The following is a 72,089-nucleotide window of genomic DNA, read 5'->3' on the forward strand; positions in this document are numbered from 1 at the left end:
AGGGATTTTTTTAAGGAATTAAAAAAATCACAACTGTAGCTTTATTAGTTCTTCAAGAAGACTTGATCAGATCTTTAACTTTTTGAATTTTGAGCATCATCTAGAAATATACAACAGCAGGAAGTCAATCAAAACAGGGGAAATCGAACATCTCCACTATAACCAAGGAGCCGGTCTTAGGGATAAGTGCACTTGTCATTTTTCAACCTCACAGTATTTTCAGCAACACCCATAATTATGGCTAACATTTATTTCATACCTATCAGAGCTTTAAAAGGATAATTTTATTTACTCCCCACAATGAATTTCTAATTAAGGTGCTACTAACGTACCCATTTTACATAGAGAAAAACTGAGGCTTAGGAGATTAAGCAATATTTCCAAGAGAAGATAGTGTGGGGTTACCCAAAATAGGTAGTTCAAATCTGAACCCTCACTTGTACATTTCTTATTGCCTCACCTGTGATCGAAATCACTAAAATGTGCCCCCCCCATAACCTATTGGTGACATAAACTTCATAGTGTTCAAGACAAACATACTGCCATTACTCAGAGAATTCTTTGGAATTCATAATTGTATTTTGCAAAAAAGGCATTGTTATTCTTTTGTTATCCAATTAGAATTAGGGACAAAAATACAATTTTAAAGGGCTTAGAAAAACTACTTTTTCATCTACAACATCCCTAAAGCACAAGTTCCCAAGCTTCAGAGTGTATAAGAACCACCTGGGGAAGTTTTCAAAGTAGGCATATTCCTAGGACTAACTACTATAAATTCTAATGAGATGGGTCTGGGGTGTGTTTATAAAATGAGATAGGTCTGGGGTGTATTTATAAAAGCAGCTAGGAGATTGCGTTAGAGGCCACCCTCAGATCACCTTGAGAAACACCACTCAACATTTATTTTCACTTCTTAGTCTTGAAGCCACCTGGCTTTTCAAAACAAACAATGAAGCTGTTTCCCAAATTTCTTAATTAGAAGGCTGACAAATTTGGTGTGAACAAACAACAGGTGCTATTTACAAGGGATGAGTCAGGAACAAAATCAAAATGGGTCCTGGTTCTTTGATTAAGCATAATACATAGATGGAAGCATTGCATACCAAAGTTGGACTTTTGAAACTTTAAAATACTGGAAAGAAAATGCTATGGGGAAAAAAACATGCATATAATTCAGAAAAACATAAATCTTTTGATAAACATCTCAATTGCTTGCTTTCATCCTCAAGTTATCCTACTATGGCTTTCAAGGTAGGCAGGATGTGACTAATGCTTAGAGTCACACTTCTTAATGGCACTTTTAGGACTGGTGGCGGCAGTTTCAGCCCTCAGGTGCCATCGGAATGGTAATTCTACTAATTGGGTCTTGGAGCTAACACCTCTCATGGATAAAGGTAGGAAGTCTCACTTAACTGAATTGCTTTAGGTTGTTCCCTCAAGGATTTTAGCCACCTGTATTTGAAGGCACACTTCTTAATCTGATAATTTGGAATCGAATTTGGATTTTTCTTGTCCTCCTAAAAATATAAGATACCTGGTGAGAGGGCAAATGGATTCTTGAAAAGTTTTATATTCTCAAATGACTTAATTTTCTTAGCTTTCTCCCAAATGATTAAGATTTCCTTACTTTGAGATTCCCTCTCCCAAATTGATACATTAAAAGAAAATGAGTGTAAATCATTAGAAAAAATACTGATTGGCTTAATTTTTTCCTCCCTTTGTCGTCTTTTTAAACTTTTAAATATATGCCATGGTTTCTAATTAATTAATTAAAAAGATTTGGGATTTTATAGCTTTCCAAAGACTACACAGTATTTCTACTGGACAAGAGAATTTTTAGTCTGCCCATGACAGGTTTGGGGCAAAGCAATCCGTGAAGATCCTGAAATTGTGAGGAATGTGAACAGAGTCACTTTTTATCCCAAATTATCAGAAAAGGTCCCTTTATCTAGAAAATTTTAACAAATACACCCTCTAACAAGAAATAAATCAGTTTCCAGAAATTTAGCATATCTTCTTAGGGTTTTAAAAAGCTGGATAACTTTTCAGGAATAAGATGAGATGCCATATAATCTCCAAGGAAGATCATTTATGTAATGTAGATACTCACTCCATTTCCCCAATCAAGACTATTAGCAACTGCTTGTGGACACACATATACATCTCAAAATTTTCTCCTTAGCCATTATAATTAAGACCATTAAAATATCAAAGGACATTTGGATTACAGACCTCCCCCCTGAATAGCACTTTCTACTTTTGTTGATTTGTCGGGCAAAGCATAAACCTTTGTTGACAGAAGTTGTTGGCATTTAAAAATCAAGGATAGTTTTGTCCTTTTTTGTAATCTGCATTTGAAAAATGTTATTTAGGCTATGTAAAATTTTGCTCCCTCCAATCTGAAACATACATGAATCTGGAGGTAATTCTTAACATTTAAGTAGTTCAATAATATGAAAATAAAGTTCTCACATAATTAATCAGTGATTTAAGGTAAAGTTTCAAACCACAGGGTGTTCTTTTTATTTTAAAATTAACGATCCAGATAGTTATATTTGGGGATTTTGTTGTCAATCAAATCACAATCATTGACCTCAGATATTTTTGAATACTACCTTTTAGGTTTTAACCTAAGTCATGTAATATTTTAAAGCTAGTTTCCTCATCTGTGGAAAGGGCTATCGAGAGATGATTGTAAAGAGTTTTCAATGGCTTTGGATTTTTGTCCCCCTTCCTTTCATTTTGGTAATCCTTAAAAAATAGCTCAAATAATATTTAGGGTCTAATTTGAAATGATCAAAGATAAATAACCACTCTGATACAGTGAAATTTTCAAAAACTATGATGAGAAATAAAATGATCCTCCTCCATCTATATCAATGAATCAGCAAGTATTTTTATCTCTTTCAATCAATTCATTCTAATTTCTCGGTGTCTGATAGATGCTTAAATCTCTCTCTTCACACTTTCAAATCTAGTGTTGGGACTCAGAAAACAGTACCCAAAATTAAGGCCTCAGAAGCAAAGGTTTTTCTCTGTCCTTCTTCTGTCCTCCTGCCTCTCAGTCCGTTTTTCCCTGAGGCTAGCCATAGAAACCAGAATCTCTCTTTCCCAAGGTAGGTCATAAAAGCCAGAATCCCTTTTCCCCCAAAACCAGCCATAAAACCTAAAATTATTTGGTGTAAAAATTGGCCACAAAGAAATTTTCTGACCTCCTTTGTCTCACTGTATAAGACCCCCACACCCAAAAAGAAGGAATACATACTTAGAGAGTCCAACAAGAATCTAGACAGACAAGACTTGCTAGGTTTCCCGACTCAGTCTATTAACATTAGATCATACCCTTTTTGTCCAATCATATTTCTATACAGCTCTCCATACTTTGTTGAACCTAAGCATAAAAATGCACAATTTCCTCTGTATCTTTGGGACTTCATTCTGAAGGCTCTGTCTATATATATTAGATAAATTTGTATGCCTTTTCTCCAATTAATCAATCTGCCTCATGTCAGTGGTTGCTCAGCAAACATTTAGGAGGCCACGGGCCTTGGTCCCTATACTAGGAAACATTATTAACGTAGCCATACCCTTTCAAAATTCTGTATGAATTAATTCTAGAGTGATGGGAACTCAGCCTTGGAATTAACACCAGAAGGGAAGTAGCTCAATTTCTATGTGATGCTGGAAATGCTTTTACCTCGTACAAACTGGGAACTAGAAAACTAAATTCCAGGTCAATTCTTTTCCATCTTTGCACAGCTCAGACTCCTCAGAAATTCCACCATTTGTGGAACTAAAATATGATGTGTTTTAATTCTCACTGGTATGCAGACTTAGGATCATACAGAATGTGCTAAATCTCACATGAAATCCAAGACTTATAAAAGTTTTCCATGTCTGTTGTAATTCTCTGAATCTTCTGTGTCATACTAAGCATTACTGTTTCCTACAGCTAGGCTTCGTCTGACAGGGTTGCTATTGACATTCCTCTTCTTACTGCTAGATCCTTCTCAGTGTGCAGCAGTTTGTCTATTCTTAAAGCAAAACAACCACAATTGGACACCTCTGCGTTTGTTAGGCTTACTATAAATCAGTATTTTCTAGTGTGGTTTGTAGACTTTTGGGGATCCTGAGACCCTTTCAGAGGAGCAAAACTATGTCTATAATAATACTATGACATTATTTTCGTCTTTTACTTTGTTGACATTTATACTGATGATGCAAAGGCAGCGGTGAGTAAACTATAATGCCTTAGCTGGAAACAAGCTAGTGGCACCAAACTGCACCAGCAGTCATCATCACGTTCTTTACCCCCAAGCACTCACGGGGAAATAACAAGCAAATTTCATTTAAGAAGATCCTTGATAAAGCATTAAAAAATATTTTCATTAAATTTTAACCCTTGAGTATATGGCTTTTTAATATTTTGTGTGAAGAAATGGAAAGCAAACAGAAAAGACTTCTGCTGCACACCACGCTGCCGTGGTTGTCAGTGATTGAGTTGTGAGCAGAGCTGTCCACTTTTATCATGGAACATAATTTTCAGTTGAAAGAACAACTAACAAACTGCTATTATTCAGAGTTGGGTATTTGGAAGACATTTTTTTTAAAATTGAAGAAAATGAACCTGTCACTACAATGCAAGCAACTGAGTATTTTTTGTTGTTATTTCTTGTTTTTTGCTAGTGATAATATCTGTGCTTTCAAGAGAAAATTAGAATTATGGAAAACTTGTATTTGCTATCATGGATATGACAGCCTCCCCAATATTTGAAGACTTAATGGATGAGCTATGTGGTGATATTAATGATTATGATCTTTTTTGATATTGAAAATGTAATGTCTCAACATTTGGAAAATCTGCATAACTTGATGAACTGATTATTTTTCAAATAATCAACTTTATTACAAATTCATGAATGGTTGTAAAAGATGCATTTAAAGTATAAGACAGACCAACAGATTTTAATGTATTAATAACATAGTACACAAAGGTCATTCATATTGTTTTAGATTCAACATTGCAACTTACCAAGTTTTGACGTAGTATCAAAGGAGAATATCCAAAAAGACTGTCAAAACACTCCATTTCCCAATTACATATCTGTGTGAGGCCAGATATGTAATTTTCATATATTTCAATCAAAATAACAATTGAATGAAGAAGCAAGTATGAGAACCCCGCTGTCTTCTATTGAGCCAGATAGTAAAGATTTGCAAAAATGGAAGATAATGGCCACTTTTCTCACTAATTTTTTGTTTTGAAAAATAGTTATTTTTACAAAAGTGTTATGAAGTTGGAACATAATTGGGTTTATTACTTCAAATGAATTAATATTTTAAGCTTTTTTAGATTTAATTTCTAATATGGTAAATCAATATTTACCACAATATTAATATATTGAGAGATATAATCCCACAAATTTTTACTTGCTTAATAATTCCTTTTTTTCCTTTTTTTTTTATTTCAGCATATTATGGGGGTACAGATGTTTAGGTTACGTATATTGCCCTTGCCCGCCCCCAAGTCCGAGTTTCAAATATGTCCATCCTTCGGGTGGTGCACATTGCACTCTTTGTGTATGCACATACCCGTCCTCTCCACCCTCCTCCCCCTCCCCCCTGCCCAACATCCAATAGATGTTATTCTTATATGTGCACTTATGTGTTGATCAGTTAATACCAATTTGATGGTGAGTACACGTGGTGCTTGTCTTTCCATTCATACTTGCTTAATAATTCTTAAGAGTGTAAGGTTCTGTACCAAAAGTTTAAGAAGCATTTAAATAGAAAATTATGAAGATACTAAATTCTTATTCTGGATACTTCGTCTCTCAGACATATGAACATTTGTTTTGTGTTGCAGGAGGAAGGAGATCAGCAATAACATACTGCTAACTCGCATCTACTCAAGTAAAAACTCCCATGTCTGAAATTGTTTGATCCATTGTCTTGTATAGCTGAAAACATAACAGGTATGGGTCAGAAAAGGTGTGCTTTAGAATGTCAAGACCTGAAAGGGATGGATAAAAGGATCTCATCTTCTGACCTAAACAGCTCATATTTAAGACAGAAAGCTAGCTGGGCAGGGTGGCTCAAGCCTGCAATCCTAGCACTTTGGGAGGCCGAGGTGGGAGGGACTGTTTGAGGCCAGGAGTTTGAAGTTGCGGTAAACTGTAATGATGCCTACTGCATTCTAGCCCAGGGGACAGAGCAAAGCCCCATCTCAAAAAAAAAAAAAAGTTGAAATTTAAATTAATTATCTAATGTTATTCAGTTGGTTGGTACCATAGTTTGCTTGTGAAACTGGATCTTATGTCTCCTAATTTGGTGCTTATGAATCAATACTAGATGGCTGGTAGCTGTAATTTCAGCCTAAAACTCAGAAAAGAAGTTGGGTTAAATGTGAAGGTTTGGGATATATCCATGGGCACACAGCATAATTCAATCTATGAGAGTCAATGGGGGTTAGAAAACTGAAGTAGGTCACATAAGAGAGGCACGGGATGAAACTGTGGTTAATGCTTTCCAAGAATAATTTAATGAATCGAAGTCCAGAAGAGTATAATACTAAAGTTTTTCTGAATACTGACAATGTTGCAGGTACTAAACTCTTGACGTAACTTAACACATTCTATCATCATAACGACTGTATAAAGTAGATATATTCTCCATTTATCAAAGAGGAAGTCAAAATCCAGAGAGATGAAATATGCTTCCTGGATCCCACAAGCAGAACATCAAAAGATAGGATCTGAATTTAAAGTCTCTCTTACCCTAGATCCCCTTTGTCTTCAAGGAGCTTTCACCTCTGGCTTTAAATTGTGCTAGCCTCTTCCCTATTCCCTTGCAGCAGGGCTAGGGGAATGATAGAAATGCATAGACGGATAATTAGCCTTTATATCCATCCACAGTCAGAGAACATTTTACTTTTGTTTTATAGGTCATGAATTACAAGTACAAGGGGAGAAACAACAAATGTTTTTCTTTAATAAGGAAACCCAGTTTCACTAAATGTTTTCATTGCTTGCACTATTAGCATAGGAACAGTTAAATGTTACTAAGCAATAATCAGTGTTCTTGCATTACATGTAATATTCGTGGAAGTTTAGAGCTGGAAGGTTTAAATGTCCCCCTTGGGTCTCACAGCTAGACACTTGGCACCCCACGATATCCATGCTAACTCTAAATCGGTTTAATCCATGTTATATGTCAGAGCACAGAAGTTAGATAATATATTTAAAACAATAATTTAGCAATTGAAAACTACTGAAAAACTAAACATCAGGAAGCTCAAGTCTGATTAAGTGGGATGAAATTGTCTTCTGAAATTAAAGCCAGTCTCTCAAGAGTTGAACCACCTAAGTCAGAGTTCAAACAAAGGCTGAAGCCATGAAGGTTTGTTGGGGGGAAATGAGTAAGTGGGTTTCCACTGAGCAGTGTGAAGTCATCAGGCCAAGATAATGCTTCCCAGAGATGTAACCGCTGTGGGGGGTGGGGGTGGGGACGGAAACGCGCTGTGCTTTGCAGGTCGGCCCTTGGGGACCGGTACGGCTGACTACCTGCTAGTGCAGTAAAATTCTTGACCTCTAATCACATCCCCCAATACTACACCCTGTACAACGTGTTGAAAACATCCCTTTCAGTTTATTCGACTTTTCTGTTTCGACTTGTTCACTGTAGCCCAAATATGTGTTGAGGACTAAGTACCCAGTCTTCAAGGTCTGGTCGAGTTCGAAAGAAGTCCACGCCTCAGAGGATTCTTGGAAGGGAAAGAAAAAGAAAAAAAGAAAGAAAGAAAAAAAAATCTGTTTTTACCCTGTAACAATTTCAGGGGAATCTCCAAAGACCCAAGTTAGTTAATTTGTAAACTCACTCTCATTTTCTCCTAAACAGTGCCACCTACTGTCCATTTTAAGTCATCAGACGGCTTACTGGCAAGGACCAAAAAGAAAGGGGGAGAAAGTAACCAAGAAAACGAATTCTACCCAGCTTTGGGGCATTGCAAGAATGATAAGAAAAAGCTATTTGCAAGCAAGAATACAAATTTTGACTCGTTATCTTTGTAGAAGGTTCGCAAGGAGCAAAAGCTACTTTAAGCTCTTTCCCAAGAGATGGCTATGTACGAGTTCTCCAGGAGACAATTTTTATTATTTTCTAGTTTATTTTTAATGCGCGCTGTTTCGTACTTTTATGTTAGGGGACCAGGCTGAACAAAACAATACAATTATTTTTTTCTTTCCGCCCACCTACAGCGGAAACTTCCGTATAAAGGAGGCTTGACAGTTGATGTCAGCTCAGAAACTTCAGTTGGAGGGAAGAAAGGGTTAACAAGTTGTAGACCAGTCGCGGTCTTTTTGGAGTCCGGGCCGCCTTGCCGCGATTCCAGGTACTCACTCACACACACCCCTCCCAACTGTTCCTCCTCGGGGCGGTTACCTAGCCTACGGGCACCATTTGGCTTTTAAACAAATTACTTAAACACAACGGGGAGTTTATCACTTAGAACTTGTAACCCGGGGATATCTACAAAGCGAAGGCTCCCATCGCCGCCGCCGCAGGAAAGCTGGGAATCAGGTGGTGGCCTTCTAGTTTGCACTGCCTTTCTCTGCACACGTTAGCAATCAAGTTAATTGAATTCATTGGAGTTTAGAACCGGCCTCTAGCTCAGAGAGGGCTTTGAATGGCCAATTTCTCTCTCTCTCCCCCCTCCCCGCCTCCCGCCCGCCCTCCCGCCCGCGCTGCCGGTTCCCTCCCCTCAGGGTTCCCCAGTCCACACCTCCCTCTCCACTCCCCTCACCCTTACTCCCTCCTCCGCCCTATTAAAACACCCACCAGCTCACTAGTTAAGACCCCCTTAAGTTGGAGGAGGCAGAAAGGCAACAACAGCGAGGAAGGAGAAGTCAAGACGTCTGGAAAGAATTACCCAGTCCTGGCTTCGAGCAGCCCATTGAACCAGGGACTTGAACCAGCCCCAGCCAAAGACTTTTCTCCCGATTCTGCGCTTCCTGGGTTCTGCTGAGTCTTCACTGGGCTTTTTTTTTTTTTAATTGATACAAAAAAGAGACTTTGCGTTTTCGGGGGGAGGAGGCCTGGAGCAAAAAAATAAAAAGTTAATTTATTTTTAAAGCACAGATAATTTTTTTTAAAGAATTAGAAGACTGAAGTGCAACGGAAAATAAAGAGAATATTAGTGAAATTTCCCGTTAAAGTAGGGGAGAATCAAACATTTAAGACTCCCTCATCCTTTTTAAATGATGTTTTTAAATTTCCTATTTTTTCTGGCCGGTCGTCTCAAATTCATCTGATCTTTTATTACCTCAATTCTGGAAACTGCCCGCCACCGACCCTCCGGGACCACACAGACAGGCTGAGGACGACTTCATGACCAAGAGCTGAACAAGGTACGTTACACTGGCGCACTTTGGTGAACGACGAAGGTCCTCGAATAAATAGGCCAGGGAGAGGGAAGAAATTATCCACATAAGTGTTAAAAAAAATTAAGTCAGTTTCGACAGAAAAGTTTCAGGTCTAAACATTTCCAACAGACTGAAAAATCAGGGAATATTTCAGATCACCGTCAGGCTTAGCAACATATCCCTGTTTTCTCATCTCTGCGCCTCTCGCCAGAAATCCGCTTCCTTTCTGGGGACACAGGTAACCTCTCTGCCTGGGGAAGGCTGCATGTCCTGAGATGTACTTTTCCACTGCATCTTCCGGAGCCGCAGAGGGGCTCCTAAGCTAGGAAACAAGAATTTCCACTGTGTAAGGAAAATGCATTCCGCACAGCCACCCCGGCTGCCCTCACCTTCCCATCCCTTCCCTTCTTTTTTGCCCACACATGCTAGATGGGGAGAAAAACCTTGGAACAGCCCAGCGCGTTTAACTTTTAAGTAAGAAACTCGCTTCCTGCTGGGAATGCAAAGGGTTAAGCGATCTGGGCTTCCAGCTCCGACGATCGGGGACCCCGGGGAAGGAGGGTTCTTCGCCACCTCCGCGCAGCTACCGGCCTCGCTCGGCCACTCCCCCCTTTCCCGGGCCTCCCTCCTTTGCACTTCCCGCACCCCATTAAAGTGTCAGGCTGGTTGTGTCCGGGCTCAGCTCGGCTCCGGAAGCCTTACTGCGGCCAGGGGTCCCAGATGCAGGCGGTGGCGCTCGGAGACGAGAGCCGGAGGAGGGCGCGCATCCCTCCGCTCGGCGCGCCGGCCGCCGGGGGGCAGGGCGTGTGTGGGGACAGCGCGCTGCTCTCAGGCAGCTGCAGCGTCCCGGGAGCCAATTCCGACGTGGCACCAAGCACGCCGGCACTTCTTGCCTCAGCTGCAGCTGGGGGCACGGCCCGGTGGAGGACTTGGGGGCGCCGTCCCGAGCGCCCAGGCGGGGGAAGGGGACGAGGGGCCCTCGGGCGCCGGGTGGAGGCGGGAGGGAAGCCAGAGGCTGGGTCCGGATGGACAATCAACACCTTGAGCGGATTTCGTTACGCTAGTTCCCGCCCTGCGGGAGCCAGGGCTCCGAAATGGGTCCCCGAGAAGAGGAGGGCGGGTCTGAAAGGAGAGTCTGTGTGTGAGGGTGAGAACTGGGGGGGCGAGAAAGGCTTTTTCCTCTGGCCACGGAAACGCAGCCGAGGGGAAACGGCGCTGAAAGGATAATTAAGGCTGGAAAGAGGCGCTGGGAGTAGAGAGGCGGTGCCTGGGGAGGAGGGCTTACAAGACTCGGGTCCTATTACACAGCGTTAGGTGCCAGCTTCCCTCAGCGCCTCTCTCTCCATCCCCCAAACGTCAGCGCTGAGTACGCGGACTCAGGGACGCCGCGCGCCTCTGGGGCGAGCGAGCTGCTGCAGTCCTGCTCCCAGAGGGAACGTGTGAAGCCCCGCCGGCCCCTCCCTGCCCAGCTCCCCACCCTTTGGGACCATTGCTGCCTAACGGGTTTGTAGAATAGCTGCCCAGAAACGCTACACTTCTCCAACCCACGTGGCTGGCCTGGGATTGCCTTTGACGTCACACCCAGAGGGGAGGTGTGACGCAATAGATCGGGAAGCCCTGATTGGCCACGAAGGGCTTCCCCCAACTGGAGGCCTGAGTATATATAAGCCTTCAGCTCAGCGTAGAAAGTAAAGTGAAGGAAGCTGGTAGATGGATTTTGCTGAGGAAGTGAAACAGCTGATAAGAGGGAGAACAACTTCACGGCCCATGGTAGATTTCAAAGCTTTGGCTCAGATTTCTCACTGTGGAGAAGGCATTTGATAATATACCTTAAAACCGGATTCTGATTTTTTTTAAAGGCTATATTAAGAATAAAGTTTTCAATGGACAGTGCATATTCAAACTCATGATGCCAGGTTTAAAATTAAAATATGTACTTCTATAGAATGGACTAGAACAAATAACTATGTCTGTCAACCTATTTATTTAAGTGTTACGGAACAGTTGGGTTGAAAAGAACACTTAAATTCTGAACTTTTTCTTTTCCTTCCAATGTGTGCAAGATGACTCATTCATTAAATTAATTTTTTACATTTTTCCAGAGGCTTAAGATCACACATACAGCTGAGGTATTATTTTTTGAATACCCACTGTACTCCACCAAGGGTTGTCCTAGTAGTTTGAATAATTTGTTCACATTTTCAATGACAGTTGTAGTATGTATATTATGTTGTGTTTGCAATTCTGGAACAAATAATTTCGAATTCTAGGTGCTGGATTAAAGCATTGTAACTAGAATATCTCTTATATTTTCTTTTTCTTATATATTATCCGAGTCGGAAGAATAGAAAACTACACTGTAGACGTATTCACAAATGCGTATTACCTGAGTTGCTTGTATTGTACCTGGAATTGAATCTTTTCTCAAAGAAAGTTATGCAGTTTATAAAAACTCAAAGACTTCACAAATCGGTGACTGGCATCAAATTTTAATGTCATTCTCCTGAAAGCGAAAATATTTAGTTAGCAACCTTCCTGGAAAATAGGAATTGTGCAACAAATGAATAAGAAACTGTTACTAGAAAGTAAGTTAGCTTGGAACTCATCATGTTTGTTAAGTCTATAGAATATAGGCCCAGAATATTGAATTTTATAAATACCTTTCCACACATGATCTTCTTACCGGCCAAGATTTCTTTTAAAACATTTTTTTTCTTGAATTTTAAACACATACCTTGCACTAGTTCATTTATTTTCTACTATTGGCACCCTGGGAAAAGTCCTTTGTCTATGGATCAAGGCGGACATCCCCTTTGACTAAGTTGTATTACACAGTTACATTTTAAATCTAAGAATAAGTAGTTACATTATTAGCTTGCTGGCTCTCGAATGAAGTGTGATCATGAGTTAATATATTGGGAGAACAGAGCATAAACCCCATGGCTCTTTTTGGGTTCTCCTTTTCATCCATGCACACCCTGGCTGTGTTTCTTTAAGAGGCTGTAAGGACAGAGCCAGTGGTAGCTGGTATGTCAACAGAAAGGGGGACAGCTTCCTGTATAAAAAACTTATTTCCACCACCCAAACTGGGTTTTAATCCTTTCCCCTCTAGCAGCAATCTATGGAGAGTACAATAAGTGTCACTCTACTGCATATAGCCCTGTATATAGCCTTAAATTATTTAAGCATCTTGGATGTTAGCCATGCGGAGTTCATGTATGTACTGCCTTTTGCACTATCTAGGAACATGTTACTAATTTCAGTCACTTGAATATCACAAGGCCTCACTGTTAAATATTTTATTAAAATTAAATAAATATTAATGCATACCTCTTATCTGAATACATCTGTACTGCAGATAATTAAAAATGAATTAAGAGTATACTTACTGGAGTTTTACATAACCACATTATAGGCAAACTCTGAGCTGGCTTATAAAAAGCAGTAGCTACTGTTTATCACACATCTAATGTGTTTCAGGAACTGAACTAGATACTTTGCATACATTATATCTAATCCTAACCTGCAAAGAAAGTTAAGTGACTCATTGGAAGTCACAGTTAAGAAGGGACATGAATGGTATTTAACTCAAGAATTCTTAAATATAATGCCCTTGAATTGGACTATGCTCCTGCTGAATTAATCAAGTTTTATGAGGGCTCAAGTTAAGGAGAAATCACATCGTATTGAGAGAGAACAGTAAAGATTTCATGAAGAGATTTGGCATTTGTGCCATGTGGCTACATAGGGTTTCGACCTATACAGATAGTTCCCAAAAGCCAATGTAGTTATGTATAGACCTGAGATTCTATGTCAAGTCTTTTTGTGATTTTCCCCTTCACTGTGAACTAACTTTAGGATGGTGAAGTTTAGGAACCAATAGAGCTTTTGGGAGAACTGACATCCTAGAAATAATTGATTACTATGGATGGTGCAAAGGAAGAGAAATGTGAAATCTACAGTTCTGGATCCAGACACTGCTGGGATGACAAGGCCTTTAAAAGGCTTACATCCTAATCCTGCCAGCTTGGCTCCAGGGTCTTTGCTAATGGAACTAGAGAGAGAAAGGCAGACTTCACAGCCAGAGAAGAGGAGGTCAGAAGGGCAAAGGGAAGGGAAGAATCTTCATGCTCTGTGTCCCAGAGAGTAATTTGCTCAAATGTGAAGACTATTGGGCAAGGGACTTCATTTGGATACTTTTATTTCAGATTTCTATTTGAAGATAGTAGCAGAGGAAATACACATAAGTGATGTGTGTGAATACAAATGAGGTCATGAAAGTCTTCTATAACTTTAACCCAATAGTTGCCAAATATTGTTTCACATTTGAATCACCTGGATTTTAAAAAGTTGTAATGTACTGGTCACACCCCATATCAGTTAACTCAGAATGTTGTGGGGGCCCCAGATCAGTAATTTTTACAGATCCCCAGGTAATTTTTTTTTTTTGAGACAGGGTCTTGCTCTGTCACCCAGGCTGGAATGCAGTGGCTTCATCATAGCTCACTGCAACCTCAAACTCCTGGGCTGAAGCGATCCTTCTGCCTCAGCCTCCCGAGTAGCTGGGACCAAAGGCATGTGCCACCACACCTGCCTAATTTTTTTTTTTCTATTTTTTGTAGAACCAGGGTCTCTGCTCTTGCTCAGGCAAAAACCCTAGAATGTTGGGAAAAAAAAATTCCTGACCTCAAGCAGTCCTCCTGCCTCAGCCTCCCAAGGTGGTAGGATTACAGGCATGAGCCACCATGCTCTGCCAGAAACCTTACTTTTTAACCTTTTGCTCACCATATCTTCTTAATCCACTATCAGCCAGCAGATGGTTACCACCTGAATATGTCTTATTACAAAGAAGCAGGTTTCCATACTGCTTGCTAGTGTCATCAACCTAGATTAATATTCCCAATTCTAATTATTCTACATATGATTTAAAGCCTATTCCCTCCTCTTCCCATACAAGTTTATTAGTAAAGAAAGCTTGTGTTTCAGAACCAGTTCTACTATTTATTCGATGTGCTCTTGAGCAATGCCTCATTAGTGAAACATTCTTTAAATGTCTCTTATCATTCTTTATGCTTTTGTGTGTTTAAATATTGCCTACAAGTTAAAAAGACACTGATGTATTCTTCTTCAATGGATTTTAGAATATAATGAGGAAGAGAGACAAGTGCATTTTATAACTTAAGTTACTCTTCCTTTGGGTTAAAACACTGGCTTGCAGCAGCAAGAATAATGACAATAATAACCAATTATTGAATGCATACCATATTTCAAGTGCTTAGCTTATATATATGCTGCGCTTATACGTTACAGTAAGCCTGCAAAAAGGGTACTGATCTCATGTTGCAGATGAGGAAATGAAGCTGAGAGAGTGGATACCAGTAAGAATTTACTCTCTGCTCTTAATTAGGTGACTGATGCATGGCAATGGAGCACTTAATGCAACCTACATTCATCCTTTTTATAGATACTCAGCTATGGGTGGTAGCAATATTAAAATTAATAAGAGTTTCAATCATACCCCTAAAAATTTGAAGTTCAAAACATATTAATTGAACACAACATGTCTTACTGATAGAACCCTTAAGTGGTTCGTCTGAAATCAGATACCTAGTACGAGACAGAGCTTGGACTTGAATCCATTTCTTCTGATTACCAGTCTTTTTTTTAACCATACCACAGTTATTACTTGGTAACTAACAAGCAATTGGTTAAAGGGAAGGAGAGTCAGACTGATTAGGTAATTATTGGTAGGTAGGAAGCTAATACCACTGAGATCTAATTATTGATGATTTCTTTATTTAAGTACATAATTAAATTAGTTTATTTTTTTAATATCATAATCTGTTTTGTGAGTCAATATGATTGGCTCCATTTTATAAAAGAAGAAACTGAAGACAGCAATTATTATGTAATTTGTTCAAGGTCACCTAACCATTAAAAGGAAAAGCCAGGATCCTATCCCAGCTCAGTCTGGATCCAGAGACCAAATTTTCTGGAATGGATAGTAGATGGCAGAGATGGGATTTGAACACTAGTTATATCTGACTTTTGCTAATGGGATTAATACCATCTGATTTCTCCAGTTGAAGAGACAACACACACATGCACACACTCACAAGTCATTACAGCCAAAATACAAAGCAGTATATGGATCAATGGGCAATAAATACTATAGGGGTACTGGCATTCAGATTGATAAAAGATGATGCCCCAAACTTGACCCCTGAATTTACAAGATTGTTCAGATTGCAACTTACAATTGCTATAAATGCTCTTGGGGATCATCCATGTTTTCTATATTTGTTATCCAAAGTTCTTCTAGAGCTAGTCTGGGATTCCCCACAATCCTTACCTTTAGACATCTGGACAAGAAATTATGGATCTTTTTTTTTTTTAAAGGAAAATATGGCTCGATGAGGGGTAACCTTAAGGGCTTGGTTGGCTCTCAGCATATATTCACTTCCCTTGCAGTTAAGATAGGGGACCTGTGCCTATCAGTCTGCATTGACTGCTTGAATCCAAATGGATTTATTCATTGATTCAAAATGTATTCATTGAATACCTACTATGTACCAAACCTTGTTTTTGGTACAGGGACACAAGTGGTCATTGAGCCACACAAACCCTGCAGCCATAGAGTGTAAATAGGTGCTAGTGAGAACATCAGGCAGGATAAGGGGAGAGAGTGTGGCAGGGGATGAAGAGAGGGCAAGGTGGAGGAGTCCTTTAGAAAAGAGTGGCAAGCTAAGACCTCCCAGAAGAGGTATCATCTGACTTAATCTCTGCAGACTTTCCCAGATGCTGACTCAACAAATTTGAATCTACCAGCTTCTCCCAAATTCAAAATAGAAGGACGGCCTTATGAAAACTGTGGGAACTCACCACTGCACTAGGGCACTGAGAGCAGCTGTTATTCTCTCTTCATGCAACATTTTCCTCTCTGCTTAATAAAAAAGGTCAAAGGGGAGGAAAATGCTCCAATGCCCAATGACCCAAAGAGTCCCATGTGGGGTGTATGAGTTAACAGTAAGGCTTTCTATCTGCTCCACAGGTAAAAGCGATGGAAACAGTAGTACCTTTTTTTTTTTTTTTTTTAATGGTAAAACAGGATGTTTGCTGCTGGCAGTAGGAGGAGAATTGCTGCACTACAGATGGAACCAGCAGCTTCCTTTGAAACAACCCCTTTCCCTGTCCAGTTAGGTTGTACACACTTAGGAAAGTACTTGAGCCCTGAAATCTTCTCACTATTGGGCCTGTATTATACTTGAGTAAGTGCTAATTTTCCATTTTCCATAAGAGCAGGGAACCAATTTTCAAAGTTTCAATTTTCAAAATTATTCCTTATATAACATAGTTTTCTTGGCCAGAAACAAAAGGATGCCACATATGTCGTCACGAGGATTCAAATATATACAACAAATATTTACTGAGAATACTCTAATCATCTGGCATTAGGCCACTGTGTGGATCCAACTCCTGATTTTGTGATTTTGGGCAAGTTATTTAAATAATCAGAGTCTTGTTTTCCTCATCACATTCATGTGTTATTTGTAACATGAGATTAATAATATATATACCACCCAAAGTCATTAAGATTAAACAAGATCATGCTATTAAAAAAAACAAAATTTGCCCCACTACCTGAAAACTAATAAATAATGATTAAATGTTAGCTTCCATTATAACAATGATGATTATGATGACAATGTTGATGAATAAAGTTACATTCATTCATTCAACAAATATTTACTGAAGACCAACTATAAGCCAGAAAAAAATGTTTCATGCCCTTGGGGCACACACACACACACACATATATATATACATACATATATATAATCTCTATTAACTTTGTGGAACTTACATTATAGTGTATCAAGCCATTCTTTAATACTTGATTTGGCCTAAAATTCTGTGGTTTGTAAATAATTGGTATATAACAGGCCAAAGTCTGATCCTGGGCAAAAAATAATGGAGTTTTATATTTTAAATTTTTATAGAACATGTTTCTAAATCATATTTCCATCTAGCAGTGAGCACTTATGATCTAGGATTGAACTAACCGTATTTTCCAACGTAACAATAAAGCCATATGTCTGAAAAGGAGAGTATGCTTATGAAACAGAGTATTGTATGGGGGATTGTCTCAGAAAGTCTAACACATATGGTGCCCCTATCTATGAAATCGCCCCGGGCAAATTATAAAGAGACACATCCTGTGTGTCGCTCCCTGAGATCAATGTATTCCCCTCAGCAAAGCTGGCTTTAAAGTGGGCCTTTTGCCCTCTGGCCTGTGCTGAGTGTGTCATATGAGACAACACGGAGATATCTCACAGAAATATAAAGGTTCAATTCTAGCCACGTTGCTGCAGTTTTCCCAAGCTTCAAAAGGACATTCTGTAGACGCCTATGATGTAAGAGGGCGTTCCCACTTCAGCTGTGGCCAGCAGATGCTATGTCAACACTCTCTATGTCCACGTGTGCTGATAAAAGCAAGGAAAATGTGAATAATGGAAAAGAATGGTAGGCAGTTCTTTTGCTGGCTATGGTGATTTTAAACACAAGCTAAACACACACTTAAGCTGCTCCCTGGCAAAGTGTTTTAGTCCCCTTGAAATTTTTCACTCTTGTGAGAATGACTCACATCTTGGAAATGACAAGTTCCAAGTCTGGTGCTCCCAGCACCTTCAGGCATTGGTTAATGTGCCATTTGGGAGTTTTCAGCATCCCCTCAGCTGTGTTAATTAACAAGAGGTGCTTACTTGCCTTTCTCTCAGAACTCAGCATTTCACCCTTCCTCTGCAGTATGAACTTCCCGTTTGCATTGTTGTTACTTTATCATTCTCCCCTACTGTGTGCTATGGTGTCCTGGAGATAGGCTGCTAGAAGTAGAACAGAAATTTGTTTTTTGTTTTGTTTGCTTTTTAGCTTCCTAGTTAACTGATACTTTAAGCTGCAATGTGTTTCTGGAATTTAAAACACTTACGTGAACATCATTTCATTTTGCTCCTCACGGCAGCCCTGTGGAGGGTCTTTGACAAGTATTATTATTTCTTTTTATCAAAGGAAAATGATGCTTACCAGCTAGAATTCTGATCTCTAGGCTGCTATGCATTACCTAGCTTATGCTAGTTGAGTGAACTAATCCCCAAAATGCATAGTGGGTAAACGAAGAAAAATCCAGAAATTATTTCTTGCTAACATGAGAGTCCAAGGCAGGTATTCCTGACTGGTGGTGGCTGCCTTCCATATGGCAATTCAAGGACCAAACTCTCTATCTTGGGGCTCTGAAAATCTCCTAGAACCTTGTTGATATGTGTAGCAAGGCTGCCAAAGGGAAAGAGAGATGGGAGGGGGCATTCCCTCTCTCTTAAAAGACCCTGCTGGAAGTGGCACATCTCAGATTTGCAAAACTTGGAATGCCGTGACCACACCATGCAGTCTGTGCTCAGGAAGGAGAGATAGCGCAATTGGTAAGCAGACACACTGAAGTTTCCTAGAAACATAATGCGTACCCACTCAGGATCACCTCAATGTACAGTTACAGGAAATAGCATGTGACTGTGTGAACAGTGCCTTTGGAGCTGAGCAAAGTAGTGGCCACGCAACTCTTGACAGCCAAGAAGAGGGTAGGTTCTGTGTGGACATGCAATTTCATGTTTGGATGTGGATTAGGAAAATATAAATTAGCGTATCAAGCAAGAGGTTTAGCAGAGATCAATTGCTTAGCCTAAGTTTGCATTTAAAATGTATTCAACTTTTAAAAATAAGTTGAATTAAAGAAAAAAATTAGGGTAGGCCAGGCACGGTGGCTCATGCCTGTAACCCTAGCACTATGGGAGGCCGAGGCGGGCGGATCGATCGTTTGAGTTCAGGAGTTCAAGACCAGCCTGAGCAAGAGCGAGACCCCCATCTCTACTAAAAAATAGAAAGAAATTAATCGGACAACTAAAAATATATAGAAAAAACTAGCCGGGCGTGGTGGTGCGTTCCTGTAGTCCCAGCTACTCGGGAGGCTGAGGCAGGAGGATCGCTTGAGCCCAGGAGTTTGAGGTTGCTGTGAGCTAGGCTGACGCCACGGCACTCACTCCAGCCCGGGCAACAGAATGAGACTCTGTCTCAAAAAAAAAAAAAAAGAAAAAGATTAGGTACTAAATGTATGTAAATATGACAAAAACCCTAATATTGACGTGAATGACTAAGGATGGAGATACTGTATTTATATTGATTATGTTTTTTATGATAGTTAATTCTTGGAAGAGAAGGAAAATAAAACTTCAGAGGGAAAAATAAAAAAGGTTTGCCAAACACCACTTCAGCGCTCAGCATTGGAAATGCATTGGGAAATACAGAAAAATGGTCCTCCTCTCTTTGTATTGTTTAATACTTTATTCAGGAGATACACAAAATTTAGGGATGAGTGCAAAACTGGCTATTACTGAGTAGAAATGATTCTTAGGTCTAATGTGCTGCAGCTTTTCATAGGATGGAACCTCACCTGCTGAAATTAAACATGATGTTATTCTTTAATTTATTCATTATTTCTACAAACATTTATTGTGTTTTTACTGTGTTTCAGTAAGGTTCCTAATCCCCAGGATCTAACTGTCTAGTGTTGGTGATGGTGGATGGAAGAGACAGGAGTCTGAACAAAGGAGTACAATTCAGAATTACAGGGGTTTTGATAGATATCTATGCAGGATACCTAGGAATGGAAGATTTTTTAATGTCCATAGGGACTTTGGAAATAATCAAATCTAAAATCCCTCATTTAACAGATTAAAAAAAAAAAAAAACTGAGGCCCAGAGAGGTACAGTGACTCACCCAAGGTCACACAGCTAGTTGATGAGCTAGTACTAGAATCCAGATATCCTGATCTCCAATCTCATCTGGCTGTGTGGAAAGAATGTAAGTTGAGGGATTTACATTGGAAATGAGATGAAATTACACATGAGAAATTTAGCAAAATTGCCTGCGTATATTTTTACTGGTTAGTATCAAGGGGTGAGGTGACTTCATGGTGCAGGAAGAATGGTTGCTTTAGGTGTTAGGAAATTTAAGTTCCATGCCTAGCTGTGACCACATATACAGAGCGTAGCCTTAGACAAACGATCTAACATACTAAAAGCAATGCATCCAGGTATTTTTTTAATACATGTGGTTTTCAGTAGTACCCTGCTATATCATCTCATTTGATTGTTGATACAACCCTCTCAGGTGTGCCAGAAGGGCATCTTTACCCCCATTTTGCAGGCGAGCAAACTGAGGTGCAGAAAGTCACACGGCGAATTAAGTGAGAAAATCGGCAGTAAAACTCCTGGATGCTTCTAGTCTAATGCTTTCCCCATGATGCCATGTATATAACAAGCGTGGGACAACAGTGGTTAACCAAGAGTATCGTTTGATTATATTACAGATGCATTGTGAGAGGTTTATATGTATCCTGAGAATAATTGGAACCACACTTTTTGGAGTCTCTCTCCTCCTTGGAATCACAGCTGCTTATATTGTTGGCTACCAGTTTATCCAAACGGATAATTACTATTTCTCTTTTGGACTGTACGGTGCCTTTTTAGCATCACACCTCATCATCCAAAGCCTGTTTGCTTTTTTGGAGCATCGGAAAATGAAAAAATCCCTAGAAACCCCCATTAAGTTGAACAAAACAGTTGCTCTTTGCATCGCTGCATATCAAGAAGATCCAGACTACTTAAGGAAATGTTTGCAATCTGTGAAAAGGCTAACCTACCCTGGGATTAAAGTTGTCATGGTCATAGATGGGAACTCGGAAGATGACATTTACATGATGGACATCTTCAGTGAAGTCATGGGCAGGGACAAATCAGCCACTTATATCTGGAAGAACAACTTCCACGAAAAGGGTCCTGGTGAGACGGATGAATCACATAAAGAAAGCTCACAACATGTAACTCAATTGGTCTTGTCCAACAAAAGTGTCTGCATCATGCAAAAATGGGGTGGAAAAAGAGAAGTCATGTACACGGCGTTCAGAGCACTGGGACGAAGTGTGGATTATGTACAGGTAGGTCTCAAAATTCCTGCCAGGGCAAACATACATTTAAATAAAGCAGCTTTTGTATCTCTCCAGTCATATGCTATAGCCCATCCTTGTCCCTTCTGAACACAGTACTTCTTTCAGTTCATTTGAAAACAGCATAACTGTTGAAAGCACATTTTGAAAAAGAAAAAAAAATCTTGTAAAACTGTTAAGACTATCTATGAAAATGCTTAACTTGTGCCATGCTATTGGTTAAAAGTCGAGAATATTTTGACAGGAGACCCTTCCTTCCCTTCTCTCCCCCTCCCTTACCTTCTCTGCCCCCTTGTTTCTGCCAAGTCAAATTCAACGTCATTTTCCACACTCTAAAAATCTCCAGCTTTGTAAGAAAATAGTGTCTGCCTGAGCAGAAGGGTCTTGAGAAACTCTGCAGGCTGAAGGGAGGCTATAAAATGTTTTTTGCAGAGACTGGGCAAAATGGGGTGGTGAGAACAATTTTGACTTAAAAGAACAAAAAATTCAAAACTGAGAGAGAGAAAGGAAAGGAAAACAAAAACGAAAAAGAAAACATCTTAGAGCAAAACAAAAGTAATGTTTACTTCGCTTCCCAAACAGCATTACCTCATTCACTGCAACTTGACCTTTGAAAGCATTTGTGATGGTGTTTGCTTGCATGAAAATTAGACAGACTGTGTCTCTCATTAATTCCCTGACAGCTCACTATAGAGCTTTTCCTCTTCTAGTTCCCATTAAGGCTTTCTTCTTAAGAACATTAGTAGGGTCCTTGTGAATTTTCTAGTTTTAATTTTCTGCAGATACTTAGATTTTGGTCATGATGATATTGAGAAGAAAGAAATGTCTCTGATTTAAGAAGTCTACTGTGATACGCTTCCTCTCCTCTTAATAGTGAAATTCTGCTTTTCAGAAGACCCATACTATTCTTGAGGGACCTTTATTGCCACAAAGTCACGCCCAGTGGTGCTCCGGCAATGAGATTGGAATGGGCATTGGCTTTGGAGCCAATAGATGAAGGTTCTAATCACAGGTATTACTAGCTGGTTGACCTTGAGCAAAACCTTTCTCTCTGAGTCTCAGTTTTCTAGATAGAATAAACCAATCTCACTGTGGTTTGAGATAATTATTTCAAACAATGTATTCCAAGTATTTAGAAAAAGTCATTTATGATACTATATTGATACTGTTAATACAATTAAAGCTTTTTCTGTTAATATTATTTATTATCATCTAATCCTTCCTCAAAGATTATAGTATCTGTCAATTGCCACCATAGGCTTAACTTTAGTTAACATCTGAAGGGTTTTGAGGCATTTCTTCATTATACTAATCTGCGTATTAATCTCACTTCTAGGTAGCTGGGAGAGTTTCTCTCTCAAGTTTCTCCTAATTTCTCAATAGTAGAACTTCCACAGTTAAGGTGGCCTCAGTTATCTCAGGACATTCGGGATTTATATGGTACAACTTTGGGCCTAGGTGAGAGACTAATAGGATATTTTTAAAGGAAGGCATTAGTGGGAAGTTATAGAGTATATGAAAAATAAAACTCTTAGCCTAACACAAGAAAACATCTGTTTTGATATTTTGTCTTTAATTTTAGTTAGAACAACTGCTACGTTTGTCATTTCTAATCAAGGCCTCATTGTGCGGGGTGTTTTTTTTTCTTTATTTTTTTTAATCAGCTCCTCCCAACCCTCTTCTCCCATCATTCTTGTTTTGAATTTTGTTTGTATCCTTGACAACTTTACACTGTGCCTGTCCAGGAAGAAATAATACAAAATATGAAATATTAGAATAGGCTTCCTGCTAGAGCCCTAATCAGGCTTGAGAACTTCCCTTCCTCCATGCAGAGATGGAGGAAGCTTCCAGACAGACTGACCCAGGCAGCTGCTGCTAACTAGGTCCTGATGCCTCCTGGGACTCTCCAACAGTTCCAAGCACTCATACAAGGGTACAAATCTCTTAGCATTCGGAAACTGGTAATGCTATCCTGCCACCCCCAGATATTTAACCATGTCTGACATGTAAGAATGGCAATTTCATAAGGTTAAAACTAACCACTAATCACTCTCATCTTCTATTCTGATTGACCTATGGTTCGAGAATTGCAAAGCAGAAGCCACAGGAAGCCAAAAGGGAGAGAGGTTTGAGGATGTTGGCTACTAAGCATTACAAGTGAGGGAACTTGGAGTGCAGGCTGGTTAGGGAAAGAAGGAAGCAAAGTTCAGGTGGTAATACACAAGAGAAAATGGGACCAGGGATGGAATTGACCATCTGCTCACATGTTTGCTGGAGAATACTGCTTAACTGTGGAGAGAGATGGCCAAAAGGATTGGTTTCCAGTTGCAGCTGGATCCTTGGCGCTCATCAGCACTTTTTTCACTTGCTTTTGAATAGATGTCCTGCTTATTGCTCTCATAACCTATTATTTCATACCTTCACCACTCTCCCAGAGCCCTATCCAAACTCCTCCCTCTTAACTGCTAACAGATGACCTTGCTTCCTATTAAAGGGAAAGTCAAAAGTTTTAGTTTTGAATGCTATTGAGATTATCTTTTTACTCTTTTCTGCTTATGTTGTTTCAAGAATACCCAATCTCACTTCCTGTCTCAAGGTTATCCTTTCCATCTTTGCTCCTGAGACCTCTGGGTCTGTTTCTTCTGGTCTCCTTGGGAACAAGGCTTAACCATTTACCACCTCTTCCTCCGTCTGTTTCAGCTTTCATCTCTAGTCTTCTCAACTGACTACTGTCTCAGTCTTGCAGCCATTCAAATACTGAATGCTGACGTGGGACACCCAGGGAAGCTGTAGTCAAGGAGAAAGCCAGTGTGGTAGCAAATTTATGTGATGATGCTGATGGCTGCTTTCAGAGAGAAAATAGAAAAACAGAAGGGAAAAAAGTTGAGAAAAGAAGATGAAGGGAATGAAAAATTAGAAAAAGATTGAGGAAGATTTTAAAAATCCAGAATCATTATATTTTCTAGAGAAACTTTGTTTTTCAAAAAGAAACAGATTCTGACCTGTTCTGGGTATGGCTTAATATAGGGTAAAAATCTTGCTTATCTCTTCAAAATAGTGTTTATACTGGCATTTTAATTTACTAATGTAGGACATGTTTATAGAAGTGTGTTTTAAAAATATAAAAAAAGCACAATGGGCAAAATTTAAATTATCTGCCACAAATTCACAACTGATAGTCTAATACTTTCCTATATATACCCTTCTATTTTTACCTTATTTTAAAACAGTTTGGGATTATATTTATTGTTTTGTATCTTTTTATATAATGGTATGAGAAGACTTAAAATATACTTTGTCTGGATTATATAATTGCTTTATCCCTATCTCTTATCATTAAACATGCATATTACAACTGAAGTGGCCACCAGCCTATGCAACAAAGGGGAAAAAACCCCAATATCCCTGGATGTGTGTATTAGGGATTTCCTAGGCATGAAATTATACAATATATATGAACATTTTCTAAGCAGGAAGATTATAGGAGGCATTTTTATTATTAATTTAATCTGGCAATATCCTAGGTATCACAAATTCTTTGAGTGGGAAAAAAGTAAAGGTATATCATCTACAACAATAGAATTGACCCTCATTATTCATGGATTCTGTATTCACAAATTTGCATACTCACTAAAATTTACTTAGAACCTCAAGGTCAATACTCACAGTGCTTTAGTCATTTGCATACATGCTCACAGTGGCAAAAACTTGGAGTCATCCAATGCACATGTTCCCACTGAGGTCAAATGAGGTGATGATTGCCTTCTTTCAGCTTTTAGACTGTAAACAATTATCCTCCTCATGGTTATTTAGTGCCATGTTTTTCACCTCTTTGTGCTTTTTCTTGGTGACCTAGCTCTTTTAAATGGCGCCTAAGTGTACACTGAAGTAGTGTCTAGTGTTCCTAATCATAAGAAGCCTGTGATATGCCTTATGGAGATGAGTTTCCTTCAGCCATGAGTTATTGTGCTGTTGGACGTGAGTTCAATATTAATGGATCAACAATATATATTAAATAAGATATATTTAAACAGAATCACAAATAAAAAAAGGTTATATATTGATCAGTAGATGAACATGTTGTGACCAGAGGCTTGGAGAAACCTAAAACTATATTTCTACTGGAAGAAAATTTTCAATATTTAGTAATTCAGCATTCCTGGCAACTTTATATTCCTGGCAACCATAACTACTCTGATTAACAAAAATCAACTATATGTAATATTTGTTTGGTTCTTGTTCTGTATACAACGCCTAAGCAACTGAAATATTTGAAGGCCAATGTTGAGAATAGTGTTTCTTTTTGTCCCTCATTTTGGAGGATAACATTAAGAGCCCACTGCAATAGGAACAAGGAAGTCTGAATTCTATACCCAACTCTGTTGTTTACTTGCCGAGGGCCTGGTCTCTGTTGATTCATCAATTGGTGTGATAGAACAGATCATCTATAAGATCCCTCCCAGTTCAGGACTCTTAACTCAGTACTGGTTTAATTCCTCTGACATCTTAACTCTTTTTGGCAACATCCTGGAGGCTCTGCTAGAGCAAGATCAAAAGAAAACAAAAAGGGATATCAGAATTTTCTTTTCATTTATCAGTTATTGTCATGTTTCTCACTTTCACTTTTAATCTACCCTTTCCCCCAAAATTGGGTTCTTGAATATAAGCCCTAATTTAAGGGCCACCATTATAGGTTTCCCTGATTACCTTCTTTGTAATGAGAATTCCAAACATTTGGAATAAGAGTGTTTCGTGGTTTAAGCCTTTGAGGTGACAACATTTGGTTTCCCACTTTTCCAGCTGGCTTGCTACCTTTGCTTTGCACCTTTTATAAATTTCACTCATGTTTAAGTTTTCCTAGAAAGGAAACGAGAATAACCAAATAACTCCTTTTTTTGCTTTAATGATTGGGAGAGATTATTGGTTGGCTTAAGGCAGGAATTATTTTATAAAAATTTGGACAATTTATTCTATCAAGGAAGGCTTATATCTTCCTAATTCCTTTTAAAACCAGTAACAAAGAAGTGCCAAACTGCTTAGGTGTCCATAATGTAAAGGCTTTCCATTGGCTAGACTTGAGATCCTGTACCATAAACCTAATTACTGTAAGAGAAGATCATCCTCCCCATCCCCCAATCCCTTTCGCAAAAGAAAAATTATCTTTTCTTTGAGGATTTTTTTTTTTTTTTTGAGACAGAGTCTCACTGTGTTGCCTGGGCTAGAGTGCCGTGGCGTCAGCCTAGCTCACAGCAACCTCAAACTCCTGGACTCAAGCGATCCTCCTACCTTGGCCTCCCGAGTAGCTGGGACTACAGGCATGCGCCACCATGCCCGGCTAATTTTTTCTATATATTTTTAGCTGTCCAATTAATTTCTTTCTATTTTTAGTAGAGACAGGGTCTCGATCTTGCTCACGCTGGTTTCGAACTCCTGAGCTCAAACAGTCCGCCCGCCTCGGCCTCCCAGAGAGCTAGGATTACAGGCGTGAGCCACTGCGCCCGGCTGAGGATTTTTTTTTATTCATTAATTTCAAAGGGTTTTTATAGCACTAACATTTTTAGATTTTATGATTTCGTATTTGCCGCTTAGTCTGAGGCTGGTTAACTTGGGTGTGTGCTTACATGTAAATTCCATTTATCCAGAATCCATATAAATAGAAAATCAAGATTTTTTTAAAAAAAATAAAGTGTCATACAGGATTGATAGTCTTAGAAGTTTGTTGTAATATAATTAATGACCATACCTTATGAGTTTTAAACTATTTAAAAATGCAATTCTCAGGGTCTAGATTTTAAAAAGTAACAGTTTGTCATCTACATTTATATATTTCTGAAACCAAAGATGATGTTCCTGTGTTATGCAGCGTCACATTCAGCAAGCTCAATGTTAATGAAGAGTTGTCAAGTCAAGATACAACAAACTTGTCTGTAAGTTTCACTGGATCCAGGGTCCACCCTTTGCTACATGATGAACTTTCACACACTGTACCCCAAGGGCACATTCCAGGTCATGAAAGAGTCTTAATCAGCTGCAAACTACTCTGTAATTATTCTACTTTTTCCTCCTCCTTAACAACCCATTCTAAGGAATTTTACATTGTTTGCTCAAGAATTCAACTCATTTACATGTGTTGAATATTGGGTGAGGCATTGGTTCCCCTGTCTCTGAGTGAGTCATAGTTTATTTACAGTAATTATAAGCAGGACCCTCTCTCTTTGGACTAGTGTCCTGAATTTGTGCCTCTGGTTTTGGTTTATCACTTCTTATTATATATGATTTTCATTTATTGAGCATTTACTATGAGCTAGCCATTATTAAGAGTTTTACATACATTATCTCATTAGCTAACCAACCATTACAAAAAACTTACGAGGTAGATAAGATTATCCGTAAGGAACAGAGGCTTAGGGATATGAGGTAAGAAGTCCACAGTTAACAAACTAGTCCATGTTTATTACATAACTGGGAAGTGGTGGATTGGTACCCAGATCTATTTGATCCCAAGGCCTTGTATAGTGTTTGCTTTTCCTCTCAGTAGTATATTTACTGTGGTGCTACACTGTTAGCAGTTCAGGGAGAATGGCACCATCTTATTTGCCAGTAAGAAATTATTTGTGAATTTTTCGGTTTTGGTCCTTACCCTTTTTCTTTAGAGAAATTGAAAGAATTGCAAAAGAAAATTGAAAGAAAATTGCAAAAATTTCCCTTTACTTTTTAATTAAGTTGTGGTAGGGACCAAGTGTAAATTCTATGTGCTCTAGAGATAGTCTTACTAGGTCAAGGTTAAGATGAAAGGTTAAGATTAAGATGAAGGGTCAAGGTTAAGAAAGTTGAGCTTTACAAGCAGGAAAAAGGTAAAGCCAGTAGCAACAGAAGGAGTCTTGATTTATTTCCCACCTGTTCCCTCACTGAAGGCAGCCAAAGCAATTAAGATTTTCCTCTTGCTGTGTTGGCTCTCAATGCCCTTTGAAGTGATATGAAAAGTAGGGAGAAGAGCCATCAGTTCATCTGAAAGGAAAGACATTTTAAAAAGTGAAACATGGAGACTTAGCATTTCAGACTTGGATCTTAGAATTTAATAGGCATTTGATAATAAATAACAATATTTCTAGAGGGAATTTTTGTTTAGAGTGTTGTGAGGTAAATTACCTTTAAGATCAGTAAGATAAGTTGGAATGGACAGAAATGCTATAGATGGTTCCAGATAAATTTGAATTTGTTCATGTGCTAAGAGATTCTCTGCATGTAATCAATTCCCATGCCCCTTTTAGTGATTCCAAGGAACCATCTGTTTGTAGTAATGATTGCCATGATTAGATGTGGGTTTACTTTGGGAATATAAAACGTTAAAGGTTATTACCTTATACTAATGAAATATTTCTCTACAGTCCTTTGTTTTGTTTTTGGTTTTTGGTTGTTTTTTATTTTTTTGAGACAGAGTCTGGCTCTGTTGCCCGGGCTAGAGTGCCGTGGCGTCAGCCTAGCTCACAGCACCCTCAAACTCCTGGGCTCAAGCCATCTTCCCACCTCAGCCTCCCAGAGTGCTAGGATTGAGCCACCATACCTGGCCTCTACAGTCCTTTGTAATTCACAAAGTACTTTTACATGCAGTATCTCACTCATGTGCCATGATGGTGGTAAATGGCTTGTTCAAGGTAATGGAAGTAGTAAGTTACAGGACTCAAGCCTTTAATTGAGGCTTCTTGATTCTATGGGCCCTTATTCTCATAATAGGTAAAATTTTGGCTAAAGGAAATCTAGTTTATTGAAATCCTATACTTTATACAGTTACTGCTCTTCATAACTTAAGGATAGAGGTAACTTTAAAAAAATCTACCAAATTAGCACTGGGGCTTCAAACATATTTAATCTCAACTTCATTGTTATTTTTATGAAAGCAGAACCCTTCCCCGGTGCCCAGTTATTTTGAATTCAGGGCTGGCAAACTTTACTTATAAAAGGCTAGATAGTAAATATTAGACTTTGCACACTGTATGGTCTCTGCTGTAACTATTCAACTTGGCTGTTGTAGAGTGAAAGCAGCCATAAATGATATGTAAGTGAATAAGCATGACTGGATTCCAATAAAACTTTATTTACAAACAGTAAAATTGGAATATTATGTAATTTCCATGTGTCACAAAATACTCTTCTTTTGATTTTTTTTAACTATTTAAAAATGTAAAACCATTCTTAGCCCACAGGCTATATCAAAACAAGTGGCAGGCTGGACTTGACCTGTAGGTCTGTTTGCCAACCCTGTTTTAGGGAGGAAAGAGAGGGAATTAACTCTTGGCCAGAGTAGTGAGGCAGTAAGAGTGATTGCCTTATGCACTGTAGTTGATGATTCTGTGGTTAAAACTGAGGTGGCTGGTTACTCCCAATAATGTCTTTTTGTCTTGACATGTTTCATTCTGTTTATTCAAAAGTTGGTGACTTTGCTTCATTTCCATATCTCCTAGTAAGAACACTTATAACTAGTGATCATGTGGTTTCAACAAATTACAGCGATACATTCAGTGTGGCCAAGATGTTTCGGTTTGTTTTGTGTCCTGTGTTCAAATCATGTCCTGTAGTTTTTCCTTATGTGTGGTTCAACTCTGCATGAACTTGTGTATGTCTTCCACAGATTGGAACCAAGACCTAAATAATCAACATTCATGAAATTGCATACTTGTTATTAATTAGTGAGGAGACAGCTAGAAATTCTGTTCCTGCCATCTGTAATTTAAGGACAAAAGTTAGGCTCTTTATACCCTAATACGTACATGTCATTGTGTCCCTGAATGCACATGCTTTTACAGATTGTCAAACAAAGACTGTGGCTTTCTAGTTTGCATTCTATCACCAAATAGCATCCAGAAGATGAACTTTTTTAAAGCTCTTAAATCCCACTATAACAAACACTTTCCCAAGATTTCTGAGCTTTCTCTTCTGACATAGCTAAACTCACTGTGTGAACAATCTCTCTCAGAGAACTTCTGGCACTTTGCTATTAGGAACTGGGAGTGGCAAGGACCAATTTAAATATGCAGAACCTCTGAAGTTTGGTTTCAATTTAGTCATTTCAAAGAGACAGTTCCTCTGGCCTGCTTGTGCTCACAAGCAGGAGACTTATTTGAACATTAATTCTGGGTTGCTCCCTTCCTGTTGTTTTTAGTCTTATTTTAGCCTTTTGGTTTTACCTCTTCCCCTTGAGTCAATAGAGGTGGGTGTGGCCATAAATTCAGGATGCTGGTTTCTAAAGATGGGTTGGACTTCTGCCTTCACCTTTCTCTACCCTCATCACAGACCTTCTGCCCAGCTTGTAGCCATATACAAACCAGTGACAGACAAGGCATGGAAGAGGCAAAACACCGCTTTTGGAGGAATTTGTTTAAGCTATGGAGGCTTGGAATGCTTGGATACAAACCCAAGTGTTAGTAACATCCTACTTGTACAATGATAGACTCATGCCTAGCTTCTACCTAATTTTTTTTTTCTTAAAGTAAGTGTGATTATGTTGAACCTAAATGGAATGCCAAAAAAAACAATAAATGAGTTTTTGTTTAGAGAATGAGTGCGCTCAATATAAACAAGCAAAACAAAATAAAAAAATTCAGAAGTTAACTCCAAAGTTGCTATAGTTTTGCTAAAGGGATAAGTTCACTTTTTATAATTGGATGCCCCATATATTCCATATGTCATAAGTTTTAATAATGCATTTAAGTTGCTCTTTTTACCAGCATTCTTCATTAACATAAAACCTTTTCAGAAAAAAATAGCTATTAGTAAAATTGAGACAGACACTTTTTTAAAATGTTTGGATTCCTTAGCCAATAATGTAAGGGATTCATGTTCCATATTATCTCAGGTCCCTTTCAACTCAGACTTTATGTTTCTACAAATTGATTATTTTTTTATTATTCAAAACTCACATATCAAATGCTAACTATTTTTATAGAGTAGTTTGGAGAACTGTTAAGATAATTACTTTTGATATAAAGAAATAGGCTAAGTCTTAATTTGATCCAACCAGTTTAGCCAGACTTGCTGGCAGAGTAATGGCTGATAAGTTTACGTCTGCTAGGGTCTTTCCGCATTCAGCAAAAAAGTATACCGTGTCCAATGAGTAAGTGTTGCAGTGATAGGGAGATGGGGACATTTTTTTTCCGACTTTTTTTCTACTTCTGATTTTTCTCTGATCATGTGGAAGAAACTCCAGGTATAACTCATCTGGCCTTTACCCACTATCTCATTTCTTCTTTTTTAAGAGAAGAGGAGTGACTTAATCTGAGTAGTGAGCATGGAAGGAGTAATAGGAAGCCCAGCTCCTTCCCTCTTCTGGGAGTGGGCTACATCCCAGGACCATGCAGCAGCCATGCGTTTTGAAGGGGCGTATACTGCATCTGCAGGAGGAGCCTAGTTCCACTTAGAGCCTGTCTGGGACTTAGTAAGGTGTCTAAAACAGGGGAACAGAATTATGAAGCCCACTTCTCTGCAGATATAAGCCCTATTCTCCATACCAGCTTTATAAGTTTACAGGTGATAGTTTGGTTTTGCATCTACTTTATTCTTCTGTTTAATTTTTCAATTGACTCAGAAATAAGGCTGGAGAGAAAAGTACTGATTATAACCCTGCCCCACTTTGGCCTCCAATAGAAATACCTATTAGGGATGCACAGGTATCAGCTACCTCCAATAATTTTCTTGAAGTTGTATTTTGTTTGGATTCAGAATTGCTTTTTCTTGGCCCGTAGAAAGATTATTTTTAAAAGCAATAATTGACATTCCTAGACTAGCTTAAAGTGATTTACATCTACTAGATGAACACTTAATGCTTTAGAATAAAAAATGTTTTAAAGGTCTTTAAATACCTTTAAACGTCTTTAAAGCTAGCTCCCTTTGTGAAGTCATTTGCTAAGCCCAGGTCATATGGACATCTTGCTTCAGAACTATATCATCATCTGTAGAATTGTTCTTCTTTTATTCACCATATTAATAAAATGTGGTATATGTATGTATACCATGGGTACTGTTCAGCTGTAAAGGAAATGGTGGACTAATACCTCTTGTATTAACATGGATGGAACTGGAGATAATTCTTCTAAGTGAAGTATCACAAGAATGGAAAAACACCACATGTACTCACCATTAAATTGGAACTAACCAATCAATACTTATATGCACATATGGAAATAACACTCATCAGAAATCAAGCAGGTGGGAGAGGGGAGGAAGGGATGGGTAAATTCATACCTGACAGGTACAATGCACACTACCTGGGTGATGGGCACACTTATAACTTTGACTCAAATGGTGCAAAATATACCAGAATGTACCATTTATATAACCAAATTAGTTGTACTTCCATAATATTCTGAAATTTAAAAAAATGAAATAAAATAGGAGGAAAACCATTGTTAAATACATCTCTTTTTCAAAAATGTCGTAGGATCTTCTTGTCATTCAGACCTGAGAAATAATTGCCTAAAAGCCTTATTTAAAGCAACTGGGGAAAAAAAGACATTTAGAGTACCCGAACATTCTAGTTTGCCAGGGGTGTTACCAGGGACATGAGACTTTCATTGCCATAACTGGGGACAACCATGGCAAACTGGGACACGCTGGTCACCCTACAGGTCATACCTAGCACATCACTTCAGCTCTTCTGCCCAGCAATGTCATTAACTTAAATATATTAAGCTTGCTAAAAAGTAAGCTTTTTGTATTGGCCATGATATAACGAGCTCTCTTTCATCCCCATGACACTTGCTGACTGAGGCCTCCTGATAATAAAGATGAGGCGTAGTATGTGGGCCCAATTTTGATTGTATGCAGTGCACTCAGGTCTACCTTCTCTTTAACTCATTTTCTACTTTCTTCTTTGCAGGTTTGTGATTCAGATACCATGCTTGACCCTGCCTCATCTGTGGAGATGGTAAAAGTTTTAGAAGAAGACCCCATGGTTGGAGGTGTTGGGGGAGATGTGCAGGTACATATGGCTACATCTTTTGTATGAGACAGTTTTAATAGCACTCTGACTCATTGATTCCTTGAACATACATTTATTACATGCTGACTCTGTGCCAGGTATTGTTCTTGGTGTTGGAGACACATTAGAATGTGCCTTGAACCCACTTCACTGCCTCTTTTCCTATAAAAAATTGAAATAATTTAGGATTTCCTTGCTTGATCCTGGGGTATAACCCATGTCTATAGTGGCTGATAAGTTACATGCAACATACTAATAACACAAATGTGCAATAATTTCTACCATATATCCTTGGACCATAACTTAGTATTTCATGTTCTGCTAAACTCTAATGTTGGAGTTTATTTAGTTACAAGGGTAAAGACACATAACTGCTATAGGGAATGGATTATATATCTTATACCTATATATTTAAATACTGGTTAATATGTGGTTGGTCAAAAATCCAAACTGGAAAATAGGAAGAAAAAAGAAACAACAACTTAAATTTATCCTAGTGAGAAAGGCAAAGAAAGAAATAATAAGTGAATTTTCCAATATGACCCATCATTTGTTATTGATGGAAAAATGATTAGAGAAACAAATACTAATGAAGGTAGATGGATGTTTGTGGAATGGAAAAATGAATGTGTGAAAATATGTAAAAATAAAAATGAGTTCCTTGAAACATGAGATAAAATTTTGGCAAAAGGTGAGAAGCACATGGAAAATTGACTTTAAAATTTAGATATTGTGTTTTTGTATGACCCATTTTGTATATGCAGGTTGATAGTAAAGGCAAAGAAATTGCATTAGAAATAACAAAGAAATAGCCTGGTGATAAAAAAGAAAGCATGCAAAATCCAGATAAAAACTGAACAAAGTTGAGACAGAGGAGAGAATTTAGAAATAGTGCCAAGAAAAAAACAAAAAAATTTCAATAGCCTTTATATTAAGCATTATTTTAGGATTCAAATTTTGCCAGGAGACAAGAGCAAACTCTTTTATCACCGGCATTGTGAAAAAGTATGGAGAAGGGAGAAGGAAAATTAACAGCCAAGGATTGGATGATTTGGAAATTAACCAGAATATAAGGGACTAGAACTTAAAAACTTTCAAATCTTAGATGGTAGGAAAGAGTGCCTGGGAGAAGAATTTGGAGACTGAGAGCTAAAGCCTAAAAACCTCAATCTTATAGCACAACGATAAGAACAAGAATAAAAATCATAGCAAAAAGAGGACAGAGAATGATGAAGCAGAAAAACATATTCACCATCAAAGAATCCCAACATATGCACACAACAACTTACCAAATCAATCTAGTAACACAGAATCGGAGAAAACACAACATAATCATGTCAGAAAGAGGAAGGATGCCAAAATAGGATGATAAAATAACAAACGTCACTTTAGGTAGTAACCTCAGGATGATACAGGTTTTGTTGGTATTTTTATCTAAAACTTACCTTTTATATTTTCCTTCTTGCAGATTTTAAACAAGTACGATTCCTGGATCTCCTTCCTCAGCAGTGTGAGATACTGGATGGCTTTTAACATAGAAAGGGCCTGTCAGTCTTATTTTGGGTGTGTCCAGTGCATTAGTGGACCTCTGGGAATGTACAGAAACTCCTTGCTGCACGAGTTTGTGGAAGACTGGTATAATCAGGAATTTATGGGCAACCAATGTAGTTTTGGTGATGACAGGCATCTAACAAACCGGGTGCTGAGTCTGGGCTATGCAACAAAATACACAGCTCGATCCAAGTGCCTTACTGAAACACCTATAGAATATCTCAGATGGTTAAACCAGCAGACCCGTTGGAGCAAGTCGTACTTCCGAGAGTGGCTGTACAATGCAATGTGGTTTCACAAACATCACTTGTGGATGACCTATGAGGCGGTTATCACTGGATTCTTTCCTTTTTTTCTCATTGCCACAGTAATCCAGCTTTTCTACCGAGGTAAAATTTGGAACATCCTCCTCTTCTTGTTAACGGTCCAGCTAGTAGGTCTCATCAAATCATCTTTTGCCAGCTGCCTTAGAGGAAATATCGTCATGGTCTTCATGTCTCTCTACTCAGTGTTATACATGTCCAGTTTACTTCCCGCCAAGATGTTTGCGATCGCAACCATAAACAAAGCTGGGTGGGGCACATCAGGAAGGAAAACCATTGTTGTTAATTTCATAGGACTCATCCCAGTGTCAGTTTGGTTTACAATCCTCCTGGGTGGTGTGATTTTCACCATTTATAAGGAATCCAAAAAGCCATTTTCAGAATCCAAACAGACAGTTCTAATTGTTGGAACGTTGCTCTATGCATGCTATTGGGTCATGCTTTTGACGCTGTATGTGGTTCTCATCAATAAGTGTGGCAGGCGGAAGAAGGGACAACAGTATGACATGGTGCTTGATGTATGATCTCACACGGTTTGACGTTTGCAGTCATAGATACCACCGTAGTTCCTCTAGGGGCTGTACAGTATTGTGGCATCAGATAATGCCACCAAAGGAGACATATCACTGCTGCTGGGACTTGAACAAAGACATTTCTATGGGTTTATTTTCATTCTGCCAAAGTAAAACAATACATCAACAAGAAGAATCTCAGATTTAACCTGTTGTTTCTATGAAAATGGGATGAATTCTTTGTTTATGCACTTTTTCCTTACTGTACATCCACCTGAAAGTGTTTTGTCCTATATACCTCACTAGCCATGCTTTATGTGGGTTATCATGGAAGAAAAAGATTTTGGAAACTCAAGGAAAAGTTCTTTCAACCTATACAACCTAACTTATGGACTGTTTTCATAATTTTTTTTAGGAAGGATTTTCTTTTTAACTTTACCAAATGAAATGCCAAAGGAAATTTAAAGGCCGTTGGCTGTGCTGTATTTTGATATAATTGTACTGTGTTTTTAAATTTTGTATGCCAATTTTTAAAACAAATTTTACATATTTCTATATTTTACTTCTCTGCCAAAATACACCTGTTCCTCCTTTTTTTTAAAATAAAATAAGTTCTGAAAAGAATTCATATTTCAAAAACTTGCCCAAAATGTGAAGCTTGGTTGACTGATGTTCATGATAGAAAGAATAAAATGTTTCTCTCTCTCTCTCTACCTTTTAAAATTGAATAGTTTATTTCTGTGAAAAAAGTATTTAAACTCTCAGTATTTTAACTTTTGTTTTCATTTCTTTTAGAAAAGGCCAATATACCTGTCACACTTTGGGAGTAAAAACACATACTTTCATGTGTACAAAAGAAAAAAAGTCATTGAAACTCAAGGCCAAAGGGTAGAAAAGTGCAATTTTTTCATAAGATTAAAAAAAGGGGAGTGCTAGTCCTTGAAAGGCAAAAGTAGGCATCCAGCATTGGACAAACCATGCGTATCAAAGATGAATAATCTTTGGAGATTCTGGAAGTGTTTACACAGGCCAAGTAAAATGGAAAGTGGAAAAATTATCTGTGTAATTTGGACAAATTTAGTGCAGTTCATCAAAGGTTTTGTTCTGTGCCCTGAATTTACCAGATCATATCTAGATATTGAACATGTTTCACCTGTCTTATTTTTCAGCTTGCCATTTCACTTTACATGTCGGCATGATGTTTGCACATGTGAGTTGAATGAATTATAATAAGTCTAAAACACGTAGGTTCAAAATTGGCAGATTTATGCTACAAGTGTCCTCTTTTACCTTCTAGGGAAGGAGGATATTTTTTTCTCAATTACACAGATTGTTGCTTCATCTCTCCTGTTCTTGGCCTATATAAAATTGTCTACACAGTAGAAATTAATATTAAGTTTCAATAAGTATATCAAGAAGTGGCACATATAAAAATAGGTACTCTGAAGTTAGCCTCAAGCATCCAATTTGACTTTTCACACAATTGATCTTGCCTCGTAGCTGGTGCTGTGTAGACTTGTGTTAAAAACACAATCAAAATACAGGAATAGTTGCATAAACAGCACTGTGGTGAAGCAGACAGGAGAGTGGAGCAGACATGGAGAAGTGTTAAACTCGTGCTTCCTGCCTTTCTGCTTTTTATGCAGTCATCTGTGTTACATCTATCCTGCCTAAGAAAAAGCTGCACGTTCTACCTTCCGAGTACAAAAAGGTATATAACATTATGAAACTCAGGCTCTCACTGACTGGGGAGCTTGTGGGAAACAAACACACCATGCCAATAAATGAGACTAAAACTTGAGTTTGCCTTTTTAACTATTTATGTTCTAAGTTAAGCTTTGATAACATTCAAATGTCAAATTCTCTCATTCTTATAAAAAGTTGAATTAATTGCCTGTATTTATTTTAGCAATTATTCAATGTATTTCCAGTATAGGATGTATAGTATAATTAATTTTTTTGTAAATAAAATATTTTTGATAAGATTATTGCCTTTTTTTCCTAAGGGAAGGGGGAGCTTTGTTTTTCTGATTGTAATGGTATGGATTTAAGAATGGGGTTTATAGAAAAAAAAATCAGGGTTGGTAAAAGATAATATATCATTTAATGTTACTTATCTTTAGGTAGAAATCCCCAAAATTGGTGTTGTTTGGAAATCCAGAAAACCAGAGGGGAAAGAGAGAGAGAGAGAGGAGAAGAGAGAAACAGAGAGAGATTATCTCGATTATCATTACCCGTGTCTCTGCTCTTCACTTTATTCCACTTCCCCTGAAAGCAGCCCAAATTTAGACAAAAGTTTTGTTATAGGAACTTATCATAGCAGGAAAAAAATCACAGATATACAGAAAAGTTATAAGCAAGTTTGTTCATTATTATAGTATTCTTTACAAGTAACAAAACCTTAAAATAACCTAAAATTGAACAGTGAGGGCAATAATTATGTGAATTATGGCACATAAAAGCAATGGAACATCATTAGCTATTGAATACAATGTTCTCAAAGAATATATAAAGATGTTGGAGGAATGTATTTTAAAAAATAACCATTTTGTACAGTAGCAATTTTGTAAAAACAAAAATATTTAAATGTGATTATCTCTAATACTGGGAATATAATCAATTTATATTCTGTATACATTTCATTTTTTCCAAATGCCATGAACATGTGTTGTTTTTATAATTAGAAAAAGGACAATAAATACACATTAAGTGGGTTGGGACATCTAATAGCATTTCCTGATTTGAGGAGCTTTGATGATAATTATCTCATTTTACCTCTGATTCCTCAAATTCATCTTATTGACCATTTTTAATATTTTATATCTAAGAATGCTTCATTACTTTTGTACTGTTATAAACTATAGTCATTGAACATTTTTGCTACGGTAGACAAGAGAAATGTGAATGACTCTAGACCCAATAATTTGCTGATAAAGTCACTTGGTGGCAATCTTTTAATGTACAGAGCCATATAGCATACATTTTAGGCTTTGCTGGCCGTATAGGCTGTCATAAATCCTCAACTCTGCTGTTACAGCATAAAAGCATCCATAGGCAATATGTAAACAAGTGTGTGGCTATGTTCCAATAACACTGAAATTTGAATTTTATATAATTTTCACTTGTTAAAATGTATTCTTTTGCTATTTTTCAACTATTTAAAAAATAAAAAAGGTATTCGTAGTACACCAACAGTACTAAAATAGGCAATAAGCCAGATTTATCCTTCTGACCATAGTTCAATGACTCCTGCTCTTTAGGAATCTGTTGATGCATTTGTACTACTCAGTACTCACACTGACACCTAAGATTTGAACACATATTTGTTAGGTACTTCCAGAAGCATGTTTTATAGATCAACTATTTCAGTTATCGTATCAGTCCCGAGGAGTTCCGTTATTGCCATTTTGGAGGTAAGGACGCTGAGGCTTAAAGAAATCTAGTAACTTAAGATCATAAAGCTGGTAAACTATAGTGGTGTAGTTTAAGTCTAGGTATTCTGATATCAGGGTTACCTCTTAAACTAATGCTACTTAGTGTTTAGTCCATTGTCTAGCAGCATCAGCAACATCTGGGAATTTTTTAAAAATGCAAATTTATGACTATACCCTAGACTTACTGAATTAAAATCTCTAGGGAATCTGTTTAATAAGATCCCAAGGTGACTCTTACGCACATTAATGTTTGAGAAACACTGTCCTAATGTGGTATTTTATGTTGTTCACCTTAAACTGAGTATCATTTCTAAGAGAGCTATACTCAAATATTTGCATTCTCCTATTGAACTTTTCTATTTTAATATCATTTATGGGTATTGGCCCAAGTTTATTATTACCTTTTATGGACAAGAAATGAAGAGGTGTACATTTTCTCTATACTCAAAGAGCTTACAATTAAGTAAGAGGAATATGATAATTACAAAGATTGGATGCAAAACAGAAAAATAGAAGTATAAATAGTGGCATGGGACATAAAAAGAAGGAATAAACATGTACAATTAACTCCACAAAGGCCTGCTTTAAGATAATGTGGTATTTGAGTTGATTCTTTAAAGACGTACAAATTTGAATGGGAACTAAGGACTTCCCAGGTGGAAGAAATAATATAAGTACAGCACTAGAGGTATGATTTTAATAATATGTGGTCCTTTGAATAGAATTAACATTTAATTAAGGTGTAGGATGTATTTGACTAAGAGTTGGGACATAAGTAATTACAGAAAGTAAATTTGAAGGTGGATCATAGAAGACCACAAGCTAACTGGGAGAAATACTAGAAAGAAATATTTATACTAATTTTGATAGATCATAAGACGTGGAGTTTTTGGACAGGATACTGACCTTGTTGTAAAGTGAGATGCTTTATGATGGTTTGGAGGGGAGAAACCCATATAAATAATTATGTTTAGAATTACGATTTGGTCTGAGCATGCTTATAATAAACTGGTATTATTCTCCCAGGCACTTGACCACATTCATCACATTCCTTTCCAATCTGCCTCCTGCTTCATATTCTTGGGACACCATCTCCTGCCCATTATCTAAGCACTATCTTCATCTTTTTTTATTTAAGAAGCCCATAACCAGCCAGTCACTATAGCCATTTGATCCCACCTTTGACAAGTCACTCAAATTCATCTCTCCCCCTTATTAAGATGTTCTTTATCTCTTACCTGAACTACTGAAAGTACCTCCTAACCACCTCTCTACTCCCCAAGTCTGCTGTATCCTGTAGATTCTCCGTATTTCTGTCAAAATTATTCTTCTGAGACCTAACTCTGAATCCAAAGTTTAACTTCATTGTCAACAAGATAAAATCATTAAATATTTAAGAAAGCATTCAAGACTGATGCTTATCTCTTTATATCCTTTCTTGCAGTCCTTAACTCCTACTATTTTTCGTGGTCCTGCTAAATTGGACTTTTGACTCCCTCTTGAACACACTTTGCCCTTCTCCTTTAATCTTTGTTTGCATTTTGCTCTCAACCTTAAATGATTTTTCACCTCTTCCCCTGTCCCTGTATCTGTTTGTCAGAATTATTCCATATTCTTGATTTCACTGGCATCTTCTTCCCCAAATACCTCAACTTAAAGGGATTTCTCTCTCTTCACTCATACAATATTTCATTTTCATCTCTGCCATGCAGTCCAGACTTTCTTCTGCCTTGTTTTGTGAATATTGGTGCACATAATAACAACCTGGTAGACTGAAAGATTTTTGAGGCTTAGTCTATATCTTTATCATTTTTGAATCCTTTTTGGTAAATGGCACAGCCAGGTGTCCAATGATATTTGGTGAATAAACAAATGAATATATGAAGAAACCAGGCAGGATGGATGGACTTAAGCAATAAAACTTCTTTTAAGAAATTTGGTAGCATTCTAGGAATTTGCTACGGAATAAGCTTTGGGGTATGAAGGCTATACATTCTTTTTGCTTTGGGCAGTGAGTTGATGCTTTTGTCACCAGAAAAAGAATACCTCAGCACTGTCTACCTGGTTAAGGCATTCATTCAACAGTTTTTGAGCAGTGATTATGTGCCAGACTTCTGGGATTTCAAAAATAAGAAATTATGCTTGCCTTCAAGGAATTCTTTTTTTTTTTTTTTTTTTCCATTATTGAGACAGAGTGTTACTCTGTTGCTGGGGCTAGAGTGCAGTGGCATCACCATAGCTCACTGCAACTTAAACTCCTGGGCTCAAGTGATTCCTACTTCAGCCTCCTGAGTAGCTGGGACTATAGGTGTGCACCACCATACCTGGCTAATTTTTCTATTTTTTTGTAGAGATGTGGTGTTTCTTTTTTTTTTTAATTTTTTATTTTTTTTAATTTCAGCATGTTATGGGGGTACAAATGTTTAGGTTACATATATTGCCCTTCCCTCTTCCCCGAGTCAGAGCTTCAAGCGTGTCCATCCCCCAGATGTTGTGCATTGCACTCATTATGTATGTATATACCTGAAATGGGGTGTTTCTATGTTGCCCAGGCTGGTCTTGAATGCCTGACCTCAAATAATCCTCCTGCCTTGGCCTCCCAAAGTTGTAGAATTACAGGCATGAGCCACCATGCCCAGCTAAAGAATCTTTTGAGTTCCTCTAGTAAGCCATGCTCCTACCCTCCTGTGGGCATTTCCAGAAGCTCTTCCTGACCTCACTTCCCTCCTACTACCACCTTTGTCTCGTTAACTCCTATTCTACCTTTCAGCCTCAGTTCAATCATCACTTCCTCAGGGAAGCCTTCCATGACTACCATTGCCAGGTTTGTTCCTCTATTATATTTTCTTACAGAATTCCTTAGTGCTCAATTTTTAGTTTTGCCTCTATGACTCCTTGTTTAATATCTATCTCTTTCATTAGAGGATAAGCTCCATGATGGGAGGAACTGTGTGAAATTGCATCAGCATTGCATCTCTGACCTCAGTACATAGTTTGTCACAGGGTAGGAGCTCAATATAAATTTGCGGATAGAATAAATGGGCAAAGGAATAAGACTCCCAATATAGGTTGGGAAACAGCCATAGAGTCAGAGTTATAAAACAGTCAAATTCTCAGCTTTTTATTTATAAAGAACTCCTTTACCCCTGGGTAGATTTACTACTTATGATATGAAGAGAATGTAGAGACATTGAAGGTTTCATCAGGGTAAACAAAGAAAAATCTATGAGCAGGAGACTGTGCTCTAGTTGTAAAAAAGTTTAAGGGGTAAGAGTTCACTGGAATTCTCATAATGAGAATGCACAGAACCCCCACAAAATTTTGTTTTTAACTTATTAACTTAAATGTTAAATGCTTCATTTCCTATTTTGATTCATGGTTTGTGTTTTCCTTTTATGTAATTTGGATAAGTATGGTTGACACATGTTCTCATGTTATCTGGTTTCCCAAAATATAAAACTGGCTCTCTCATCTAACAAAGGCATTTCTGATACAATGTTTTACCTTCAAAACATAAAATATGTATGTGTATTTGCTTAATAATTGCAATGCTGTACATATGAAGCCTTTCCTATCTATACACATCATAAATATTTGTTTATTGAGCCACATCTTAGACTCAACTTGATATTATCTTCTCCAGAAATCTTCCCTGACTCCCTCTTCCCCACCCATATTCCATAGCATGTTGTATTTAGCTATTTCTCTTTCGCATATGACATTGGGTTACCATTATTTTGTTTAGATTCTGAGCTCCCCAACACCTAGCATAGGGTCACTCAAAAAGCAGGCACTCAATAAACATGGCTTGGGTGATGTTAAATGTGTTCCCACAGGAAAAAATTATTTACAGTACAAGTCTATACATATAAATATATATCCTTACTTTATATCGTTTCATTCATTCATGCACTCATTTGACTTTCAAACAAATATTTATTAGGTGTCTACTATATACCAGGCTTTGAGCTTGGAAAAGGAAAAACTGTCAATACAGTGAGTGCTTGCTGTTATCAGTGCTCCAAGGTGTTGAAAGATCGTCCATGAAATAAAAGGGTTCTATTCTCAGGCATGTTTAGGAAACACTGAGTACATCTGGTTTCTTCACTGCAGAAATTTTCAGAAACCTTTCATGTACTGATGAGTTGTAGGATTCTGCAAGAGAGGCCTGTCACATACAGAAATCCCCACACTTAAATGACTATGGTCCCCTTTCCATGGGGATGTTGGCTAACATCTGGATTAACATTATTATTCTGCAGAACATAGTTTAGACAACACTGGTATATAATTCCTGGCATCGCAAGTCGAATTTGTTTTCACTCAAGATCTAGAAACACCACTCAGAGGCTGACCTCCATTTTACTGGAGTAATTAGCTCCAGGTATGGAGACCACAGAGGAAGAGGGAGAAGACTCAGGTTCATTTGGCTTAGCCTCTGAGCTGCATGCGGAAACAGGCTCTTTTCTATAAAGTTCAGTTTACCCATCTGCCGTCAGAAAGCTCTTCACAATGTTGGATAGGCAAACTTAAGTGACCTGTTTTAGATCTGCTGTTTAGGACAATAAGGAGTTTAATCCTAATATGTTGGGAAAATGTACAGTTAAGTGGGTTAGTAAATATTCGAAATAACTTTGGTAGTGTATGAGAACACTGACTGAAAACTAAGAGAAAGGTTGTGTTTTATTCTCTATCTTGGATTGAGTTGACTGTTGAGTCACAAAATTAATCATTTTTAAACCAGGTCAGGATAGAATCACAGTACACATGTTTATTCTCAGAACAAACGGAGGCATGAGTATGTCATATAAGTAAAAGTTTCACCTCTGAAGACAATGCATGATGCGTCTCTCTTCAATTAAAAAGATAGATGAAAGTTTTTAAGAAAATAAAACTAAAGAAAGATCTTTGGGAATCAAAGTTGAATAGCTGTCTTATGAAGCTATTAGTAGAATCTCTGTAGATAGGAAACTGAAAGGTCATTTAGTCAAACTCAGCTGCCTCAAATCTTCATTGAAATGAGGTAAGGAATAAGAAAGAGAGAGAGAGTGGAGAAAGTCCAGGCTCCTTATCTCAGATGAGTAAACTGCCATCCAGTTGATTTTACCTCCTAGCTCAAGGCTTCACAACTGGTTACTAGCGGTGAGGCTAGTATTTGGGTCTCCTTTATGCAGATAAGTGTTCTGGGCCTGCTTTATAATGCAGAAAACCTCAACTTTGCAATTTCTGGTCAGCTTCTCCACTCTTAAACCTGATACATTGAGGCTAAAATCCATTCCCTCTTAAAAGGAGTTGTAACTCGTAAGTTTTTAGCCTTATGAGTCTTTGATATTTAGAAATCTAGCACAGTATCTGAAATTTTCAGCTCCATGAAGAAATATCATATCAAAAATGGAAAGTCTAAAGTTCTTGCCCCAAAACAAATTGCTGTATTATTACCCATTTTGGACGTGCATGGGGCCAGACAAGTTTGGAGCTCTGACTCATTGTGTACTTAGGCTTTGGTTGCAGATTGACTTGTATTCCAACTACTGCTCTGCTATTTATCAGCAGTATAAACTCAAGAAAATTACACCACTTCTTTGTGCCTTATTTTCCTCATTTAATGATAAAGGGAATGGCACTCGTCCCTCAGAGTTATTGTGTAATCAAAATATCTAGGGATAATCAAAATGCCTAGGGATAATACTTGCTACACAATAGGAGTTTAATAAGATTTTCTAACTTTTTCATAAACAACTAACTTCATTAATGTTCCTTCTTTTCTCTCTTTCCTTAATTCCCTCTCTTTCCTCCTTATCTAAAACAGGAGTTGGCAAACTGAGACCTACAGATCAAGTCCAGCCTGACACTTGTTTTGATATGGCCTGTGGGCTAAGAATGGTTTTACATTTTTAAATAGTTAAAAAAAATCAAAAGAAGAATATTTTGTGACACATGGAAATTATATAATATTCCAATTTTAGTGTTCATAAATAAAGTTTCATTGGAATCCAACCATGCTCCTTCACTTATGTATTATTTATGGCTGCTTTCACTCTACAACAGCCAAGATGAATAGTTACAACAGAGACCATACAGTGTGCAAAGTCTAATATTTACTATCTAGCATTTTATACTACTCTTTCCTCTCTTAACTCAGCAAAACACTGCACTGAGGACTGGGATATGTAACTCAAATACCAAGGAATTTTACCATTCATCCATTTGTTAGCTTCTATACAGCCCTAAGATTTTCTCTAAGAATAGGTGGCCACTTTCTCCTTCATACACAAAGTTGGCAAACCCTTACAATTATCTAGTTTATATTCTGACATCTAGAGGAACACTTAATACAGACAATTTTGTATCTGACAAAACAAATGGTTTGGAATAGCTACAATATGGTAGGTGGGTCAGCAGGAAGAAAATGACATTGGCATTAGATGGATTTGAGTCTTGGCTTCACTGCGTTCTGGTTGACTGTTAGTGGATGCCCTACTTTCTTCATTTGTAAAAGTATAAAAACTCCTCTGCTAAAAACCACATAGGGATGCTATTGAGGTTTTAAAAAAAAGTAATAATGATAATAATAGAAGGGAAAGGCGACTGGAAATTCAGAAAAACTCTTCAGATGTGAATTAGTGTTATTCATTCTGAGCATTATAATGAGATATTCAGCTTTTACCAAGAGAGGTCAGATTAGGGCTCTGAGTCCTGATGGATATTTCTCTTCATTCTTATTGCTACTACCCCAGGCCAAGCTGCCGGCACTATTGTCAGACATCTATCCTATCTTTCTTCAGTCTTGCTCCTCTAACAGCCAATGTGAGATCATCTCACACACCCACTTAGAAGCTTTCAGCTATCTTCTTATCTCTGGATACCATGTTCCACAAGGTCCAACATGATCTGCCTTCTGTATGTTTCCATGACTTTCTGTTGAACTTCTCTCCTTCTTCCTTATTACACTACATACTGTCGTTCTTTCTGTTCCTCAGCCAAGACAAGCTTGTTCCCACTTCAGGGCCATTAACTGTTGCTATTTATTTTGCCTAAAGTTCTTTTCCAAGAACTTAGCATGGTCGATTTGTTCTCATCACTAAGGCCGCCTCCTCAGAGAGTCCTTTCCTGACCATGCTATCTAAACTGACATCTATCCCCCAGTTTCTACCATATCATTTTTCTCAAAAAATTATTAGAAATTAGTAATTATTTGTTTACTTGACTGGCATCTCTCTCAGTCAGCACCTAGAATATAAAACTCAGAGAATAGAGGCATAGCCTATATTTCAGAGCCCATAACAGTGCTTGACATATATGAAGTACTAAGTGAATATGGTTTAAAATACACAACTATGAAATAATGGTGCCAAATACCCCACTTTTGTAAATCTTCTACCTGTTTACCCAATATTCAACTTAAGACAGGCAAAAGAAGATATCAAGGGTTTAACGAATAGCTTATTTCTTATTCTAAAGAAAAAAAAAGAACCCCCTTTTCCCTCTCTGCTAATGAATTAAGAACTTACTCTTATAACTTAGACCCCTGAAAATTCTTAAAAATATATGATTTGGTTATGTATAAACTGGAACTAGAGCTTTGTTTTTTCTTTTTAAAAAAAATGTAATCAATACTGCATGAATGTATATACAAGTTCACAAGCCAGGGTTTTTAATTATTTTTGATATCTGGTAACATTTTTCAAGTCTGAATATCTAGAAAAGATAGTGTAAGGAAGGGAAATACATGAATTCTCTTTCTACTGATGACAACAGTTATTGCTTGCTCCATTTTTAGCCCCACCCAGGAGAAGTTTCATTTCATATAGCCAAGAATCTAGGTATTGGATGGTGATTTGTGGCCAGCCATAACCTTCCCTAAGTAGACTTTTGGCAGGAGGAACACAGCTAGAGATTAGGGAATACAAAGGGAGCTGAGAACTTCCATTGACCTTCCTGGACCATGACTAAGGCTGCTAATGTTGCTGTGACCCCATTACATGGCCACCTTCCACATTGTTCAGAACGTTACTTATGGGCATATAGAGCTGATATTTCACTATATGGACAGAAGCCCAGCCTGGACAAGGTCTGATTAAGAAAGTGTCTCCATAGGAATGATACTATCTGGCAAGGGACAAATTCAGTGATGCCATAGGTATTTTCCATCCTTCCTTTCCATGTTTGAGTCATTTCCTTCCTAGACCAGATAACGGGCAGTCTACAGAACTATGACCGGATGAGAATCTATGTATAAAGGTTGAAATATTTCTCCAGAGTTGATCTAACCCAGCTGAGCTTCTGGAGTCAGATAAATATGGGCTCTCACAGCTTTAGCTTTATTCCCTCTTCTTTTCTAACATTGTGAATAAAAACACATGGACCAACTTTTTCCACTCTAAATCCATTGATAAAGTGAATTCATTTTTTTTTTCTGTTTAAACTAAGTTGACAGATGTGAGTAGTAGAGTGAAGGGAGGTTTTGATTTGGCATAAACATTAATTAATAGATGATCACTTTAATTCCACCAGTTCCTACTCATATGATTTTTGTTAAGTAATTTCTTTAAGCTTTACTCACCTTGTCTCATTACCCTGCAAGGTCCAGGTTAAATATCAGCCTCCTATGAAAAGCCTTTCTGGTGGTCACTAAATAAGGGTCAGTGACTCCATTCTTTAGTTCCAAATGGCACTTGTGTCTTCCAGTAACAACACATTTAATACACTGTATTCAATTATTCAAAAGTTCCTCTCATCTCCTAATAGACTGTGATCTACTCAAGATGGAAGTTTATGTTTTATTCATCTTTGTAAACATTTTATCAACATGAAATGCTTATTCACTAAGTAAAGACTTTGTATTTGTTGATCAAGTGAGTTAATAAGTGATCTTATCATTTGTTATGGTTTAGCAAAAAATACAGAACACTTCTGTTAGTCAATAGAAAGTAAATGTTGATTGAGTACCTATCAAATGACAAGCAGTTTTAAATATATGTCTCATTTACCCCAAACAAGCCTATAAGTTAAGCATTAATAGCCCAATTTTATGATAAGAGAATTAACACTCAGAAGTATTACATGATTTTCCCAAAGTCCATTAACACATAAAGACAGAATTCAAAACAGATTTATTCTCTTCAAGACTGACAAGGTTTTCAATCTCCCATAACCATCTTTACAAATATTTTCTTCTATAAATGCTACTGGCATTAAATTAAATCATATATCAATAAGCAAATTTTTGCAGGGTGTTAAAATAATGGACTCCATTTATGTTACCTTTTGATTATCAAACAACATAGATATCTATATGTCTAACAATATGCAGCTTGGAGAATCTAAAAAACTGATGCATCTAAAATTAGAGTGGTTAAATGCATAGGCTTTGTGCTAAAAATGTAAATGAGAATCCCAACTCTGTTATTTTTAAGATGTGTGACCTTGGAGCAGGTGATATAGACTCAAAGAGACTAAGTTTCCTCATCTCTAAATGATCATTTTCTTGAATGAACAGTGTAAGATTGGCTAACTAAAGCAGAAAAAGAATGTATTTAAGTCACTCATGAGCAAAGACCAGAGAATCAGAAAAGAAAAGGGTAGAAACATAGTAGCTGTGGGTAATTAAAAGGGAATTCTTGTCCTGATCTCTACTCTTTCCCATGCCTGCCTGCCACAGGGAATGAACTTCAGCCATGTTTCTGTCTGTGTCCTGTTCTGCATTCACCATTCAAATTCTCACAAGGAGATTCTGACTGGCCCAGCTTAAGCCACGTGCCTAACCTCTGGCTGACGAAGGGCAAGACTCTTCAATAGCCATCATCATCAATCCTTATGCATTAAAAAGGAGGTAATTTTCCAAAAGATAATAGGGGTTCTCTTACCAAAAAAATCGCTCCAAAAACAAGAGTCCTTAAAACAACAAACATCTATGGAACTCCCTCACAGGGTTAGTGTGAAGATCAAATGTGTTTAAAAATTTGTGATGGTGCTGGGCTTGTAGTAACCATTCACAAATGTCTTACTGTTTTTTAGTTTTACCAATAGTGGTATCTTTATCTTAGAGAAATATTGCAGCATACTGGTTGGAGCAGAATGCCTGGATTTGAAAGTTGGTTGTTCCACTTATCACCTATTATCACTGGCAAGTTAAGTAGTCTCTCTGATTCACTTTCTGCATTTGTAAAAAGTATCATGAAAGTATTAATTTCAAGGATTACAAAGGTTATTTCAATAGTCTATTGTGTGAAACTAATCATCCCAACACTCAGTGGCTTAAAACAATAACAATTTATTATTTCTCATAACAAATCTAGTTGTCTTGATTATAGTGATTTCTTAGCCAGGCATCATCATCATTGTTTCTCTCTCTCTGCCATGTGCTCTTTCCAGCAGGTTAGCCAAATCTTTTTATGTGGTACCTTTGAGGAACTATCAGAGAGAGATCCAAAAATTTGCAAGAAAGAGCCTTAGTGTACAAGTGATTATCAAGCTTCTGCTTGTACCAGGATTGTTAATGTACAATTAGCTAAATCAATTCACATGACTAAGTTCAAAATCAATCTGGAAGGACAACACACAGAATATACATAGTTCAGAATACACAATTCACTGGGATGTTCAATAATCCACCATAATGATTAAATGAGATTTGTAAAACACTTAAATAGTGCTTAGTAAATGTTAGCTAATTGCCTGAGTCCTTCATTTTACAGAAGAGCAAAAAATAAATATTCATTATCAATTGTCAGATATTTCAAACAAAATTCTCGTCAAGTCTTGATCAGAAGGATTTCTTAGCTAGGTTTTCTTATTGAATGCTTGAAGTCACAATATTCTGCGTTGGTGGTTAAGGAATCAATATGTTTTAGACACCAGATTTTTAAATGGCAAGATAAGCATTTTATAAAAGACTTGTTTCTTCAACAATTTCATTTCCATAAGACAACTGGCTGCAGGGGCCTCACTCTAGGATCAAAAGTTTTCTCCATCTAATATGTTTCAAATCTGTTCAAACATTTGAATGACGATCAGACTGAGACTCAACGTTGCATTTTACAAAAAACTAAAAGGATATTTTAGATCTGAAAAATCTTAAGAGCAGGTGTTTACAGTCACTCACTTAGATCATGAAAGACCTTTGGTGAAGAGCCTTGTTGAAGGTTCAAAATGCATCCTAATGAGGGAGGGTGATAAATCTGGAAATGTTACTCCCCGGTTCAGTTGATTTGGGCTGGGATTATTTAGTATTGCCCATTTGCCATGTTGTCCAAAATGATTATTTTTGGTGGCAGATATCTTGCTATTATTTTAGACTATAGTTAGCTAGCAAATTTAATCTCTTTGGAATGTCTGGCACACAGTAGTGCTCCATGAATATTAGATTTTTTCTGTATCCTTGACCCAACATATTATCAGAGTTCCTTGGTTTCAAGTTAAAGGAAACAAAGCAGAAGTAATTTGCATAAAGAGTAAAATTTATTTTAAAGACATTGAGGAAGGAAGTGTGATTGGCCCACTTCAGCTCAATATCCCTCCCCATCTGAGTAGATGTAGCCTATGATATAGGGTCACCCTCCTCCCTTTGGTGGCCATGGAGAGCAGAATCTAGATGAGGTAGGCTGAACAGACCATTGTGTATGTATCAATCACACATATTGTCTGAGACTGTGTTAGTAAACCCACAAATCAATAAAAGCAAGAGTTTCCTGGTGAAGCAACGTGTGAGTGCAGGAGAGCCAATTCCCTGTCTTCCACTGACTCTACTCCTAATAGCACTGTAGTCCCTGCAGTCTGTGCCAAATATCTTGCTTCCATGAGGGGGTGGATGCCGCTCCCAATGCAGAGGACCCTCTGGACTACCTCTAATGCTGTGCTCTCCCTCTGTTGAGGCTGCCATCTCCACATCCCTTCCAATCACCTTGCTCTGGCCAATGCTTCCTGTGGCCACCATCCCACTGTCACATGCACAGGCAGCCTGCTCCTTGTAGTGGTCCTTTCCACTTGATCTTCTGCTACCCCCTTTTAATAACCCAAGTGTGTAGGTGGCAATCCAGGAAGATTAAAGTGCCTTTTATAAACAACATAGTCCAGGGCTGAGGCCTTTTGTTGTTTCTGATTTTTCCTAAAGTCTAGAGACAAACACCAGCAACAGTACTGAGTATTTATAGTATATCTTACAGTCACATTCCCAGGAAAAAAGACTTTGAGCTGGAGATTTTTTTGGCAAATCGTTTACTGTCAAGTTCTTTTAGAAAAAAATACCCATAAGATAGTGAGAAAAGCAATAATAGGCAGAGGAAAAAGTTGGGCTAAGATGCAGTTACCACTGAGGCCTCCGCCTGTCACTCGGGGGTTCTAGCAATGGAATGGTACTCCAGAGTTGTCCTAAATTTAGACAAGGGGGCCATTTCAACATTCCTTCCCCCATATCAACCAGTAATTGGATGAAGGCTGCTCCGGGGTGGGAGGCAGCAGAAAAGACTCAGCCTTGGGCAAGGCATTTCCCTTCAGCCCAGGGAGATTCGTGGGGAGTCACTGAACTGTCATTCAACAACAGTCAATCTCTTGGCAGGTAGGGGAATTAGTATCTCTGTCCTACAGCAGGAAAAGAGGCATTGCATCTATTACACTGTGGTCACTACAAGTGTGAATTCCCCTGTGTTTGGAGTTTCTTAGTCAACAGACCTCAGATGGGCCTCAGGAATTTGTGCATCTTAACAGCAGCCCAGGTGATACTCATGTAATTTGTATCTTGTCTATATTTTGGTAAAAAAAATGCTTTAATAAATAATAAAGTCAAGTTATCACCTGAAAGAGCATTTCTCTAATATTTTTTCCTTCTCCCCATTCTCAGACAAAATTTTCTTCTGTGCATTAGCAGACCTTCTCCTTACAAAATTTCCCAGGCTGTCTCTGTAGATTTATGACTTTCCCTAACACTTAAAAGTTTATAAGTACAAGATGTATCTCATTGTTTTCTAAATTGTTTCTTAGCCATAATTTTTCCTACTTTTCTTTTCTCAAGAGTTTATGTTATGATACTAATTTTTGAAAGGCAACAAGCCTAGCACTCCCTAAACTGAAATACAATATGACATTTTATAACCAAACCTTGGGAATACATCTCAAGGCATCCTGAAGGTGTGTCACTGAAACTCTTAGCTATACTTTAATGGAAGTTTTAGATAAGAGGATGTCCCCAACTCTGCTCTATAAAAATTTGCTCTATATCTCAAAAATAAAGCTTGATGCCTCCTCCTTCAAAGCCAAAATGTGGAGGGTTATTTGTGCCCATAAAAAGTCCAGAGTCATAACCTTTCAGATGTAGGAGGGACCAGGAAGACCGTCTTACCATGGCCATTCTTTATCTCCACATCCTCTTGAATTTCAGAGGAATACACTAAGGATCATGAGAACCCTTGATTTCAACAAAGATACAAAAAGCAAATTGCTGCCATTGCTTGGATTTGAATTCAGGTTTCCTGAATACAAATCCAAGAATCCTTTCTACCAAGCTAGGCAGGTATAAATAAGGATAACTCAGAAGCACAACCAAACCTGCGAATGGTCCTTCACTGTAGGTCAGGAAAATCCTGTGTGGAGTGAGATAGATTAAATAATTCCCATCTCTCTCACCTCAGAGGAGAAATCAGGGATTCCTTTCCCTAGAAAGGTAAATCATTTTTGTAAAGAGGTGTTGATTCTTGAGTCAATAAAAGCAGGAATATAATAACCTCCACCTGTCACCCTCAAAACATTTCTTTTTGGACTTAATATTTTTAAATTAAACTTTTCATTTTCAGATAATTATAGATTTACATGTTGTTGTAAGAAATAAAACAGAGAGATCTTGTCCCCTTTACCCAGTTTTCCTGATTCTCCTGATGGTGAAAACTTGCAAACCTGCCTCACAACATCAAACAGAAAAAGGACATTGATACTTATCCAACAATCTTACTCAGATCTCCCCAGTTTTACTTGTATTTGTGCGTGTGTTTCCGTGTATATTTAGTTCCTTGGAATTTTATCACATGTGTAAGTACATGTGGCCACCACCCCAGTCAAGGTACAGAACAGTCCATCACAAGAATCCCTGTGTTGTCCTTTTATAGCCACACTTGCCTACCTCCCCCCACACTGATTCCCTAACCCTGGCAACAAGCCTGACCACTATGTAGAGCATCGACTTCAGATGGACAAATATAGAAGCAAGACAACAAGTTAAGAGGCTTTTACTGCAATCTAGCTAACAACGGATGATGGTCAGACCAAGATGTTTGCATCAATATGGGGGAAACTAGATTTTAAATAAATTTCGAAGGTAGGATTTCCTGTCATGTTGGATAAGGATTGTGAGAGAAAGGAGTCAAGGATGCTCTCAAGATTTTGTTATGAGTAACCAGAAAGATGGGGTTGCTATCCGTGGACATGGGGAAGATTGTGGCTGGATTCTAATTTAAAGAGATGATCAGATATGATGATTTTGAGACTTCTATTAGACATCCAGGTAGAGATGTTTAGGGGGAAGTTGGAGTTTAGGAAATAGGTTGGAGCTGGGAACATAAATTTGGGAGTTATTGCCATATGGACTGTATTTGAAACTATAGGGCTGTGTGGAATCATCAGAGCAGTGAATGTGAATAGAGAAATGAGGATTAAGCACTGGATCCTAGAATACCACAGTGTTAATGGAACAGAGAAAAAAAGACTGAGATCTTGTTCTCCTTCCTCACTTAACTACATATTCAGCCCTCTCATTTATTATCTTCTTATTTACATGCTCTTCACTATCTTCATGTATTTGTTTCCTGCTTCCTGCAGAAGACTGAAATTTCACTAGAGGAAAAGTATTATATTATGTTCTCCTTTTGGTTGGGATATGTGCATCAGTCTGGGCCCAATCAGGAGAGCAAAACCACACATAATTTAAACAGGCAAAGTTTAATGTAAATAATTATCAGCTATAACTGGGGATGAAAGTAATGAGAGATAGACTTGTAAAAATTAAAAATGTAACAATATAAAAATTGTAGAGCAACCTCTCTTAAAGCTGAGTAGAGAGCTCAAGAAAGAACACTCCCCTCCTCATCCACTAGGATGAGAGCCTCCTCTTCTTGGAGATAACATGACTGTGTTTCACTAAAAAGCTGAAAAGTCATTGTTATGCCATACTACAGAACTTGCTAAAAATCATCATTTTAGAATTTTCCAGAAATCTGTGTCTCTAAGGTGCTCCAGAAAGCTGGTCACAGGGAAGTATCACCCCGAAGACACTTTACTGTAAAACCACCCAATGGGAAGCTGATAGTTGACGTGTGTCACTGGCTGCAATGTACTGTAGGGTCAGGCTAATAGAAAAGCTGTCTGAGGCTATGATGCTGGAGTCTGGTGCTAAAGCAACCACATGCGCTTAGCAGCCAAATGCGCTATACTGGAGAAGATGCTAACTGAAGACGTCTAGCGATGGAAACATCCTGTGTAAGAACCTTCCAAGAGGAGCACATCACAACTAAGAAGGAAATCCCCTTCCTCCTGAAATGGTTCTAATGAGGCATGCTACCTTCCACCAACAAAACTTGATCATATCAGCTTGCACAGAAAAGACATTGAAAGGTCCCAGATCCATTGTCACAGAGCAGTGGGGAAAATGGGTGAATTTGGAGCTGGTAGGCAAAAAGTAGCCAGCACAGTATTTTATTCAGGCACAGTGCTAAACATATCAGTATTTAGGTGGTAGCACTATTTAAATTTGACATTGAAGAGAGAAAAGGGGAAAGGGAGAAAAGGAAAAGGAAGGTGGCAATTGGAAGGAGGGAATTGGGAGAGAGAAAGGAGGAGATCCTTGGTCTTCAAGGTACAGATTGCTTACTGCTATTTATGAACAGGATTTCACGATAAAATCCCAAATATTCTTCTTTCTTGATCTTACACAGTAATACTATTGCTCTCTCATGGTCATATTTTTGAGTAATTGTCCTGACATTTTAGAAGTCAAGAGTCCTATAAAATTGGTCATTAGTTGGAAATCAGGAAGAATTATTAAGAGCTTTACCTTGCCCGGGTGTTTTCCTGTTTATAGTAATTCTTCCATGAGGTTAAGGAAGTGTTTTTGTAGGACAGAGACACAAAGATATCAATCATAAAAACATAATTCATAGTAAAAAAAATTGACATATTGACTCTAATACTCACATTTGAAAAGAGGAAAAAACTGAAGCTCAGACAAGAAAAGGAACTTGTAAAATATCTTGTAGTCATAGGTCTTCAGCAATTATATGGAGAACTCTGAGAATAAAAGGTCAGATGAATGAGGTAACTTTTAAAAGCTTTTCTTTTCCATACATGAGAGTGTTCTTAGGTCAATTCTCATTGATGCCAGGCTGTTTTGTGGGCCTGAGGTATAGTTGGTGCATCCTGAAAATGAGTTGCACATCAGGAGTCAGAACTGTACAAGTAGTGTACAAAAATCAATGCTAAGCCAGGTCTCTGAATGGAGCTAAAGGGGCTAGTCCCTGCCTAGGCGCTGCGGAAAGGGAGCCAGTGAAAGTGAATGACATGTGATCTGCTGTTTGCCTTAACTCCTGCAGATAGAAGTTTCATTCGTTCAGAGATCACTGCTTAGGTAAAAGTTTTCTTAAATATACCTGTCTTCATTTCTGGAATAATAATAAAGTCCCAAATTAAAAAAAAAAATCAAGGAGCCATGCAAAATATAAACAGCTTTCTACAGACTTAGCAAAGAAATCAAGTTTCTGGGATGCCTAATTAAGTGCTCTGAACTCCTTATAACAAAGAGGAAGGTCCCTGGCAACCTGCCCTCTTTACAAAGCTTGTTCTCAAACTTTAGGCTCCCCCAGGGCTTGCCATGATGGTTTTCATTTAGGCCTGGTTAGGCCCCCCAAGTAGAAGTCTTGGAGATTGCTTCCGAATCAACTCTGTCATGCAACACTCAGGGTGCCAGGTTTGGAGGAGAAAAAAATAAAACAAAACAAAACAAGAAACACTCGTGAAGCCCAGAAAAGCTTGGCTCAAGCCTATGCACATAATAAAAAATAACAAAGAGGAAAAAAGTGTGAGTTTGTTCTTACAAAATACGAAGTCAGTGCTTTTATTTACCATCAAACTTCAGTGTCAAAACTCAGCCACAGCTGTTGCTGTATGTGTCTGAGAGAAAGCTGGGAGGTGAGTACCTAGGTTGGGATTACGCGAATCACTGCTTAAGATAGCTTTTCATTTCAACACCCAGGCTAATTACCCAGGCAGGGCAGCCCAACCACTGGCTGTTTCCGACAGAGGGATTGGATTCCACATTCAGTTTAGCAACTTAAACCACCCTGGGCGTCCAACTTCTACTCTCAACCCACACTCCGAACAAGCTGTCTTCAGGTCTAGTCTACTAAACTCAAAAGAAAAGAGAAGGCAAAGTGGAATTTTTTTTCTGCCCCTTAAAACTCCAGCTGAGCCCAGACTTCAAAAGGCAAATGAGAGATTCCCATATCCTTGTTCTTGACCTTTCCTGCAATTCAATCCCCAGTACTTGAAGGGTTTTAAATCAGTGTGTCTCCACCCTGTTTGCAGAGTGTCATGGAAATCTCCAAACAGAGTTGTATTTCACTTTCACTCCAGCCCTTAGGGATGTCCTGTGAATCCCTGTCATTTGTGCCATTCCCCTGGCCCTTAGGTTTAGGTGGCACTGTGCCAGCTCTCCGACAGTTGATGGGCTGAGTGATTAAACTATTTAAATGTAGATGTAGAGGTTTTGAACACAAGCTGTGGAATTCAATTGTCTGTGGTTAAATCTCAGCTCTACTCTTTAAACACTATAAAATCTTAATCTATTCAGTTAACTCCCTGAATGTTTTTCCTCATCTAAAAGATCAAGATAAAAAAGCAAACATTTGTTGAATTCTTACTCTATAAAATGTGTTCAAAGCGTTATACACTTTCAACTCATTTAATATTCACAACATTCCTATGAAAGAGGCAATCTTATATTCATCACCCCCGGGTTATACGCCCCAGGCGAAACAACCAGGACACAGTGGAGCAAGGATGAACCCAACAAGTTTATCTCTAGTGACTAACTGCTATGGTCGAGGGTCTAACCATTAGGTTATATCCCTTCTCTCTTTTTTTTTTTTTTTTTTTTGAGACAGGATCTCACTCTCTTGACTGTCCCCGTGTCATCATAGTTCACTGCAAACTCAAACTCCTGGGCTCAAGCCAGCCTCCTACCTAAGCCTCCAGAGTCCCTGGGACTACAGGTGTGTGCCACCATATCAGGCTAATTTTTCTATTTTTTGTAGAAGTGGAGTCTCCCTCTTGCTCAGGCTGTTCTTGAACTCCTGACCTCAATCAATCCTCCTGTCTTGGCCTCCCAAAGTGCTAGGATTACCGATGTAAGCCATGGTGCTCAACCACTTCTACTTGGATAGAAAAGAATAGTACCTAACTCAAAGGGTTATGGTGACGCTTAAACGAGATCTAAATAAAGTTTTTAGGTAACAAAATGTATATGTATACCATGAAATACTACTCAGCCATGAAGGAGGATGACTTAATGCATAAGCCTGACTCAAGTATTGCAAAAGGAATCCTTGTAATCAAAACATTTGTACCCTTGTAATACCTTGAAATAAAAAAATAATAAATAAAAAGTTTTTAGCACAGTGCCTGGATCAGAGTAAGCATTTAAAAAATGTTTGCTACAATTGTTATTGATGAGAGTGATTGCAATATGACAGTTACAAGAATGTGATGAAGGTAATAATGATGAAGTCTGAGAAAATTTCATCTATCCTTCTCAAGTATAAGTCATTTTCTTGAAGGCAGAAATCCAGGACAGTGGGGTGTCTCATCACCTTGAGCTGATGGTAACGGAATGAAGCTCTCATCTTTTTAAAAATAAAGACATATTTATGGCCCTACACCCCCAGGATGACTATGTGAAAAGGAAGGAAAGATGAAAAAAATAAATAAAAAGGAAAAGAGTCAGAGCAAGAATTTCTCTACCCTCATTTCCCAAATTTGACCTACACCTCAGGCCATCTACCAGGTGATTCCTGCAACAAACTTGCTGGGTGGGTATTATTTTACACAGTTTTACCAACTGAGAAACTGAGCATTAAAGAGGCTATGATAACTGCTGAGGTACCACAATCAAAGGATTGCTGACTGAGCCAGAGTTTAATCCAGGCCCATGGTGCCATGACACTGTGGTGGTTCCTAGTAATTTTGGAAAATAACTGACATAAACTGCATGGAGTTTCTAAAGAGAGAATCCCCTCCTCCCCGCCTCTCCACAGCATTCTCTCATTTGGCAACCATTTATTGAGCATCTCGTATATGCAAGACATGGGCTGCCTGACAGCTTTCGCAGGCCCTGCAGAGCAGGCATTCAGAAAGCATCTGGTTGGTCGATAGCAGGGCTCCAGAGCTGTCACAGCGGGAGGCAGCTGTCCAGGAAGACAATAACAAGGACATGGACTTGTAATTCCAAACAGTTGGGACTGTCATTTTAAATACCCTTCAGCTCCTGTTTAGTTTTCTGTAGGTAAAAATAGCTCAGTTGCCAAGAAACCTATAAGTAGTGATAAGTTCTTTCTCACTAAACAGATACACGAATTTGTTATTAAATGAAACCTAAGAGATTGCTCTTTAAAGCTTCAGCTTATGTTTGCATGATATAAGATGGGCCCATCATAATGCCATGAGACGTATTGCCATATCTAAATAATAAAAATTAAGAACACATTGACCACAAAAATTCAGGGACTAAATACTGTCCCTATCAATCTCATCACAGAATCATAGCATCCCACGTTTCCCCCAGAGACTGTGTAGTTCAACATAAGTTGAGAAAATTGATTTTGAGGCAAAGCCGTCAATATTTCTAAATGAGCTAAACCCAACTCACACATCTCATAGAAGTAAATGATTTTATGATCACAGGTTGTTATGGGTTGAATTGTGTTTCCCCCAAAAGACATATTGAAGTGTTGAAGACCTAACTTTCAGGACCTCAGAATGTGCACCTGGCAGATGTAATTAAGTTAAGATGAGGTCATTCTGATACAGAGTGGGCCCGTAATCCCATACAACTCGTGTCCTTGTAAGAAGAGACAAGGGACACAGGGAGAAGATGGCCACATGATGACAGAGACAGAGAGTGCAGTCCACAAGCCAAGGAATGCCAAAGATTGCCAGCAACCTCTAGAAGCTAGGATGAGAGAAGGAAATGTTCTCCCTCAGATCCATCAGAGAACACGTGGTTCTGCCAGCACCCTGATTTCAGACTTCTAGCCTCTAGAACTGTGAGAGAATAAATTTCTGTCAGTTTAAGCTACTCAGTTTCTCATACTTTGTTACAGCATCTATAGGAAACTCATACATAGGTCATTCTGAGAATAAAGACTGATAATTTAAAACAGAAGAAAAATCTCAGAGTAAGAAATTGTACAACACTTTATTAATCTGATTAATTTGCCTTATCTGTTTATCTTGCCGCTCCGGTGCTTAATAAGGGTTAAGTGAAGATAATAGCTAAGTTAGGTAATGAACCTAAGTGTTCATCAACCAATGAACGGATAAAGAGAATGTGATGCACATGCACACACATACACAATGGAATGCTGTTCAGTCTTTCTTTAAAATTTCTTTTCTGTTTTATTTTTAATTATTATAGGTACATAATAGTTGTATATCTTTATAGGGAATATATGATGTTTTGATACAGACATACAATGTGAATAATGTGAATTAATCAAATCAGGGTAATTGGGGTATCCATCACCTTAGGCATGGGATACTCTTCAGTCTTTAAAAAGGGGGAAATCCTGTCATTTGCAGCAACGTGGATAAACCTGGAGGCCATTATGATGATGAAATAAGCCAGGCACAGGAAGACAAATTTCACGCATTGCCACTCAGATATGAATCTAAAACAATTGAACACCTAGGAGCAGAGAGTAGAGTGGTGGTTATCAGAGGATGGGGAGCGAGGGGAATGGGGACACGATGGTCAAAGGGTACAATGTTTCAGTTAGACAGGAGGAATAAATGATAAGTGTTTGAGGTGATGGATATGCTAATTAGCTTTATTCAATAATTCCACCTTGTGTATATATATCATATTATCGCTTCATACCTCATAAATATATATGATTATAATTTGTCAATATCCAATAAAAAATAAATAAGTAGACTAGGAAATACATAAATAAGCTGTTTTTCAAGACACAACTCAAGTCCTTGCCCCATTTTCCCAGGAGAGCTCTCCTGATCCTTCTTACAAAGATTTTGTAACTTTTTCAAGGTGTCATTTTGTCTCCTTGAGACGAAGGACTACTTTACTAATCTTTGGATTACCTAAAATGACTGTTTTGTATGAAATAAGTGCTCAATTGCTCAGTAAATATCCATTAGATTGAACTGAACTCCTCAGACTTTTAGTGCTACCTTCATTTTCACTTTCTCAGCCAAATCTGTTCCAAAGTCTTCCCCATAATTTACCCAATCACTGCACCTTTATAATAGACTTTGAAGATCAAGATATTCAGAACTGCCCCCATCTCTCCTGAAGCCAGTGTCATGGCAGGATAAAGGAAGGTGGGGCAGTGGGCGATTGTCTAGATTAAAAGAGACTTTAAGGATCGAACTATCAAATGCAATGAGTAGAATCTGTTTGGATCCTAATTTGAAAAAGCGACTGTGAAACATTTTTGAAACAACTAGGGAAAGCTAAATATGAACTAGGACAGTACTAGATGATACTGATAAAAATTATAATGAATTTTATTGGGTGTGATAATAATCTTGTCATTAAGGAAGAAAACGACCTTACTTTTTAGAGATACATACTAAGATATGTAGCAGTAAAATATTATGATTTCTGATATTTCTTTCTTAAAAATTCAGCAAAATAAAAAAATGAAGTAAACATGGTAAAATGTTACCAATTATTAAATCTAGATGATGGGTTTAGAGAATCCATATAAATATTTTACTATTTGTCTTTATGTTTAAAACCAATTCAAAATGTTTTTAAAAAAACAAAGTCAAAATGGATCGTATACTTAAATGTAAAAGATAAAACTATAAAGTTTTAAAAGATAACATAGAAGAATATCTTTGGAATATTGGAGCTTAGTGAAGAGTTATTAGACATGACACAAAAATCATTCTCCTTAAAAAGAAAAATTGATATATTGGATGTTATCAAAAGTAAAAAAAAATTGCTCTGATAAAGATCCAAATATAAGGATGACAAGATAAACTATGAACTAGGAAAATATATATGCAAAATACATGTCTGACAAAGGACTTATATCTAAAATAAAGAACACCTAATACTCGAAGGTAAGAAAACAAATTATCCAATTAGAAAATGGGCAGAAGACATGAATAGAAGACTACATAGTTCACCAAAAAGGATATTCAGGTGGTAAATAAGCACATGACAAATTTTTCAATATCACTTGCCATCAAGAAAATGCAAATTAAGACCACAATGACATCTTACTACACACCTGTAATGAGAGCTAAAATAAAACAATAACAATACCAAATGCAGGTGAGGATGCAAAGAAACTGAATCTCTCACACAAAGCTGATAGAAATATAAAGTGGTACAGCTGCTTTGAAAAACTATTTGGCAGCTTCTTAAAAAAGAAAAACTAAACACACTTACCATACAATTCAGCACTTGTACTTCTGGGCTTTTATCCCCAAGAAATGAAAAATCACATCCATACAAACACCTATATATGATACGTTCATAGCAGCCTTATTTGTAATAGCCAAAAAAACTGCAAACAATGCAAATTTTCCTTCAATAGGTGAATGATCAAACAAAGTGTGGTATATCCACACCACAGAATATTCTGAGTGGTGGGGAGTGGGTGTGATGATAAAGGGGTAACTTAAGGAGACCTTTGTGGGGATGGAATACTTCAGTATCTTAAATGCAGGGATAGTTACATGTACCTACACATGTGGTAAATATGACGTAGAAGTATAAGTACATGTTGTACCAATGTCAGTTTCCTTGTATCCATATTTTACTATAGTTATGTAAGACGTAACCACTGGAACTTGGTTAGGGGAACATAGGACTTGTATGTACTATCTTTGCAACTTCCTGTGAATCTGTACTTATTTCAAAAAATAAAAATAAAACATTAATCCAAAAATAATAGATTGCATTCCAGGGGATTTCTGGACTCCACGCATCATCATCCCATGTGCTCACAATCACAGAAACTTCTTTGTTTTAGCACCTCTGTTTCCCCTTTCAGTCTAGACTATTAATTCAGTTTCCTTCTTTACAGTACTTAACAATGATAATCTTCGTGCTATAATCACAATGGCATAGCATCTCTCAGATCAGAATTACCTAAAAGGCTTATTAAAACATGGAGTCCAGGTCTCAGCCCAGAGATTCTGATTCAGGAAGTCTTGGAGAAGCCAATCACTGACATTTCTAACAAGCTGATAGGAACTGTACTTCATATGACTGGTACGGTGTTTTGAGTATAAGGCTTATAGTCAAGATAGAGCCCAGTCTCCACTATGTGTCTCCACCAAAACACATAACTTCTCTGAGCCTTGGTTTCCTAAAATGTAAGGTACTCAGCTCATAGGATTATTACGGAAGAAATAAGATAATGCGTGCTATCAAAGTAAACATTAGGAGCACTCAATACATTGCAATTCATTCTTATCATTATTGTCATTATTAGCTTGTTTGGAATGTCATCTCAGCACATATAACATTTGTCAATGCATGTCTCATAATAAAAATATTAGCATATCCAAAACTCACATTTGCATTTTAAGTGTACCTGTCTGAACCAGGTAAATATTCTTTCATATTTTGTGTGTGTGTGCACACTTGGGAACTAGTAGAGGTGAAAAAAGAGAGGCAGTTTGCTTCTGCGCATTAATTTTCTAGTTAATACAGTAATTTCCAGTAACACGGAAGACAGTGCATAGATCAATGACTATCGGGGATTACTTAACAAAGTGAAGAGTTCCAGAGGGGACTTTGACATAGAAAAGTAAAGCAAGGGCTAAGGTCACAGAGGTAGCCAGGGGCATTCAAGCCTGAGAGTCAGGTCTCTTAACTCTCAACCCAGGGTCATTTTCAAAACACCAGGCAATCAATTTTGTAACTCCCTTAAGAATCCTGACTAGTTTATACAACTGAGACTGCTTGTAATCTCAGCTAGCTCAGTGCTCATACCGCTCCACTCACTGAAGCTGAACTTAGAAACTACCCACCAACACTGCTCTACTTTGGGGTATGATCTTGTCTCAGAATCCCACAGGGGAGACATGAATCTAAGGAAAGTTTTAGATGTGTATTGCTGTGTACAGTGTGTGACTTTATAGCATCACGTTTTGTTTTAAAAAACAATCCCCTAGTCAAAACTTTTGCAGTAGACCACAAATCAGGAGATCTGGGTTTTTCTAGGCCTGGCTCTGCCTTTAAAAGTTTCTCTAACCCTGGGCAAATGGGCAAGGCACCTCTCCTTTCTGATCCTCAGTTTTCTCAACTGTTAAAATAAGACATTTGACTAGCTGGTTTCTAATGGCCCTGCAAGCTCTAGGATTCTGAATCTGATTTTAATAAAAATACTTTTCAGGCTGGGCGCGGTGGCTCATGCCTGTAATCCTAGCACTCTGGGAGGCTGAGGCAGGCGGATTGTTTGAGCTCAGGAGTTCAAAACCAGCCTGAGCAAGAGCGAGACCCCGTCTCTACTAAAAATAGAAAGAAATTAATCAGACAACTAAAAATATATAGAAAAAATTAGCCGGGCATGGTGGCGCATGCCTGTAGTCCCAGCTACTCGGGAGGCTGAGACAGTAGGATTGCTTGAGCCCAGGAGTTTGAGGTTGCTGTGAGCTAGGCTGATGCCACCGCACTCACTCTAGCCCGGAAAACACAGTGAGACTCTGTCTCAAAAAAAAAAAAAAAAAATACTTTTCAAAAGGTTGATTCCTCAAAATTTCCCCTACCTCACTAATTAATAGCAGCAATGTATGGGAAAGAATGAATTTGGAATCTGATTCAAGTTCAAACTCAGGTTTTGCTAATTTCTGGCAAAGTAATCTTGTCCAACTGACATACTTTCTATGAACTTTTGTTTCCTCTTCTACAAACTGATATAACAATATCCCATAATTATTTATTGTGATTAAATACTGTAATATGCAAAAGTTGCTGGTGTAAGGTTTCATAGCATTCTCTGATCCTTCTATATTGCCTCTTCCTATTAATATTTTGCCCTATCTTCCTCCCTTTCTTCCTTCTGTCCTATATACTCATACCCAAAATTCATGTGTGTATGTGTGTGCGTGTGTGCGTGTGTGTATTTTCCGTGTGCTAAGAGAATATGCTAATAAGTCACTCAACAAATGTTTAGTTAGTACCTAACACATGGATGGCAAAATTTTTGGATCAATAGGAAGCAGTGTTAAATCAAAAGGTAGTTTTCTAGTTTTTTCCCAGTCCAATTTCCTTGCTAAAATTGATTCCTGAATTTATTTCTGTACTCTCCATCATCTTCATATCTATAGTATAGCAATTTCCTAGCATCTGAGAAGCCAAACTAATAAAATAAAAATGATCAGAAACCATTCAAGTTTTCAAAAAAATTTATTTTATCTCATTTGATACTCCTAAAACAACCCTATGTTTATGCTATCAAAGGTTATTAGCTCCGGCCAGACGCGGTGGCTCATGCCTGTAATCCTAGCTCTCTGGGAGGCTGAGGCGGGTGGATCGCTCAAGGTCAGCAGTTCTAGACCAGCCTGAGCAAGAGTGAGACCCCATTTCTACCAAAAAATAGAAAGAAATTATCTGGACAACTAAAAATATATATATACATAGAAAAAATTAGCCAGGCATGGTGGCGCATGCCTGTAGTCCCAGCTACTTGGGAGGCTGAGGCAGAAGGATTGCTTGAGCCCAGGCGTTTGAGGTTGCTGTGAGCTAGGCTGATGCCACAGCATTCACTCTAGCCAGGGCAACAAAGTGAGACTCTGTCTCAAAAAAAAAAAAAAAAAGAAATAAGTTTTCTTAACCTTTAGTTCTATGTGCTTTTGTTTTTTGCCAAATTAGTTCATTTCTGTTGGAGACTGGCTAGCCATTTCCCAAAACTCTTCCTCTTCTTCCTGGGTACAAAGATGGACTATATTCCCCATCTTCCTTTGCAGTTAGGTATGATTACATGTTTAAGTTCTGGTCAATGGAATGTGAGTAGAAAAGTTGTATGGCACTTCCAGATCTGGTTCTAAAGAGCTTTCTTCCCCCAAACATCCTGTACTTATGCCTTCCTTCTTCATGATCTTGTCCTCCCATGAAAGGCACTAACCTTCTATTAATTCTTCAGATAACATCATATGAGCATTACGTGCTCCATGATACCTTCCCACGAAAATCCCTTATAGCACTCTAAATATACACAACATCAACAATTGGTATCATACATTTTGGTACTTGCCTTAAATTAGAGAATGTTGGTCATGTATATTGGGTTTCACCCTAATTAGATTGTCTTAACTTATCACATATTCAATGATACCCCATGAGGTATTGAATATAAAGTAAGAACTTAATAAATTTTTTCTGAATAATTGAATGTGACAGGTTTAATAGGTAAAATTGAAAGTATCTGACCATTTCCTGGCTATTTATTAATTCGCAGTGATTTATTGAGTACCTATTATGAGTTTAGTATTGATCTAGGAACTAAGACCAAAGTAAGTACACTACCTCATTATCTCCCTGTTAGTTTGGGGTGCTCCTTAACTTTCACCTCCTAGAGCTTTTCTCGTAGAGTTAGCTGCTTTCTATGCATTGGCAAGAAATATATATGTGGTCCATTGAAGAGATAGGCCTTACATCTAGACAATTAGAGGGTCAAATCTTAGCTATATCACATACTTTCTATGTAACCTCGGATAATGTCCTTATTCTCTGGGTTCTGTCACTATAAAAGAGAAAGAACCATCTATAACATACAAGGCTATCATAATAATAACATAAAATAGGATACATAAATTGCCTAAACTTAAATAAATATAGAAGATGCTCAGAAAATATTTGTTTCCTTTCAGTGTAGCTAAGTCATTTTTAAGGGGGAGGCCCTCTTTCCCAGTGTAACACACAAATATTTGGAGTTAAGTTTGAAGTGGGTTAGATGACCAGCCTAGAAGGTATGAAGTCCCTCTCTGCCTTGTGTTTAAGAATTCCCCCCAATTCCTCAGCTGGGACCTTTACATAGAAAATATGAACACAGAGAATTTGTGTGACTTATTCATTCAGGAGGAAGACAGAAGAAAACTGTTGATATATTAGATGTGAGAGGTTAAGGGAAACCGAAATTATTCCAAATGGTTTTTTTTTTTTGCATCTCTTTCTTATGTATATAGTTCTTTAGCCTTTAAGGGCAAATTAATAACAGTTCAAGCTTGTTTTTCCCTATGTCATGATGATTATGCAGGGCATGGAACATCCATACTTGTAAATGAAATGATTTTAGGGAATGTGAAAACACACTATTCAGGCTCTAAGAAGCACTTCACTAAGCCAGGATAGGGGAGACATAGCTAAACAGCTGCACGTGTGAGAGGGATTAGCGATTTCGGTTGACTGCCAGCCGAACATGAGTCACCAGTGTGTTGAGACTGCCAAGAGAATAATTTGATCTGGGACTGAATTAACAGGACTGCAGTGTCCAAACCAAAGGGAGTGATACTCCTGCTGTCTCTGCATGAATCAGACCACACCTAATGTTCTGCGGCTCTTGTTTACCCCAAATATCCCATTTCTTTATGGTGTTCCTACAAAGAGGAGTTTACTCTTTACTGTATAATGGAAACAATTGCCTAATACTTGTTTGTATTAGAAACCTTTATCCTTTACCTAGACTGTAGAATTTACCACACAAGTCGTGCGTGTAGTTGTGTTTCAGAGATAGGCTCTGGCTATGTTGCCTAGGCTAGTCTTGAATTCCTGGGCTCAAGTGATCCTCCTACCTGAGACTCCTGAGTAGCTGGGACTACAAGCATGCACCCAGCTGTGTTGTTATCTTATGTGCAGATGTTTGCATCTTTGAGGACTAGGAACATGTTTTTCTCTTTTGTGTATCTGGTAGTATAAACAGGGTAGAAAAGTTTCTGGTTCTACCTTTTCAAGGCAAGGGATTAGCTTCTAGAAGCAGTGTCTACCTTATTAAACTGGGACATTGTAGTCAAACAGATTTGAATTCAAATCTTGATTAAACTATTATGAACAAGAAAAATTAGGCAGTTGCTCCTGTAATGCTTAGTCCTATATTTTGGAGTTAGAGTGTTTTACTTCATACTTCTCTCTACCCCAACCTAACCAGACACAAACCCATAGACATTTAACAACCTTATCTCCTTCTTCATGGAGCAGTAAGCATTGCATTCTGGGAGTTACATCTCTGTAATAAAGCAGTATTGAAAGTGAGCTAACCAGGGGATAGAGCAATGCAGAGATAGGAAAAGCCCTGATCTCTGGTAAGAGAAAACGGTGGGGAATTTAGGCTCAGAGTGATAAAGAATCAGGCACTAAGGATTAGACGGAATCTCATTTGAAGTCAGCAGAATTGAAGCAGATGAATTCATGCCTAGAAATGGGGTCAATATAAAACATCAAACTATCACTCTTGCCCTCCCTTCTTGCCCCAGCTATTAATCTAAACATGGAATTGAATTAACAGCCAAATGGGCAGTGAGAAAAGCCAACGGCAATTTTCACAGAGATTTGTTGGCAAATACCATTCCTGGATAGATCTCTCCTTCTTTCAAAATTAGCAGAAACAAAATAAAACTAAACAACAGTCTCAACATCAGAAATCATGGGACCAATAAATATGCAGAAAGGGAAAAAGCCATGTTATAATGAAGACTTACAGGAAGGATTTACTTTTTTTTTTTTTTTTATAAAGAACAGAGATTTCTTTCTTACGGTGCTGGAGGCTGGGACGTCTAAGTCAGGAGGCCCGTATCCAGCAAGCGCTTTCTTGGTGCATCCTTTCATGGTGAAAAGCAGGACAAAAGAACAAGAGAGAAAAAAAGCAAGAGGACCATGAACTTGCTTTTATAGTTAGCCCACCCTCGACATAATTAACCTACTCCTATCTTTCCATTCATGCGGGCAGAGCCCTCGTGACCTAATCACCTCTTACAGGTCCTACCTCCCAACATTGTTGCACTGGGGATTAAGTTTCCAACACACAAATTTTGGGGAACACATTCAGACCTTAGCATTCTATCTCTGGCCCCCCAAATTTATGTCCTTCTCACATGCAAAATACATTCATTCCACTCCAATAGTTCTCAAAGTCTTAACTCATTCTAGCATCAATTCAGAAGTTTAAAGTCCAAGGTCTCATCTGAACCAGGTGTGGGTGAGACTCGGGGAATGATTCTTCCAGAGTCCAGTTCGCTCCACCTGTGAAATCAAACAAGTTATCTACTTTCAAAATATAATGGTGGGACAGGATAGATGTTCCCATTCCAAAGGGGACAAGTAGACAAGAAAAAAGGGGTACCTGATCTGTCTGGAAATCTTACCTCAAGGTCCTAGCTTTCCTTGAAGATCTCTGAAATACCTGCAGGGTCATTCTCTTATTGTCTTGATAAATAAATAGCACCTGGCTTCCTTCCAGCCCAATTAATCTCTTTAGCTAAAGTCAATTGGCCACACCTGGGTTGGTTCTCCTAAAGAAGGCTTTTCACTCTTTTTGTGGCAAGGCTGTGAATTTTCTTATCTTTGCTTTCTGCTTCCCTTTTAATTATAAATTTCATCTTTAAATCATTTACCTCCTCTCACATCTTACTATATGTGTTTAAAAGTAGCCACAAAGTTCCTTCAATGTTTTGCTTAAAAATTTCTTCTGCCATGTATCCTAGTTCCTCTTTCTTAAATTCCACTTTCCATAGAGCTCTAGGACATGGACACAGTTCAGCCAAGTTCTTTGCAACTTTGCAACAACAATGCCAGTCCTACATTCTCCAACACCTGGCTCCTCAGGTCCATCTGAGAACACATCAGAATTGTCTCTACCATCCATATTTCTACCGACATCCTAATCACAATCATTTAAGCAGTCTCTGAGAAGTTCCAGACCTTCCCTACATTTCTTCTCTTCTTCTGGGCACTTACCAGAATGGCCCTTCATGCTCTGTTCATGGCAATCTAGGCTTTCCTAGCCTGTGCCTCCAAACTCTTCCAGCCTCCACCCATTACTCAGTCCCAAAGCTGCTTCCACATTGTCAGGTATTTGTTACAGCAGCACCCCACTTCTTGGTATCAATTATTTGCCTAGTCATTTTGTGTTGCTATAACAGAATACCACAGACTAGGTGATTTATAAAGAAAATAAATTTATTTCTTACAGTTCTGAAGACTGGGAAGTCCAATATCAAGGTGGAGGCACATGGTGAGGGTCTTTGCACTATGTCATCCCAGGGTGGAAGTTAGGACTTACTCTTGAAATATATTTTTTGTAGGAAGCAAAATGAAAATTTAACATAATAATTTAAAACAAGATACAAAAGATTTTTTTATGAAATAGGAGCAAAGATCCTAGGGAGAAAATATCCGAGAGAAAGAAATAACACAATGAGGGGGATTCGTCAAGATGGCAGACTAGAAGCAGCCCACACATCCCCCTTTAGAAGAGGATGGAAAACTGCAAGTGGATGCCCACCTACAGTGGACTTTCTTGGAGAGAGCATTGTAAACCATCAGGCAACTGATAGGAGACACTCAGAGTGAAGGAGATGAGGATGGGGAGTTCCACTCTCCAAGATTGGAAAGTACCTGGGGCAAACCCCTACATGTGCAAAAGTGATAAAGGAGAGAACCCCAGGGCTCCATGCTCCCCATGTGGACGCTGCAACTCAAGCTGCGAGGGGCCCTGACCACAACCGCAGGCCTCTGTGCTGATCTGGGAACTGCTTAGAGACAGCACAGTAAAGCTGCATTGGAGAGCATGCTCAGCAGGGACCTGCTGGCTTTGGTTCCTGGATTGCTGCAGCTGACACCACTCTGAGCTCTCAGGTTGGAAGCTCCTAGTCTACACAGGGATCAGCTTTGCTGCAACTGCCCCAAAATTGCCCTTTGCCAGGCTGGGAAGAGAACAGGGAGAGCAGATGCTTTTGAATACCATGACTGGGAATGAAATACCCCCTCTCCGCACCACTAGGGAACTAAAATGGAGGTTGAGAGGTCCCATGATAGTAGCAGCAATGGGACCAGTGTGAGGAGAGATAGACAGCCACCCAGTAGCCCAGCCCTCATGGCCCTGCACACCACCCAGTAGAAAAAGACCCCAAGGACAGGTGCCATGCAGATGTCCATGCCCTGGTGGACCTGAGCTCTGTGCAGTGGACCATGCCCCCCAGCCCTGCATACCTATAGGCAGAACAAAATGAAATGGAAAACAAAAAATAATACAAAGGATCAATGAAATGAAAAGTTGGTTCTTTGAAAAGACAAATAAAATTGATAGACCTCTTGCTACATTAACCAGGAATAGAAGAGAAAAGACCCAAATAATTTCAATCAGAAATGAAGAAAGAGATACTACAAATGATACCACAGTAATATAAAATATCTTCTGTCAATACTACGAAAATCTCTACACACATATACTAGAAAACATAAAAGAAATAAACAAATTCATGGAAACAAACAACCTCCGAAGACTCATTCAAGAAGAAATAGGACTTCTGAACAGACCAATAACAAGCAATGAGATCAAAACGGTGATAAAAAATCTTCCAACATAAAAAGCCCTGGATGAGGTGGATTCATGCCAAATTTTATCAGACCTACAAAGAAGAGTTGGTATCTATTCTTCAGAAATTATTCCATAACATCAAGAAGGCGAGAATTCTCCCCAACTCATTCTATGAAGCCATTCTATGAAGCCAGTCTTGGTACCAAAGCCAGGAAAGGACACAACAAAAAAGAAAACTACAGAACAATATTCTTTATGCATATAGATGCAAAAATCCTCAATAAAATACTAGCAAACCGAATTCAACAACACATCAAAAAAAATAATCCACTGTGAATGTAAGGATGGTTCAACATATATAATCAATAAATATGATTCACCACATAAACAGAAGCAAAAAAAAAGATCATATGATCATATCAAGAGATGCAGAAAAAGCATTTGACAAAATTCAGCACCCTTTCATGATAAAAACCCTCAATAAACTAGGCATAGAAGGAACTTCTCTCAAAATTATAAAAGCCATATGTGACAAACCCAAAGCCAACATCATTTTGAATAGGGAAAAGTTGAAAGCCTTCCCACTAAGAACTGAAACAAGATAGTGGTGCCCACTGTCACCATTTCTATTCAACATAGTGCTGGAAGTCCTAGCCAGAGCAATCAGGCAAGAGAAAGAGATAAAGTGCATACAAATTGTGAAAGAGGAGTTTAAACTTTCTCTACTTGCTGATGATATGATTTTGTGTCTAGTAAACCCTAAAGATTCCACAAAAAGACTCCCTGGAATTGATAAATAAATTCAGCAAAGTCTCAAGTTACAAAATCAATGTACACAAATCAGTGGCTTTTCTATATACTAATAACAGTCAAACTGAGAGTCAAATAAAGGAATCAATACCATTCACAATAGCTACAAAGCAGATAAAGTACCTAGGAATATAGTTAACCAAGAAAGATCTCTACAAGGAGAACTACAAAACACTCTTGAAAGATATTACATATGACACAAACAAATGGAAAAACATCCCTTGATCATGGATTGGTAAAATCAATA

At 38.1% G+C, this 72,089-nt stretch overlaps 1 protein-coding gene across 1 annotated transcript; it reads left to right on the top strand.

Moving 5' to 3' along the window:
• The first annotated feature begins 8,776 nt into the window (after positions 1–8,776).
• On the top strand, positions 8,777–36,920 carry HAS2 (hyaluronan synthase 2). Its single transcript, XM_012664464.1, has 4 exons — positions 8,777–9,404; positions 20,837–21,463; positions 33,345–33,446; positions 34,915–36,920. Exons 2-4 carry the CDS (start codon positions 20,837–20,839, stop codon positions 35,842–35,844), a joined length of 1,659 nt encoding a protein of 552 aa, XP_012519918.1. The 5' UTR covers positions 8,777–9,404; the 3' UTR covers positions 35,845–36,920.
• The last annotated feature ends 35,169 nt before the right edge of the window (positions 36,921–72,089 follow it).

This window comes from Propithecus coquereli, unplaced genomic scaffold (genome assembly GCF_000956105.1).
Source record: "Propithecus coquereli isolate 6110/MARCELLA unplaced genomic scaffold, Pcoq_1.0 Scaffold897, whole genome shotgun sequence".
NCBI lineage: Eukaryota > Metazoa > Chordata > Mammalia > Primates > Indriidae > Propithecus > Propithecus coquereli.

Bases quoted from the DNA above. Each gene is read 5' to 3' on its own strand.
- HAS2 (XM_012664464.1), top strand. From the start codon at position 20,837: ATGCATTGTGAGAGGTTTATATGTATCCTGAGAATAATTGGAACCACA. The intron at 21,464-33,344 runs GTAGGTCTCAAA...TCTTCTTTGCAG, and splicing joins GAAGTGTGGATTATGTACAG to GTTTGTGATTCAGATACCAT. The intron at 33,447-34,914 runs GTACATATGGCT...TCCTTCTTGCAG, and splicing joins GTGTTGGGGGAGATGTGCAG to ATTTTAAACAAGTACGATTC.